Below are 72,089 nucleotides of genomic sequence, written 5' to 3' on the forward strand. Positions count from 1 at the left end.
AGGAGACTGCACCTTACCGAATATTTTCTATTCAAGATAATTAATAAAGATATCTGTTATAGTTCCGGATATACTGGAGTCCACAGTAAGTTTGTCATTTTGCATGTGAAATTTACTGTTACAAGAGATATAACTATCTATAGTAATAAACTGCAATAGGTCAATAAATTCTACAATTTCTTGTTGAAATAATACGCCCTGCTTAATTTTATTTACAGACATGGCTACCAAGCATTTCTACTATAAGATAATGGTTATTGCGGATTACTTCCTAAGTAGTAGGTTCAGGGCGGCGTGGGTGCACTTTTGATGTCAAACTGATATGCAAATTAATTGAATTGATCAATTAATTTGGAAATTTGTGGTAATGTCTTATGGGCCAAACTGCTGTGGTCATCGGTCCCTAAGTTTACACACTACTAACTTAAACTAACTTATGCTAAGGACGACACACACACCCATGCCCTGGGGAGGACTCGAACCTCCGACGGGGGAAGCCGCGTGGACCGTGACAAGACACCCCCTGACCACTCGGCTACCCCACGCGGCGATCAATTAATTACCCCATCCTCCCACTCCACCCCCAGATGAAGTCATGTGTTTTCCCCAACCAGAAAGTAGGCCCCATCTCTCCCCCTTCCCCTTCCCCACCTACTCTAATGGCGGAAAGTCGAATTTCGGCGGGAAATTCAAAAATGGCAGGAATTTATTTGTCCCAAAGCTGTGGAGACATCTCACCGTCCCCCATCCCCCCCCCCCCCCCCCCCCCGCAGTTTGCGGCAAATTCAGAAGGGCGGTGCTGTTTTTGGGACTCAGACATCAGTATTTCTGGATGGAAAGTTCAAGTGCACCAAAAAAACATGGAAAATCAGGAAGGTTAAGTTAGTATATTTCATTTATTTTGGTTGGGAAACACAAGTAAAACTTGGTCCTATTTATGTATTTACTCGTAAAGATCGGTCCTAATTACACAATTATATGCATAGAGCTACAGAAGGAGCACCTAAATTCGCAATACAGCTCAAACATTGACGATGTCATACGTCTGGCGTTATCCTGCTAGGAAAAATTTCACAGTACCACTAGAATCTAGCGGAATACCTGCTCAAACTATGTATAGGATGATTCCTACACCTGCTAGCTGGCGAGAAAAAGGCTGGAGCGTAAAGTACTATCTTCATGATTGGCAGGAATCGTGTTCAACTGACGAGTTGCTAATGTTGGATAGAGACGAGTTTAGTAAGTGTGTTACCTGTAAGCATACAGCTGAGGACTATGTCTGTCGCTGTTTGACCAGAGAGTTCACTACAGATGCCTCCCGCTGCATTGCTCAATAATCACCGTGCTGCCCAAATAATCGAAATTCAGGAATAACAATACATGCTACTATAACTGATGGAAAATGCTCAATGTTCTAATTACATGTCGAAATTGTCATGAAAAAAAAAAAACAGCACTCATAGTCAAGGGGTCATGATACAACACATGTACTGGGGCTGGGATAGTCTTCGTAATAACACAACTATTGCTAAAACCAACCCCAAAAGATTGCATCAGGAGAGAGGGGCGACAGCTGTACGTGTGTTCTTATCAATGTATGGTTATGACTCACTCACAGATGGACGCTTCCTGCAATCTGTTAAATATATTTCTCAGCAAGTCTGTAACAACAACGAAATTCAGGAGAACTTTCGAGATCGCTTTTTCAAATGGACAGCTGCTACTGCATGTTGTCTATGTTGACCGCAACCGCCTGGCATATCTGGGAGCAGAGAATTCGATCCAATGTGTCACCACTTGGTTGGATGGCCGGTCAGCATTAACGATGTCGACATCCACAACAGGGGGCGACACCGGCAGGTTATAGAACAAAGCAAGATAAATGACACCTATCTGAACTGCAAGCTGTTTGTCAGCTATGACATCCTATGGAACATGCCCTACACCTCCAGCATACTGTCCCCGCTAGCGTCAGCCTTTCTGAGAGTGAAAACACTTTACTGTAACAATTGTATTTAACGTCAACATGCCTCTTAGAAGCTATCATCTATTTAAAAAAAGTTGAACACGATTATAATAAATGTCCTGTTGCCACGAAAATATGCACTGTCCATTTTGTTTTAGTTCTATGAGCGACATCGCTATTATTTGAAAACATTCATCAAGTTCAAAAATCAACTGTCATGCTCAACATTACATTCTTTTCAGACGATTGAATTATCAATATAGAATCGAATCAAAACAGTTATTCTCTTAAATTCGGCTGCAGGATACAATTCGCGTCTCTCTCTCTCTCCCCGCGTTCCGATAAGTACAAACTGCAGCACTGCCGCCGATAACAGATGAGCAAACTGCAGATGTCGATGCTATATATGTCATAGATGTAATGACAAACCCCACATTTTCAATACATGTTCACACTAGGTAAAACCGAAATAAACGCCCAGTATTTTGCTGCGATTACTCCCAATTACTGCAGAATGAGCACATAACCTCGGAAGTGTCATTGAAGTAAAGAAACAGAGATAATTTAATCTTCGTAGATAAAACATCTATGTTAAGTGATTTCTGTCAGCTTAAGAGACAAAATTATACAGGCTGAGATGGTCCCTTGCGTTCAGATCAGCGTCTATAAATAAGCTGTGATGCACATGTGTATTACAAACATTTCAGACATGTTAAATAATGTTACAGAAAACAGTCTTTCATACCATTTGCTCACATGTCGCAAAAGACAAAATCTTTTATATTTTACAACAACAAGACATAATAAAAGAGGACGTTGTTGTTTTTTACACTACGGCATGTCCATTTTACCATTGTATTGCTATATCGCACTGGCGATTACAAAAAGTAAAAAGGAAATTGTAACAGAACCTCCTAACATTACCTAGTAGAGAACATTATAAAAGTCCACTGATATACCGAAAACAAATACCCTACGCGTGCATACATCTGACATTCTTTGCTCCATAACTAGCGGCTGGCGTCCTGTGTTTAAAATATCTGTCATCCAACATACAATCATTCGCAATAGGAGCAGATTCTTGTCATATAGTTTTGTAAACAATTTGGTCTTCACAGAAAAGTCTGTTTCACGCAGTCTACTCACATGCCAGGAAAAACACTATCATTTCTAGGTTCCATAATGACCTGTATTCCAAGTTCTGTCTACTTTTTAGTTAGAGGTTATGTAGTATTAAATAACACGGGACTTGTGGTAACACATATTTTTAAACACGCAGTCGTGACATAAAATAATAAAAACAGTCATGATTCCATGAAAATAGGTACTATGGAAATCTATTAGTTATATGAGCAAAATAGGTGTGGTTTTAGAGAATTCCACATGTTCAATTTCTAAATTTTCATGCACAAGGGCATTACATTCATTTCAGACATATGGATTTACCCATACAGATCACCATCTATACAGTCATTTACGAGTATTATGTTCGAGGGCGCTCCTCACTGTCATTTTATAACATCCAGAATAGCTAAGAAAGTACAAACTATCTGCATCCAGAATTTAACCAGTCATACCACTCCTTGTAATAGAACCTATTATTAGATTTTAGCACCCATCTCTACATCTACATCTACATTTATACTCCGCAAGCCACCCAACGGTGTGTGGCGGAGGGCACCTTACGTGCCACTGTCATTACCTCCCTTTCCTGTTCCAGTCGCGAATGGTTCGCGGGAAGAACGACTGTTTGAAAGCCTCCGTGCGCTCTCTAATCTCTCTAATTTTACATCTTCTGATATACCGAAAATCAAATACCATCTGCATGCTGAAATGGTTCAAATGGCTCTGAGCACTATGGGAGTTATATTCTGAGGTCATCAGGCCCCTAGAACTTAGAACTACTTAAACCTAACTAACCTATGGACATCACACACACCCATTCCCGATGCAGGATTCGAACCTGCGACCGTAGCGGTCGTACGGTTCCAGACTGTAGCGCCTAGAACCGCTCGGTCACTCTGCCGGCGTGTGTGATGTCCTTAGGTTAGTTAGGTTTAAGTGGTTCTAAGTTCTAGAGGACTGATGACCTCAGATGTTAAGTCCCATAGTGCTCAGAGCCATTTGCACCATTTTTTGTTTTTGTTTTCTTTCAGACGTATGGAGTTCGAGAAATTATATGTAACATACTCTACTATCAATTCTGGAGAAATATTTCAGTGTATGGAATCAGTACCAAGAAGGTATTGGTACGAGAGAAAGGATCGTTGAGCAGAGACACATACTGCTTTTACTACATGGTTCTGCACCTAGAAACGCTATATTGTTAAACCAATATGTTCTCTGAAGTATTAGTCGTGCGAAATCAAACGCTCTTAATACTCTGATGTAGGACATATATGTCCAACGCCAGACGTACAACCACCCTACAAGTTCTCTACCCCAGTCACTACGGCGACAAACTTTAAAATGCTAAAACTATTTCCTTCTATACTATTCTGGTGTCCTAGGAAGTGACAGAGTTGTTCCTCACTGCGAAGGGATCGTCAGTGTATATCTGCCTCTGTAGTTGCTTATAAACAAACGAGAATGAAGTCGAGCATCTGCTATTCTGTCTCTTAGGAAATTGATGGATCTTATACGTCTTTTTAAGTCTGAAACGTACGTGACCTCAATCACATTTCCCGTGTCAGTTGTGCTTATTAGCTGTAGTAACGCTTTTGGTGAATGTGGCTACACCTCCCTAGGAAACAGAGTGAGGAAAAAAGACAAATATTTTCTATAACTGATATATTAAGTTACCATCCACGACCTGCTGCACGAAAATGCACACGAAGAAATAGCGACCTTTACGAAGGAGTAAGCACCACGATCAGTAGCCAAAGGTGATGTAACACTTTTATTGCAGTTTATCGTAGCATCACCACGGCCCTGGTGGTACTGCTCTTGCATACACGAGTCATTGTCTGATTTTAGGTAGTTTTGCTCATGTGAAGGATAATACAGTAATTTCCTCCTAACACCACATCTCTAGAGTACACCCTTCTCAAACTACACTCCTGGAAATGGAAAAAAGAACACATTGACACCGGTGTGTCAGACCCACCATACTTGCTCCGGACACTGCGAGAGGGCTGTACAAGCAATGATCACACGCACGGCACAGCGGACACACCAGGAACCGCGGTGTTGGCCGTCGAATGGCGCTAGCTGCGCAGCATTTGTGCACCGCCGCCGTCAGTGTCAGCCAGTTTGCCGTGGCATACGGAGCTCCATCGCAGTCTTTAACACTGGTAGCATGCCGCGTGCAGTTGACGGACTTTGAGCGAGGGCGTATAGTGGGCATGCGGGAGGCCGGGTGGACGTACCGCCGAATTGCTCAACACGTGGGGCGTGAGGTCTCCACAGTACATCGATGTTGTCGCCAGTGGTCGGCGGAAGGTGCACGTGCCCGTCGACCTGGAACCGGACCGCAGCGACGCACGGATGCACGCCAAGACCGTAGGATCCTACGCAGTGCCGTAGGGGACCGCACCGCCACTTCCCAGCAAATTAGGGACAATGTTGCTCCTGGGGTATCGGCGAGGACCATTCGCAACCGTCTCCATGAAGCTGGGCTACGGTCCCGCACACCGTTAGGCCGTCTTCCGCTCACGCCCCAACATCGTGCAGCCCGCCTCCAGTGGTGTCGCGACAGGCGTGAATGGAGGGACGAATGGAGACGTGTCGTCTTCAGCGATGAGAGTCGCTTCTGCCTTGGTGCCATTGATGGTCGTATGCGTGTTTGGCGCCGTGCAGGTGAGCGCCACAATCAGGACTGCATACGACCGAGCCACACAGGGCCAACACCCGGCATCATGGTGTGGGGAGCGATCTCCTACACTGGCCGTACACCACTGGTGATCGTCGAGGGGACACTGAATAGTGCACGGTACATCCAAACCGTCATCGAACCCATCGTTCTACCATTCCTAGACCGGCAAGGGAATTTGCTGTTCCAACAGGACAATGCACGTCCGCATGTATCCCGTGCCACCCAACGTGCTCTAGAAGGTGTAAGTCAACTACCCTGGCCAGCAAGATCTCCGGATCTGTCCCCCATTGAGCATGTTTGGGACTGGATGAAGCGTCGTCTGACGCGGTCTGCACGTCCAGCACGAACGCTGGTCCAACTGAGGCGCCAGGTGGAAATGGCATGGCAAGCCGTTCCACAGGACTACATCCAGCATCTCTACGATCGTCTCCATGGGAGAATAGCAGCCTGCATTGCTGCGAAAGGTGGATATACACTGTACTAGTGCCGACATTGTGCATGCTCTGTTGCCTGTGTCTATGTGCCTGTGGTTCTGTCAGTGTGATCATGTGATGTATCTGACCCCAGGAATGTGTCAATAAAGTTTCCCCTTCCTGGGACAATGAATTCACGGTGTTCTTATTTCAATTTCCAGGAGTGTATTAAGGATATGTATCTGGCATCAGTCTACGCTTCTACAGAACACGTACGGGAATTGCGTAAGTCTGATATACACATTGATTCTTCTCGTTAATACTTATGGAATACCATTCCTTACGAAAACCAACCATAATTCGGTAATATTTATATTCGACTGCACGTGTGAGAACACAGTCCTGAATTGGGATACATATGTTTCACCAGCTTTAATATACCGATTCTGTGAAATACTTATATCGTCTGTGTTCCGAAAATCAACATAGCTTACAGGGGGAGGGGGACAGTTAAACCTGGACGCAGACAAAGTATAATTTTGAAGACTTTCTCGGTCTTAAGTGTCCATGTACCTCCAAAAACTTCAATTCCCCACATTCCATGGTACTTTTTCTCTAATTTTATGGATTCTCAGTCAATTTACGTAATTTTGCAAGGTCATCGCGATTTTACACATTTCATCGTATTTCCCTCAATTTTACTTATTTTACATCAATTTATCTTATTATACCTGGTTTACCTCTATTCTTACCGATTTTATATCATTTTTATATTTTTTCGGTTGTTTTTCGGACGAACATGGTCATATTGTTGGCCGACCCATACGTTCTTTGATTTTATATGAGAATATCTTATACACCAGCCTACTAAAATATTCCCCTCTTCCCAATGGTCTATATGGATGCATTTTGGGTAGCACGATCGTGAAAAGTAGAGTAACACTCGCTTCATACCTATGACACTCAACGAGTGATGCAGACTGGAAACTCCAAGTCTGGAAGCAATTCCATTTACTGCTATGACATATCAGACAGCTTGCCTGCAGACTCGTGTAGCGATGCACTTGACGGAAACTCAAAGTCTGGCATAGTTCTACATGTTCATTTGACTTCCACTCTACCGTGCCGGCATCTGCAACAAGGAGTTGACATTGTACAGAATTGATTTCTGGTGCTGCTTTGATATTTTCCCCGTAAATATATGCCCTTATTGCTTCGCCAGATCGGCTTCACTACTCTTGTTTATGTCTTCAAACTCCGATATGTTCAAACGCCCCCGTCAGGATGTCTACAATTTCGGGGATTTTCCATCGTGGTAATAAGTTATTCCTTAGTTGAGAGTGTGTCGACTGCACTTAGCATCCTGGACCATAAGAGTTTCCCTCCTCACCACCTACAGAATGCATCTTTCCAGGAGCGTAATTTATAGATGTACAGTTAGCAAGTCATGCATTCGAACCACAAACGTCCGCTGCTGACAGTTCTACACACATACATATAGAAACTAAGTACGCATAGCAGCAATCGCAAAGTCACCATTTCAATCACTTGTACGTTAATTTAGACAGAGCTTCAGAACAGCAAATAGAGAAAAATTCTTCGCAAAACGATTCTGTAGGGGGTGTAAGCACATTTGAATTTCTCTTGCTAAAGAGTATAACATCTTCGAAGCAAGTTACATCACCGATATTTCGTAAAAATATTGTGTAGATTCACCAGTAATTACAAGGAACCAAGGCATCCTGCTGCTTCTATCACACCTCATTTATACTCTTAAAGGTCCACGATGACGGCACATAATCATCCCAGTTCCGCTGTTTTGTGTGCTAGATGTCCGGTGAATGGAGGGAGACAGTCCTTCTTGAGTATTAATCTTTGTGTACAAGACAGAACAGCACATTAGTCATACAGTATAGTAAAGCACTGTACTCGAATGCACCCAGTCACTCACAACCAAATATTCTATAGAATGTCTGTGTCGATGCGTGTGTTGCAGATGGATCCCATGACACAGGGTATGCTAGAGTTAATGTTCAAATGTAAATCTAACCTGCATTATATCCGGAATGGTGTCTAGAAGTGGATCCACTGTGCGCTATGTTCGAGACGGTCTTCAAAGGTAGATTCACCACATACTATACCTGGAACAGTGTCAAAAGGATAATCGGCAATGTGCGACTTCTGGGATAAGGTTCGAGAGTGGATCCACCAGAGGGAGGACTGCGTCAGGTTTATGGGAGCCATCTACAAAACACGCATAGAGATAGACATACAGAGAATAGAGCAAATCACTGCATCTGTACAATATACGTTTGTGATGTGCTAGGAAAATGTAGATAACCTAACTGCATCAGAATACGATGCTGTCTGGTATACTTTGGTGTATATGACCGAACAGCCGTACTGAACGGTCACCTACCTGCATTCACAGCCTAGTAAATGGTACTCGCAGAGTAGTGGAGAGGTGGCTCAGCAATGTTAAAGAAATTGAGAAGCATATTGCTTTGTCATTGGCTAGTGTCAAAATTAAAGAACAATTGCTAAAACTGATAAAGTTGATCACGTTAACAACTGCAGCGCTTATTATAGAATATCGTCCCATATCAACGGTGTCTTTCCCATCCCATCTGTCCACTGGTACACTGTTGATTACCACATAATGATTAACTGACACCAATTGTTTGAGATGGAGAGAACCTTGTTGGAACACTGGACATCTACCACTTGTCACTGTGGATCATGGGATTAAATGTACAGGCCAACAGGCCATCATCTTCAGACAGTTGTTTGGAGACGTTTCTCAATGCAGAAGACTCGTCTATTTTCATGTGCTGAGTTGTCCTCCACATTTTTTTCACCGATAAGACAATAGTACCTCTTTTTATTTACACTACCCTGCTTTATTGTGAACAGTACCTTCCACCAATAGTTAACATTGGAAGAGTGAACATGTTTGAGACTGCAAAATGAGGAAACAACGCTCTTTGAAACGGGACACTGAAACATCTGCTATCTCATCACTATGGAAGATTAGATAAACTGTATAGGTCATTACCTTGGGACAGTTGTTTGGAAACTCTCCACAATGTTGTAAACTCTTCCAGCTTCCGTATGTTGTGATCTCTTAGACATTTTTGTCAGTAAGAAACATCCCCTCTGTGTTTTACTTCTACCAATCTGTGTGTTGTGGAAGGAGCATAGTTCACACGATACGATGTCCAATTTGCTGTGAGAGCCAATGTATTGAAATGTGTTAATGTCTGTTTAGCACCTGATAGAGACCACGGTGTCATGGTAGAAAAACAAAGTGTATGGCGGTGTACAAAGCTGTAGTTATACATTCCTTGGATGGTTTACAGCTGAAAAACAGTGTGCAAGCGACTTTGACCATTGGCCTCCAGCTCCAATGGAGTGATACGTTTATATGTAATATGCTCGATATCAACAAGCAGATGGTATTTGTTTTGTGGTATATGAGAAAAGAGAGACGTGGTAAAATCTTAAAGGAGTTGCTGTTACAAGAAGTGGTATCACTGGTTAAAGTCTAGATGCAGGCAGTTTGTAGTTTTTTACCTACTCTGGGTGTTACAAAATAACTATGAGGAGTGCTCTCGAACATAATAAATGACTGTATAGATGCTGTTCTGTCTGTATTACTTACATCTGAGATGAATGTAACGCCCTCCTGTATAAAAGTTGTAATTTTAACTTGTGGAATGCTATTAAACTACACCGAGTTTTCTCATAAAACTAGCATAAATCGACAGTATCTATTCTTGTGGAATCATATTTGCTTTTATTACTATCGTCGTGACTGCATGTTTAAAAATTTGTGTTACTGCAAGTCCTGTATTATTTCATACAAGGTAACCTCTAATTATAGACATGACTTGAATCATAGCTCATTGCAGAACCTAGAAATGACAGGGTTTTCCCGACATATGAGTTGATTGCATGAAAGACGCTTTTCTGTGATGATCAAATTGCTTAAAAAAGTACAAGACGTGAATCTGATCCTATTCTGAATGATTGCCTACTGGATGACAAAAACTTTACGTACAAATCACTGGAGGCATGTTATTGAGGAAAAATGTTAACACACATACGGTATTTGTTGCCAATTTATTGGTGGAACCTTATAGGGTTCTCTACCAGGTGATGTTAGGAGGTTCTATTACAAGGTATGCTATTATGATATGTTTCTTACGTTTTGTAAATGCCAGGCAATATAGCAATGCAATGGTAAAACGGGACCTGTCAAAGTGTACAAAACAACTACACCCTCTTGTATTATAGCTTGTTGTTGTCGAAAGTAAAATCATTGTATTTCTTCCGATATATGAGCAAATGGCATGCAAGGCTGTTTTTTGTAACATTATTTGACGTGTCTGAAATGTTTGTAACACACATATGCAAGACAATTTATTTATAGACACTGACTTGAACACGGGGGATGCTCTCAAGCGACGTAATTTTGTCCATCAAGCTGCAAGAAATCGCTTAACATAGATGTTTATTCTTTGGAGTTTAAATTATCGCTTTTTCTTTACTCCAATGAAAATTTCGAAGTGACGTGGACATTCTTTAGTGATTGGTAGTTTCCACAGCAAAATAGTGGAGTTTTTTTCGATTTTACGTAGGGAAGGCATGTATATGAGATGTGGGATAAGTTAAAACATCTGTCAGATGTACAGCACTGACCTCTGCTGTTTCGTCATCTAACTGCTTGGGCTACAGGCTGAATGTCAAGCAATGTAGTGGGAGACGTCTGTAGCGAACTCTGAGGTCAAGCAGCGATACGCACTGTCCTCAGTGTGTGCTTACAGATAATACACTTATTAAACTCCTCTGTCCAGCACCACCATCTTGTCAGCTGAACACAATTCCCACTGAACACAGAGATAGTACTTTCCGATCCAGCGTTTCTCCAATAGCTTGTAGGTGAAGGAATCATCCATTGTAGAATTTGAGTACTTCTACTACTAGATTTGAATGGTATTGTGAAAGTTGTATGGCATCGTCAATTTCTGAGCTATATTGCAAATTTAGATGCTTCATGTGTAGCATTATGCATATAGATGTGTAATTAGGACCAATATTTATGATTAATTACATAGTTAGGAGCAATATTTACTTCAGTTTCCTAACCAAAATAAAAGAAGTACAAAAAAATGGCTCTGAGCACTATGGGACTTAACATCTGAGGTCATCAGTCCCCTAGAACGTAGAACTACTTAAACCTAACTAACCTAAGGACATCACACACATCCATGCCCGAGGCAGGATTCGAACCTGCGACCGTAGCGGTCGCGCGTTTCCGGACTGAAGGGCCTAGAACCGTTCGGCCACTGCGTCCGGCAAAAGAAGTACATTAACCTAACCATCCTCTCTTGCATCTGTGCAGTTTCCATGTGTGTGTGTGCGGAGGGGGGAGGGGGATGCACTTGGGCTTTCCATCTTGAAGGACAGTGGTTCGAGTCTTGGGAACAGTGCGACCATTTCCAATCCTTGGGTGGGGTGGGACATCAGTACAGCCTTGGGACAAAAAACCTTCCACCATTTTTAAAATTCCCACCTTTTTTGCATTTCCTGTCAAAATTCGAAATTCCTACCAGTGTGGTTGGTGAGGGAGGGGCAGTGGTGGAGACGAAGTGGGGCTGTCATCCACGTGCTTCCTAGGGAGAAACACATGACATCATCTGGGGGTGGGAGTGGGGGTGGTGGATTTGGGTAATTAACTGATCCATTCAATTAATTTGCATATCAATTTGATTTAAAATGTGTACCCAGGGCGCTCTTTCCCTACTACTTTCCTACAGCAATTGTTATGAGCATTTTTTGTATTAACAAAATTACCTGAAAATCTGGTCCCATGTTAGCTCATAGTTTCGGGTGTAACGCCAGTGGACGATGTCTTCCACACACGAATTTTCGATGTCGTAGCTCGCCGTCTTCATAAGATGTTTCCTGAGATTCGTCGCTTTGTTTTTTTTTCCGGTCCCATACTGAAGTGTCGGCTGTGCCATGTGTTCGCTATGCCGACCGCGCCCACTGTCGCTATTTCGGTAGTATTCGTTTCCAGGCATTCTTTCTTCCACCCGCGCCCGTTTCGGCTGTCTGGCGGTGGCAGCCGACCTAGCACTATCATGATACCGTAGAGAACTGCATACACTGGAAAGAGAGGATGATGAGCACGCTCAACTTCCTACTCAGATGCAGAGAAAGAGACGTGGTGTCTGTATTTGTCAAACTCAAGCATCATGTTATATCTAAGGCGGCCAACAGAATCAACCATCGTAACAGAATTACTTTGGTAAGGGAAAGGATCCGTGACATGCTTCATACACTGAACGTCACTCCCAGTGAGCTACTAATCTACAACTGTACTGAGTAAACATCTTGCGCCAGAGAACTAGGACAGGATGGACTAGCCGGCCGCTGGTGGCCGGGCGGTTCTAGGCGCTTCAGTCTGGATCCGCGCGACCGCTACGGTCGCAGGTTCGAATCCTGCCTCGGGCATGGATGTGTGTGATGTCCTTAGGTTAGTTGGCTTTAAGTAGTTCTAAGTTCTAGGGTACTGATGACCTGAGATGTTAAGTCCCATAGTGCTCAGAGCCATTTGAACCAGGATGGACTGTAAGTAATGGTTGCTGGCGGCATGCGTCTAACACAATGCTGACTGGCTAAATTTGAGTGCATTAACAGCAGAGTATAACGATCACATGAGACGTGCAAGGTGGTAAATTTAAGCGGTCGCAAGTTCGACGATGACACCTTGAAGGTATTCCGAAGGGGTGTCAACTTTGTAGTCACTGCTAGAGACCTACCGCTTTCCAGTTCCATCAGCTCTGTGGAGCAAGTAGTCAACACTCTACCATCAAGTGTTGCAGAAGAGATTGGAAGACAGTTCCAGAGCGCACTTAACACAGCCGGGCTGCCCAAAACGAACATCTCAAGAGACGAAACGATGGCTCTGAAGAGTTTGCTGGAAGACGAAAATTTAGTGCTGTTACCGGCGGACAAGGTGAATTCTAACCTCACACTGCAGAAGACCGACTTTGACCACAAGATCTGTCAGCTATCAGAGAACTCTGATTACAATCCACTAGAGAGTGAACAGGACAACTAAGGCTCTTCTTAAGGAAACAGGATGTCCTGAGAAAGTTGTCAAGCAACTGAAAGCTAAGGCACCAGAACCACCCAGACTGTATGGATTACCCAAGATCCATAAAGAGGGTGGACCATTTCGTCTGATCGTAAGAAAGATCGATGCAGCCACCTACCCTACAGCCACCTACCTTAAGAAGTTGTTAGAACCATATGTGGGGAATTGCGTCCGCCACATCCGCAACTCGTCGGTCTTTGTTGAACATCTCAGAAAGCTACGAATCTTGAATACAGATATCATTGTTAACTTTGACGCTGTGTCTCCGTTCATCAGAATACCACTTCAGGACACATTGTGTTTGATCAGTGAGAGATTTGATGGAGCTCTGCTGGATCTTTCCAAGCACATTTTAATATCGACTTATTTCCTATATGGAGGCCAATTCTACTAGCAGACTGAAGGAGTGGCGATATCTAGCCCCTTATCTCCTGTAGTGACTAATATGTTTATGGAGAAATTCGAGGATGAAAACCTTACAACAGCTGTCAACTGGCCGAGGTGTCTCTTCAGAAATGTTGATAACACGTTTGTTATCTAACCACATGACAGAAAAAGACGGGACAAGCTCCTAAACCATGTGAACCTTAGACATCCCAACATTAAGTTCACCATGTAACTAGACAATGATGGTCAACTCTTGTCCCTGGCTGTCCTGGTAAGAGGAGGGTAGTTGGAACATTCGGCCACAGTGTGTTAAGGAAACCAACACAAACTACATATATACAGGCCGACCGTTGCCACCACCCGGACCGGCCGAAGTGGCCGTGCGGTTAAAGGCGCTGCAGTCTGGAACCGCAAGACCGCTACGGTCGCAGGTTCGAATCCTGCCTCGGGCATGGATGTCTGTGATGTCCTTAGGTTAGTTAGGTTTAACTAGTTCTAAGTTCTAGGGGACTAATGACCTCAGCAGTTGAGTCCCATAGTGCTCAGAGCCATTTGAACCACCACCCGGCAGAGAAGAACGAGATGCTCAGAACACCTATATACCGTGCCAACACACTCTCCGACCCAGGCAGCTTGACAACGGAGGTTTAACATCTACAAGGATTTTCACGGACAACGTATATTAAACCAGGGATATCCCAAAAGCGTTACATCCCATTGTACTTCCTGATACAACGGAAGAGGAAAAATAAGAAGAGGCCAGAAAGGCAGTGTTTCTACCGTATGGAGAGCCCATCTTTGACAATTTCAGCATAATCATGAAGCAACGACAGTAACCGCCACAGCAATGCTCCATCCCGATTGATGTCTAATCATACATATATAATGGTAGTGAATAAGTGAAAATATTAATAGGACTATTCATTTTGAATGAACTTAGCGCTTCCAAACACAATAGGTGTCTGGATAATTTTACAACATATCGCTATTATAATCAAGCTGTCACCCTCAATCGTTGGCGTCATAGAAGTCAGCTAAAACTGACTTCCGTGGGACGGTAGTTTAAATTCATCTTGGTGTCCAAGGACTTAGAAATATTCAAAAGCGCAGTAAGGTGCCTTCTTATTCAGCTATTGTGGCCCTATGGTCCACGCTAACCTTCTTCTGCTTATCCGTATCTCGATATCAGAAACTGATATTTTTTAAGATGAAATTTGATTGCGAATTACTATCGTCTCAAGTAATGCGGTATATCTAAAGCTTACAGTGACAAGGTGTTCAATGGTGTCAATTGCATTGTCCCGACATTTCTACGTAGACCTTTGAACTGAATAATTTCTGCATCACAGAAGATATTACGGCACACTGAGCCGTAGCACATATTTCAAGAGTCGAAGAAAAGTCAGACTATTGTTACGTAAATTTTGACATATACTACAGGAATTGTTTCCCGTTTTATGCGTGTCAGAGCTAGTATTATATTTAACAAACGTCTGCACGTTTCCGCTTCTACCCACATGTGGTGGTCATGTTAGTGTACCATCGAAGCTCTTCGCCAAGTATATTACACTTTTTTGACAGAAAATATAAATTTGCAACACTGAACGCCGATGTTGACTTGGGCATAATTGCAGTCCCTGGTCCTATAGAAAACCTATAAAAAAGTGTACAACGTCGGAGCTCCCGCTGACATGCTTATCTCATCGTCAGACTGGCGTTATCTGGTACCTCTTCGTACCAATTCATTTTAAATACGAGCAGCAGTGGAGACTAGACAGAACCTTTTAGTAGAACCGAATTTGTTTTCTTTTTCTGGTGGCGAATTAGGCACCATTTATCACTATTTGTCTATTAGGCAGGAGTTTTAATAGGTTAATTGCAAAATCTACAGGCAGGCCGAGAATAGTCAGTTTACAAGAGTCTACAGCCAGACACAAATTGTGATAAACACTCTAAAGATATTTAAGAACAGTCTCAATTTATTCTTCTTCTGTTAAACAATTTTTGTGTGTTTGTATCTAAGTCTAGTACCAAATAAATTTCGAAATCTGGTTGGTGTGTGGCAGACAGTTTGTTTCCAACACAACAATCAAGTTTCTGTCTTACTAACATTTCTAATATTTTACATGAGTGGGGAAGTGACAAGCTAAATCATGTTCATGAGCTAAAACTTTCCTGTCTTCCTTATCCGGTTTCTTAATCAGTGCTAATGTTTTCATCAGTAATAAGTATAGGGTTTATACGAATAACATCTGACTCAGCAAATATACCTATTTTCCAAATACTGAAGTATTTGGTAATGTTTGTTTTCCTCTCGGGTACGATACTCTTCCTATATAATACGATCTGTTCCATTTCAATCAACCATAACGGTTGCACTAAAATATGTGTTTCTGTATTTGGCAGGTTATTAGTTTAAATGCCTTTGAGAAGGAGATGGCTGATTTCCTTTCCAGTCCTTGCCATATTAAAGGTTGTGTTCTGTCATGAACGACCCCGCAGTAACCGAGATGTTAAACTGTAATCTCCCTTCCCACATTTCGTTTCTGGTTTTACTCGCTGCTTACTTCTAGTTCAAGGTCTGCCAGTGGTGGCGACATCAACAAGAGAAAGGAATTCCGTATCTGAATAAACAAATAGTGCATTTATTGGTTGTGAGCCGACTGCATTTTTGAAAGACATATTTTGCTTGTCCTATGTCGCTGCCTGCAGTGTCTTAGTTTAAGGTATCACAAAAAACTACCAATGTCTGTTTTATCCTTTTCTTAAATGGTTCTAATCATAGCCGTATTGATGTTCATTTTTATGTAATTTGCTGGTGTATGTCAGTCGTTATATAGAAGGTGTTCCTTCCTATAACCCACTGGATTTCCCCACAAACGGGGGACTCTTCCCCTGAAGTAGAAATATGTTTTCAATGTAGATATCCTCTGCACAGCCACCCAAGGACCTTTATAGGGATATGGCAATCCTATTCAGCAAGTATAACTTCAAAGCATAAAAATGGTTCAAATGGCTCTGAGCACTATGGGACTCAACATCTGTGGTCATAAGTCCCCTAGAACTTAGAACTACTTAAACCTAACTAACCTAAGGACATCACACACATCCATGCCCGAGGCAGGATTATAACCTGCGACCGTAGCAGTCGCGCGGTTTCTGACTGAGCGCCTAGAACCGCTAGACCATCGCGGCCGGTTTCAAAGCATAGCTTTAGGTCTTCTGAAACGTACACATACAAAAAAAGTGTTCTATCCAAGCGGTTGTAGGCGTTCCTGACACTTTACATAAAACCTGGATAGAGATATACAGAAAAAGCATTTCAGCTCTCTTTATTACCCATGAAAATAAAAAATTGAAAGTTTTGCAGTAATAATATAGACTTCCTGAATTTGTATTCTAGATTACAGCATATGCCAATACCTCTAATACCGGTGACATGTCCTCTTGCACTCATGCATGTCTGTGGCAGACTTTACACTAGATCATCAAAGCACTGTTGGTCCAGATTGTCCTACTCCTCAACGGCGACTCGGCGTAGATCTCTCAGACTGGTAGGTGTATCTTCACGTCCAAAAACAGCCATTTTCAATGTATCCCAGGCATGTTCGATAGGGTTCGTGTTTGGAAAACATGTTGGCCATTCTAACCTAGCGATTTCGTTAACATGAAGGAACGCATTCATAGAATGTGCTCGATGAGCGCAAGAATTGTCTTCCATTAAGACGAATCCCTCCCAGAAATGCTGTCTATATGGTTGCAATATACGTCGAAGGATGTCATCCCTGTATCGTATAGCTGTTTGACTGCCTTCAATGACAACCAGTGGCGTACGCCCACATAATGCCAACTGAAAACATCCGTGCTGCACTCACTGGACAGTGTGTCTAAGATGTTCAGGCTGACCAGGCAGCCTCAAGAAACGTCTCCGACGATTGTCTGGTTGAAGGCATATGCGAGCCTCATGTGTGAATAGAACTTGATCCCTATTCTGACGAGTCCGTTCAGTATGTTAGGCCCATCTGCACCAAGTGTCATGGTGTCTAGGTGTCAAAATTGGACATCGCCATGGACGTCGGGAGTGAATTTCGCATTATGCGGCCTATTTTATAGAGTTTGAGTCGAAACACTATGTTCAGTGGCTGCACGAAAATCATTATTCAGCATGGAGGCGACCTTATCAGGTTTCCTCTGAGCTCATAAGTAACGGTCATCAGCTGCAGTAGTAGCCTTTGGGCGACCTGAGACAGTCATGTCATCGACAGTTCCTGTATCTCTGTACCCCCTCCATGTCCGAACGACATCACTTTGATTCACTCTGAAACGTCTGAAACTTTCCTTGATGAGAGACATTCCTAACACGACGGAACAATGTGGATACGATCAAACGTCAGAACTGAACTTATAGATTTGGCGGAACTACAGGAAACACAAGTAACGTACTTCCAACCTGGTGTTATGACTCTAACTGATCGTCTGTCTTACTCCCTATGTCGCCTAGCCACTGCGAGCATGGTTGTTTACATTTTTGTGCGGGTTGAGTGATTGAGTGACATCTATCAACAATCTAAGGGGCTGTGTTATTGATGCATTACACACATTCAATATCAGTTTTCAGGAGAGCTTTGGAACCAATGTGCTGCAACACTTTCTTTGATCCGTATCTACTACAGTCTGACAAATCAGCTTTTCTGACACCTGGCCTATGCATTAACCAAAAATACACTGAAGCGCCAAAGAAACTGGCATGGTCATGCGTTTTCAGATACAGTGAGATGTAAACAGGCAGAATACGGCGCTGCCGTCGGCAACGCCTATGCAGGACAACAAGTGTCTGGTGCAGTTTTTAGATCGGTTGCTGCTGCTACAGTGGCAGGTTATCAAGATTTAAGTGAGTCTGAGCGTGGTGTTACAGTCGGCGCACGAGTGTTGAGACACAGCACCTCCGAGGTAGCGATTAATTGGGAATTTTCCCGTACGACCATTTCGCGAGTATACCGTCAATATCAGGAATCGAGTGAAATATCAAATCTCCTACATCGCTGTGGCCAGAAAAAGTTCCTGCAAGAACGGGACCAACGACGACTGGAGAGAATCGTTCAACGTGACACGTAACAGAAGTGCTACCCTGCCGCAAATTGCTGCAGATTTCAATCCTGGGCCATCAACAAGCATCAGTGTGCAAACCAATCAACGAAACATGGATATGGGCTTTCGGAGCCGAAGGCGCACTCGTATACCCTTTATGACTGCACGCCACAAAGCTTTACGCATCGCCTGGGCCCGTCAGCACCGACATTGGACTGATGATGACTGGAAACATTTTGCCTGGTCGGACGAGTCTCGTTTTCAAATTGTATCAAGCGGATGGACGCGTACGGTTATGGAGACAACCTCATGAATCCATGGACCCTGCATGTCAGAAGAGGATTGTTCAGACTGGTGGAGGCTCAATAATGGTGTGGGGCGTGTGCAGTTGGAGCGATATGGGACCCCTGGTACGTCTAGATATGAGTCTGACATATGGCAAGTTCGTAAGCATCCCGTCTCATCGCCTGCAACCATTTATGTCCACTGTGAATTCTGACTGCCTTGGGCAATTCCAACAGAACAATACGACATATTACACCTCCAGAATAGCTACAGAGTTACTCCAGGAGCACTCTTCTGTGTTTAAACATTTCCGCTGCCCACTAAACTCCCTAGACATAAACATTACTGAGCATATCTGTGATGCCTTGCTAGCTGCTGTTCAGAAGAGGTCTCCACTCCCTAGTACTCTTAAGAAAATATGGGCAGCCCTGCAGGAGTTATGGTTTCAGTTCCCTACAGCGCTACTTCAGATATTAGTCGAGTCCATGCCTCGTCGTGTTGCGGCACTTCTGCGCGCTCGTTGGCGCCCCAGGCGTTATTAGGCTGGTGTACCAGTTTCGTTGGCTCTTCAGTGTAAATCCATATGACACGTGATATCGTCTCGCTATGGACTGGACTGATGTTGCTGTTGATAAGGCCATGACAGAAGCGGAAGTCAGAGCTAGCAGAAACTCTGTCACCGGGCTTCTTAGACATTTTATTTTATTCTTCTTCTACATCTACATGATTACTCTGCAATTAACATTTAAGTGCTTGGCAGAGGGTTCATCGAACCACAATCATACTATCTCTGTACCATTCCACTCCCGAACAATGCGCGGGAAAAACGAACACCTAAACCTTTCTGTTCGAGCTCTGATTTCTCTTATTTTATTTTGATGATCATTCCTATCTATGTAGGTTGGGCTCAACAAAATATTTTCGCATTCGGAAGAGAAAGTTGGTGACTGAAATTTCGTAAATAGATCTCGCCGCGACGAAAAACGTCTTTGCTTTAATGACTTCCATCTCAACTCGCGTATCATATCTGCCACACTATCTCCCTATTACGTGATAATACAAAACGAGCTGCCCTTTTTTGCACCCTTTCGATGTCCTCCGTCAATCTCACATGGTAAGGATCCCACACCGCGCAGCAATATTCTAACAGAGGACGAACGAGTGTAGTGTAAGCTGTCTCTTTAGTGGACCCGTTGCATCTTCTAAGTGTCCTGCCAATGAAACGCAACCTGTGGCTCGCCTTCCCCACAATATTATCTATGTGGTCTTTCCAACTGAAGTTGTTCGTAATTTTAACACCCAGACACTGAGTTGAATTGACAGCCTTGAGAATTGTACTATATATCGAGTAATCGAATTCCAACGGATTTCTTTTGGAACTCTTGTGTATCACCTCCCACTTTTCGTTATATAGCGTCAACTGCCACCTGCCACACCATACAGCAATCTTTTCTAAATCGCTTTGCAACTGATACTGGTGTTCTGATGACCTTACTAGACGGTAAATTACAGCATCATCTGCGAACAACCTAAGAGAACTGCTCAGATTGTCACCCAGGTCATTTATATAGATCAGGAACAGCGGAGGTCCCAGGACGCTTCCCTGGGGAACACCTGATATCTCTTCAGTTTTACTCGATGATTTGCCGTCTATTACTACGAACAGCGACCTTCCTGACAGTAAATCACGAATCCAGTAGCACAACTGAGACGATTCCCCATAGGCCCGCAGCTTGATTAGAAGTCGCTTGTGAGGAACGGAGTCAAAAGCTTTCCAGAAATCTAGAAATACGGAATCAACTTGAGATTCCCTGTCGATAGCGGCCATTACTTCGTGCGAATAAAGAGCTAGCTGCGTCGCACAAGAACGATGTTCTCTGAAACCATGCTGATTACGTATCAATAGATTGTTCCCTTCGAGGTGATTCATAATGTTTGAATACAGTATATGCTCCAAAACCCTACTGCAGACCGACGTCAATGATATAGGTCTGTAGTTCGATGGATTACTCCTACTACCCTTCTTAAACATTGATGCACCTATCATCATGTTAGGTTACAGGATACTAATTTCTTATTGCGTTTGTACACGAGATACTGGAACTACTGGTGCTGGAAAGGGATTCGAGCTCATATCTCCATTTTCGCGGGATTTGACCCATTTGTGACAAAGCAGTTCCATCGTTTCGTTGTTTCCCAAAGATTCAAACTCCTCCAGGTCTCCACAAAGGGATCAAATCTGGGTTGGGATCCTGAACGAGCACAGAAGTACATTTCAAGCAGATGCATTAGCACACCAAACAAAAAGTGAAAATTAATTAAGATTTTTAACTTGTCCTTATGCGTGGTCTACCATACTGGCAGGTGCTTGTATCGACTGCCGGCCAGTAACTGAACCTTTCATCGCACTGTTTCGGGCTCAAGTGGGAGTATGCGTCTGGTTACCTTGGAGTGCCATTGTGTCCTTTTCTGACTTTTTTGATAGCTAAAGGACGGAATAAACCAAACTTGAGGAGACGAAAGACAAATCAATTTCTGAGAGTGACTGGCGGTGAGTAACAACGCTTTCTGCGGTGCTGTCACGTATAAGTGGTGGTACTCTTTTTCAGTCTGATAAAGTGTTACACTTCTTTTTAAAAATTTCTGTGAGGAGTAGTCTGTCGTTTGGGAGTTTCGAACAGGGATTTTGGTGTAATGGTCAGATCATAAACTGAGATCCACTTTTTCCTTTCACTGCAGCGTAGCGTGTGATCCATTTGAATATTATGTAGACGAAACTGAATTAGCATACGTCGAATATTTTTCTAAACAAAATTTGCCATCTCAGCGTATTCAGCCTCTATCTCTGCTCTTAACACCTCGAATACTTAGGGGCAGAAACCTATTTTCAGTAGTTTGCTACGTTCCATTGTTAACTCAAACAGGAATACTTTATGAATTCACAGAAAATATCTATTACTTTTTACAGGCTTTATGATACGATGGTGAATTACATTAGAGATGTTTTCATGGATGAATGGGTTGATTTTTTTCGGCATTTAGTTTCAACTATATTGCGATATCGAGTATGCTCTATCTATTCGGTCTCTTCACTTTCTCCAACCAGCTCTAGCGCTATTTGTGTACTCCATTTCACTGGTAACGTACTCCACTAATTGTTGGCTGCTGTAGGTTAATACCCAACTGGCACTCGTTAGATGTCGGGGACAGGTCACAATGATTTTTTTTTGCCTTCGATGTTTATATGTTTCCAGTTTAGAGTTACTCTACTCACACCTTAGCTATGTCGTCATTTGTAGAAATTCAGTCTCTGGTACGAAGTTAGCAAATGCATTTCGTATAGGTGAGAATTCTTATGTCTCGCCAGTCCTTCGCCGGTACGCTGATTCAGTGCATTTCTACATATTGTGTTTCTTATATTAGTAGATTAGTATACATCCTGTATTGTACAAGTTGCCCTCTTTTTAACTAGTGCTTCTATTCAGGATTCCAATACTCCATATTATTCCATACGCTTTTAGCTACAAAATCCTATTTTTCACCATATTCTCCGTTCACTGCACCTTACTGGGTGGTCTTGTATGCCCACACCGTACGACTCTACTGGTGGACGTCGGAGCCAACGTCTTGTTGCATCAATAACCTCACCATCATCCACGTACTGCTTCCTGCGGAGTGCACTCATGTTGAGCCAAACAGATGGAAGTCGGAAGCTGCAGCAGACACACATGTTTCACTGTCCCTACTGGTTGGCGAGTGTGTCAGTGCTACAAACAGAGTCATCCAGTTGTGCAGCGAAGTGTTTGATAGCGATACGTCGACCACCTCTAATGAGAGTGTCCACACGTTCCAACATTGCAGGAGTCGCAGCTGTGACAGACAGCTCATCCACTGCCGGATGTCGTTTGACATTGTGCAAGCGCCTAAGAATATCTACATCATACTCCGAAAGTCACCTAATGGTGTGGCGGGGGGTACATTTCTACCACTAACTGAGCCCTCCAACCCTATTCCACTCGCGAATAGCCTCTGTATTGGTTCAAATTTCTCGAATTTTCTCATCATGGTCACTACGTGAGACGTATGTGTGGAGAAGTTATATACTGTCCGAATCTTCCCGGAAAGCGCTCTTTAGAAATTTCAATAGTAAATATCTTCGTGATGCACAACGCCTCTCGTGTAACGTCTGCCAATAGAGTTTGTTGAGCTTCTCCGTAACGCTCTCTCGCCAGCCAACGATCTCGTGACGATTAAAACTGTGTGCCGGACTGAGACTCGAACTCGGGACCTTTGCCTTTCGTGGGCAAGTGGTCTACATCTGAGCTACCCAAGCACGACTCACACCCCGTTCTCACGACTTCACTTCTGCCAGTACCGCGTCTCCTACCTTCCTCATTCTGCAATCATCCCCCAGGCTGTGGCTAAGCCATGTCTCCGCAATATCCTTTCTTTCAGGAGTGCTAGTTCTGCAAGGTTCGCAGGAAAGCTTCTGTAAAGTTTGGAAGGTAGGAGACGAGGTACTGGCAGAAGTGAAGCTGTGAGAAGGGGGCGTGCGTCGTGTTTGGGTAGCTCAGATGGTAGAGCACTTCCCCGCGAAAGGCAAAGGTCCAGAGTTCGAGTCTCGGTCCGGCACACAGTTTTAATCTGCCAGGAAGTTTCACCCTTACATCTGTCGATTTTGTTCTGTCAAGGACGACGAGTTGAGTTATGTCTGCAAAAACGTGTTGAATCCAGTCGCAAATGTTCTCCACTGCCCGATAAATTCGTATTTTTTTCACTAAGCGGCAGACTTCCTGAAGTCAAGGAACACCGCATCAACCTGGGCGCCGTTGTCTAAGGCGCTGTGGCTCCCATGGAGGAACAGAGCGAGCTGAGTTTCGCAGGATCTCTGTTTGCTGAATCCATGTTGATTTTTATAGAGGAGATTTTCATTCACTAAAACCGTCTTAATTCTTGACCGTAAAACATGTTCCACAATTCTACAACACATTGACGTCAACTATATAGGTCTATAACTGTTTGCATTTGTCCTACGGTCCTTAAAAACGGGAATGACGAGCGCTTTCTTCCAGTCGCTAGGTGCTCTTCGTTGCTCAAGCGATCGACGATAAATTATTACTAGAAGTGGAGCAAGTTCTTCTACATTATCTTTTTACGATTTTATCGGTATCTGATCTGGTCCTGGCACCTTTACACAACTAATTGATTGTAGTTGTTTTTGTATTTCACGATCGGTTATCTCAATATCTGCTATTTAGACGTTCGTACGACGATGGAAAGGAGCGACTGTAATCTGATCTTTCGCGGTGAAATAATGTCGGAAGACCGAATTCAGTATTTCGGCTTTCTCTCTGTTACCTTCCGTTTCTGTGCCAGTACGGTCACTGAGTGAACGAATGGGTGATTTTGACCCACTTACTGATTTTACGTAAGATCGAAACCCCTGAGGATTTTAACTAAGATCGGTTGTTAATGTTTTACTGTCAAATTCATTGGACATTTCTCTCATTGCTATCCTTACGCTCATTTTCGCTTCGTCCAGCTTTCGTTTGTCACCTAGGTTTTTACTTCTCTTGAATACTTTTCTCGGAACATACTTCTCTAGGACATATTGCACGATAAATTTGAATTTTTTCTAGTTGTTTTCCAAATCTTCGTCCTCAGTACTTGATGCTGGATGCTCAAATACTCTGAAATTTGTATCCTGTTACTCTTGCTAAGCAAAAATATCTTCCTACCTTTCTTAACATACTATCTCAGTTCCATTGAGATAGATGTTACCACAGCCGTATGATCTCTGATACCTTCCTCTACGTTAAACAGTTCGACAAGTTCATGCGGTTTGTTGTCAGGAGGTCTAAGACGTTACTCTCACGAGATGGTTGTTTAACTATGTGCGCAAAGTTATTTTCGAACAAGACATCCAGAACAGTATCACACGAATCCCTGTCTCTGTCATCAGTTTTGATAGCATGAAACTCCCAGTTGCAGTCACCTCCTCTTACAACGGCATGATCAGGAAAATTACTAACGATATTCTAAAAGTTCTGTCCGGTGGGCTCTACCATTAGAGCTTTTGACCCACGCGGTCTATAAAAGTATCCGATTACAATTTTTTTCCGATATTTGATACTTAACTTCACTCTGATTAATTCACAATCGGAATCCGTGATAACCTCGGTACATTTTAATGAATTCTTTACTCCAATAAAAACGCTGCCACCATTGGCGACTAACCTTTCCTTACGATAAATATTCCAATCTGAACTTAGGATTTTGTTGTCATTAACGTCTGGTTTCAACTAACTTTCTGTTCCTAATACTATCTGTACATTATAATCTTCAGTAAGCGATGCTAATTACGGGATTTTTCCTTTTTTGCTCCTGCAGTTAACAAAAATCATATTAATCTTTTCTTTTTCTCATGCAAGACGGCGAACGTTCTGTGAAGACATTGTGGCTAATATATCACGCAAATCGTCTTTGATCCCAAGGGAGAGTTTCTAAAACCGAAAGAGAGCCGCATGTGCACGCCACACATACTCCGCTACTCTACTAGCTGATCCCGGCGTGTAGTGCACGCCTGACCTTTTAAGGGGAAGCCTACATTTCGTACCCGATAGCGGAAGTGGAGAAATTCGCATCCGATACCGTCGCGGAGTCGTCTGAACCTCTGGTTTAGACCTTCCACTCTGCTCCAAACCGGAGGCCCACAAACAACCCTGGGTATGATGCTTTAAATAGACAGCTTAGCCTCCACCCCGCGTGCGATGCTAGTTGCCTTCACCAAATCAGCCATCCGCCGAAAAGAGCCGATGATGTCTTCAGATCCCAAGCGGGAGGCGTCACTCGTGTTGACATGCAGCGGGTTGCATTCAGTGCGCTCGATAGCCGCCGAGTGCACACTGTCATTCTTTCCCGCCTTGCCTGCTCTTTCCCTGAGAAGCTCCATCACCTGCCTAATGCTGGAGCTCCCAACGACAAGCATATCCATCCTCTGCACTTGTCCAGACTGGGCAGGAGAATCTGCCGCTGGCCCAACAGGAGAAGCATCCCACACTGGCTCAGAGCTACCATCAACACTGGCTAGCACCTCGTACCTGTTACTGAGGCGTAGGAAGCCAGCCGCGTGATCTGCTCCCTCTTTCGCAGTCCGCCCAGTGACACGCGAACCACTGTGTGCTACCAACTTTCGAGTGAGGACGGACAGGTTAGATGTTGTGCATCAGAAGATGCAGCAACACCCGGCTTAGCAGGGGATTCCAACGGAACCAAAACTGTCGCAGGTTTCGTCCATAGCGCCCTGATGTCGCCGCCAATTTGAGCATTAACCAGAAGTATGTCGACGGTAGCCAACGCTGCTTCCAGCTGTTTACGGACGGCCGTCAATTTTCCTTGTGTCCGTTCACAACAAGCACAGTCCCTAGCCATATCGTACTTTGTACAGATTGATATAAGGTCTCAAAGGGTGCTACTGAGTTTGGAATGAACGCAAAATATAACGAGGAGGATAAAGAAACACTAAAAACTTCTGTTCAGATTTCTCACAATGGCCTGTGACGGAAAGCTCTTAAACAGAAACAAATTTCTCTACTGAAGTGGATGTATCTATAGTTACCTGTTATAAGAAACTGTGCTTACCCGAAAGCTACTGCACGAGATAAGTATGCAACCCAGAATGCACTGATCTAAACTATATGCAGCGTGCCAGCACGAGATTTAAACTTAGTGGGATGACGTGCCGACCTGACAGTGGGAAAATTACATTAGGAAGCCTCCTAACACAAGGCTATGCACCAAGAATTAGGCAAAAACAAAAACGTACGGTAATTTGCCAACCACTAGTCCACACAGTAAAATATACAGGTATAGTTCAGTTCTTTGGAGAAGAACGCGAAAAAAAACACTAAACTAAGTAACTGTGTATCGGACAACTGCTGTTCTGCCTGCTAACGCTGCTAGTGCGTCTGCTCGGCTTGGCGTCTGCGATGGTCTGGCTTTCTGCCAAAAGAAATTCAGTAACAGGTTTCTGCTTGGAAAGCATCTTCGTTACAGACGATATTTTGAATGCTACGTTTAGCGCCGCCATCTATCAGACCTTCCTGAAACTATAGGAGCCGAACTAACAATATACCAAGACGTCCCACAGCAAATTCTGCATTTTTTCAACCGAAACTGACCGAGAAAGAAAATGCGTTTGTGTTACTTATTGAACGTCCTTGTACGTGTCACACTGCAGTTGAATCCTGCATAGTTTCCTTTTGTGGTGACAGAGTGGCCAGTTAAAATGGTTCTGAGCAGTATGGGACTAACCATCTAAGGTAATCAGTCCCCTAGACTTAGAACTACTTAAACACGCACGTCCATGTCGGAGCCAGGATTCGAACCTGCGACCGTAGCAGCAGCGTGGTTCCGGACTGAAGGCCGGCCGGAGTGGCTGAGCGGTTCTAGGCGCTTCAGTCTGGAACCGCGCGAGCGCTACGGTCGCAGGTCCGAATCATGCCTCGGGCATGGATATGTGTGACGTCCTTAGGTTAGTTAGGTATAAGTAGTTCTAAGTTCTAGGGGACTGATGACCTCAGAAGTTAAGTCCCATAGTGCTCAGAGCCGTTTGAACTATTTTGAACCGAACTGAAGCGCCTAGAACCGCTCGGCCACAGCGGCTGGCGTGACCACTTCAAACCAGTCCTCAAGTCACATATTTACCGACAGACCTCATACCACGCATAGTACAAATTAATCTAGTGTGGTAAAGTCATCGCAACAAAAGAGAGAATGCAACTGTGTGACATGATTTCAGTTATGGTACTGCCTTTGAACAACAATTTAGTGAGGCTTCTTACTTCTGAAACCCTTAATGTAAACTAAATCCTACGTTTCATGCCGTCTGAATCGATATCAATGTGAGCGTTATGTACAGGGTAATTTCTTTCACCGCATAAAAACTCTAGGGATTGGTCGATGAGAGGATACGCAACAAAAAAGCTTTAATGAACTTATATCCGGAAATGCGCGGTTTGCGTGCTACAGGCTATTTATTCAATCATAGTTTTTTACAGTGACTGCGGTCTAATACGCTCTGTACCATCTACATCTACATTTACATGATTACTCTGCAATTCATATTTAAGTGCTTGGCAGAGGGTTCATCGAACCACAATCATACTATCTCTCTACCATTCCACTCCCGAACAGCGCGCGGGAAAAACGAGCACCTAAACCTTTCTGTTCGAGCTCTGATTTCTCTTATTTTATTTTGATGATCATTCCCACCTATGTAGGTTGGGCTCAACAAAATATTTTCGCATTCGGAAAAGAAATTTGGTGACTGAAATATCGTAAACAGATCTCGCCGCGACGAAAATCGTCTTTACTTTAATGACTTCCATCCCAACTCGCGTATCATATCTGCCACACTATCTCCCCTATTACGTGATAATACAAAACGAGCTGCCCTTTTTTGCACCCTTTCGATGTCCTCCGTCAATCTCACCTGGTAAGGATCCCACACTGCTTAGCAATATTCTAACAAGATGAACGAGTGTAGTGTAAGCTGTCTCTTTAGTGGACCCGTTGCATCTACTAAGTGTCCTGCCAATGAAACGCAACCTGTGGCTCGCCTTCCCCACAATATTATCTATGTGGTCTTTCCAACTGAAGTTGTTCGTAATTTTAACACCCAGGCGCTGAGTTGAATTGACAGCCTTGAGAATTGTACTATATATCGAGTAATCGAATTCCAACGGATTTCTTTTGGAACTCATGTGGATCACCTCACACTTTTCGTTATTTAGCGTCAACTGCACCTGCCACACCATACAGCAACCTTTTCTAAATCGCTTTGCAACTGATACTGGTCTTCGGATGACCTTACTAGACGGTAAATTACAGCATCACCTGCGAACAACTTAAGAGTTGTGCAGTACCATACAGCCACAGTTACGGTATGCATGATTTCCTCCTTCAGGGTGGTACTGTTCCTCATACTGCATGCCTTAGCGCTCACTCATGCCGTAGTAATTGGTAATGTTTTGCTGACTCACCTTGTAGTTGATGTGATACAGCGTTGAACACAATGGTTCCGTATTCGAATCGAGAGCTTCCCAACATGGTGTTTACTTGCAGAAAGGCATATGGCAACGCGCTGCGGGCAGAAAAGTTGTATCAGGTGACCTATCCCCTCCGACAACACCTACAGCATTCAGCATTTGCAAGAATGTTTCATCATTTGTCTGAGACATAGTCGTTCCAGGAAGCAAGAAATCATGAAAGACGTACCCGAAATGTTCGGACATCTGACTTGGAGGTAAATGTAATTGATAATGTGGAAGGCGACCGTCGTGCAGTACCAGGCAGTTAGCCCCCCAGTAGAGTGTAAGCTAGACTACTGTGTTGAACATTCCCCGTGACTTGCAGCGTGTGCAGGGCTTACTTGCGACAGACTTCCACACTGGGAGCAGTTTTGTAACTGGTTTCTTTATCAAGCAACCGCGATTCTGGGATTTGTGTCATCCATCCTATTCACAGATGAGACCGCCTTTACGCGGAGTGGTATCTTCAATTTTCATAACAGTCATATGTGGGATAGTATGCAGAACACTCGTTTTATGGTGACAGCGAATTATCAGCAGCCGTGCAGCCGGAATGTGTGGGCCGGGATAACTGGCGACCGTATTTTGGGATCAGTCTTCCTTCCCATCGCCTAACAGGCCGGATCTTTCAGCTTTTCTTGTGGGAGACTTTGCCTCCCCTGCTCGGAAAAGTACCATTTGTGATTCGAATGGTTATTTGGCTGATACATGGCGGTGCTCCAGCCCACTTCACCGTTAACGTCGCCGGTCGGTGTAGCCGAGAGGTTCTAGGCGCTTCAGTCAGGAACCGCGCGACCCCTACGGTCGCAGGTTCGAATCCTGCCTCGGGCATGGATGTGTGTGATGTCCTTAGGTTAGTTAGGTCTAAGTAGCTCTAAGTTCTAGGGGACTGATGACCGCAGATTTTAAGTCCCATAGTGCTCAGAGCCGTTAACGTCCGGATGCGTCTCAATCGCGTCTCCTTGATCGATGGGCCGTACGAGAAGGTCCAGTTGCGTGGCCTGATCGTTCACCGGATCTCACTCAACCCATGCGATTTCTCCTTATAGGGATGTCTCAAAAGTATGGTGCATGCAGAGCCCATTCCAAATGTGGAGACACTGAAGCAGCGTATTCATGCTGCCTTTGACACTTCGGATGCAGCCTGGCCGATGCGAACGTGTGAGACGGAGTGTACACGCATGCATTGAGGGCTATGGAAATCATTTTCAGCACATGATGTAACAGTGGCTGCACGGTACAGCACGTATAAGACCGCAGTCTCTGTAACAATGTTTGATTCAATAAATGTCTCTAGCATGGAAACCATGCATTTCCGGACATATGTTCGTTAGACGTTTTTTGTTCCGTATTCTCTCATCGATCAATCCCTAGAGTTTGTACACGGTGGAAAAATTACCCTGTATATCATAATTAACTGCTAAAACTGACACGATTGAAAGTACACAGTAATAGAAGAAATCATTTTAGTAAACACTAGTCCACGAACGAGCCATTTGGGGGATATTAGCAACTACGAATGTTTGGTTACAAGCCGCTACTGATTTCACTGCGAAATACTGCCTCATTTTTTTGAAATACAGAACAACACCAGTGTTAATAAACTTTAGTTACAACTACTTTCAGTATTATACTATCTTTTCTGTATAGAAAGGTTAATACTACTCACGTGTCATGTCAATCACGGATCATAATTGCTCTTTATATCTCATCTTACCCGAGCAGAAGCTGTTGTAATGGGTCTCACCCTTTCTGTCTTAGACCAGTTATTTTGTTTTCGCATGTACGTAACTGTGAAGATTTTGTATGTAGTACATGGCTTTCTATATCGCCAGTTTGTATGACATGTGAGTAAATGTTTATATTTTCAAACTGACAACATGGTACAATACCGGAACCGGTTGTAACGAAAAGGTTCATACTGCTTTGTGTCTCGCATTTTAAAAATTACGTTACTGCTGTTGCAAGTCGCCTACAAAGAATGTTAGCATAAATATGCTTGAAATGTGGATTTTCTATTCAATTCTCATTTAATAGACGTAAAATATCACACATGGGCTATACTGACAGGAAATACGATATTACTTCAGCTAGTTTCCTATTGTAATTTACACTTCTCTCGTATTTCTTGAAGGAGATGTTCCATGTGTCACCTTTGCATTTTGGATGCAACACTGCACTCGTCTTTGCAGTGAGCTACGAAGTTTTCAAACACTGGGAAGATCGTCTTGCAAACCTTGAGCAGACTGTATAATTAGTTACTGCGTTTCTTCATCCGTACAAGCGGAAGACCTGTATACGGCAGTTTTGGAATAATCCCAGACAGAAAAATCCAGAATATTGATGCTTGTCTATCTTTGAACCCATGTTAAAGGTCCTTTCGGCCTATCCATCTCTGGCCAATTGAGGCTTTTGATGTCATCTTACTCTTTTAAAAAAAATCATGTTTTATGGAATTGATTGCTTTACGCACACCTTGCTAGAATCATACTAAGCAAGCAGAATACAAAAGGCTGTGCTGAATAATTCAGAGAAAATAATTCAGGAAAAACCATAAAGGGAATCTCACGGGGTTCAGTTTTTGGTCTCCTCCTATTCGTCATACATGTGACTGACATTCCGCTTAAAATTCAACAAGCAAAATTGGTACTTTTTGCACACAATATTAATGTTATAATAAATATCGTTAGACAAAAAGCAACAGAAGAATTGCTAAGTGATATTTCCCAAATAATTATTAAGTGGTTTTCCGAAAGTGTGAGGGATTGCAGGACACTCTATCTTCCGATTCGGTGTTGTGCCGCTTAATGTTCTTAGGGAAGATGATCTTTATTACTTGGTTGCTATACCTGGAAACGATCTGACTTCATACGTCATGATGAAATGGTGGGCATCAGTTAAATCTCTTACTTGTGTGCTCTAGTGAAGGAATAGCAGTTAGCTTTACCTGCGTTCAAAGGAACAGGGTGCCGATTTAAACGACTGCAGTAAAAGCGTACGGTGGCTGAGGGCCCAGGGAAGCGTTTTTTTCCTGCAGAACCTGGGTGAAAACATTTGCAGACTGCAAGTTCCGCAGTCTCATTGTGCAGACACGTTGGATGGCGCCAGTCGGTTGGCAGTCGAGTCCAGGTAGGCTGACTAGCGCTGAGAAGTCGCCGCTGCAATGGGCAGCACATTGACGACCGGCAATAAAGCAGAGGATGGGCCCTTGTTAGGCAGGAAGCCGACTAGACGAAAGTGAGCTTTCTGCAAATTTTCGTGGGACAGGTCACTGGTGCCCAGACGTCCTGATTCTGTTACAAAACATATTAGTGGAAGCATGAGGCTTTCAGCGAGTTTATGGCCGTTCTTTGGAAAGTTCAAAATGGACGGAACAGGGGAGATAACGATCTTTTTATGGGGGGCTGTGATTGCATCCAGAGCATGTTGTCAGCAAAAGACACGACATAAACAGGTGGGAAAGAGGCCGTGAAGCTGAATCTTTTTTCATTTCTCCCAATCAACTTTAAAGTCTCTGACTGGTCAATTCTGTGTTTGCAGAGCAAGAGGCAGTTTCCCATCTTCGAATGCTGCACTCCAGCTCGTGACTGGCATGTGCTAAAGTGGGAGTAGTCTGATACGTAAATGTGCTTTGCTACCGAGCTGGCGTGGAAAGCAGAGAGAAAGAGATGAGGACACTCTTGTACTGGCACTTCGCTAGTAAAGAACTGCAAGTCTCTACCTAAATCGTGTCCTTTGATAGTGTGCCACTTAGAGCCTGTGCCAGTCACCATCTGAACCGTCGGAGGTACTGCTTCTAGCATCGCGCACACCGCCTGCCTCCGCTGGAGGTTCGAGTCCTCCCTCGGGCATGGGTGTGTGTGTTGTCCATAGCGTAAGTTAGTTTAAGTTAGATTAAGTAGTGTGTAGGCTTAGGGACCGATGACCTCAGCAGTTTGGTCCCATAAGGCCCTACCACAAATTTCCAATTTCCATTTTCACGCACACAGTGAGTGATGCATGGGCGTACTTATTTGTCTTGAGTCGGCCATCTAAACATTGGACACATTCCGTCATGCACAGTCAGGGGATGGAGTGAAATTGGTTTCGCAGACCAGCAAACGGGTCCACCTGTAAATTGGAATCCATGACCCCATATTACAGAAAACGTATGTCAAATAACAATGTATGTGTGACGTTTCTTTACACATTTTATTTGTCTTGTGCTGTTAAGAATGAATAAATCTATTGTTATTTAGTTCACAACTTCTCCCTGTGTTCTGGTTAACATCACCTTGCCATTTTTGTTTAAGTCTTGATTACACAAGGAAGTAGGAAGCTTGCAAGTGTACTCTCCCAAAATTTTGTAGAAAAGGAGAAACGTACACTAAGTTCACTTCTGTACAAGAAATAGAGCCATATCAACAGTAGCACGTGAGCAGAACTCAGTAAATAGGGTTGGATGGTCCAAATTTTTTGGTGTACATATTCATGAAAGTTTCAACTGGAAGATGTATAATACTGAATGTCTCAAACAAAGAAGTGCAGCTGCATTTGTTCTTTGTGTAATTGATAATCGTGGCAACCTCCTGACATATATTGCATAATTCCACTCAATAATGTCTTACGGAATTATTTTCTGTGGTAACTCATCACTTCAAAAGAAAGTATTGATTGCATAAAAGCTAGCAGTAAGACCAGGAAGGAGGTACACGGCTCGTGTTGTCTGTAGTTCAACCATGCCTAGACGGTGAATACCACGGTCCGATAGCGTCCACATTGTTACTTTGTGCCAGGAAAGCCTCTGAACAAGGGAAGTGTCCAGGTGTCTCGGAGTGAACCAAAGCAATGTTGTTTGGACATGGAGGAGATACAGAGAGACAGGAACTGTCGATGACATGCCTCACTCAGGCCTCCCAAGGGCTATTACTGCAGTGGATGTCCGCTACCTATGGATTATGGCTCGGAGGAACCCTGACAGCAACGCCACCATTTTGAAAAATGCTTTTCGTGCAGCCACAGGACGTCGTGTTACGACTCAAACTGGGCGCAGTAGGCAGCATGATACACAACTTCACTCCCGACGTCCATGGTAAGGTCCATCTCTGCAACCACGACACCATGCAGCGCGGAACAGATGGGCCCAAAAACACGCCGAATGGACCGCTCTGGATTGGCATCACGTTCTCTTCACCGCTGAGTGTCGCATATGGCTTCAACCAGACAATCGTCGGAGACATGTTTTTAGGCAACCCGGTCAGGTTGAACGCCTTAGACACACGGTCCAGTGAGTGCAGCAAGGTGGAGGTTCCCTGCTGTTTTCGGGTGGCATTATATGAGGCCGACGTACGCCGCTGGTGATCATGGAAGCTGCTGTAACGGCTGTACGATACGTGAATGCTATCCTCCGACCGACAGTGCAACCATATTGGCTGCATATTGTCGAGGCACTCGTCTTCATGGACGACAGATAACACACACCCCCATGATGCACATCTTGTGGATGACTTCCTTCAGGATAACGACATCGCTCGACTAGAGTGGCCAGCATGTTCTCCAGACATGAACCCTATCGAACATGCCTGGGGTAGATTGAAACGAGCTGCTTATGAACGATGTGACCCAGCAACCACTATGAGGGATCTACGCCGAATCGCCCTTGAGGAGTGGGACAATCTGGACCAACAGCGCTTTGATGAACATGTGGATAGTATGCCACGACGAATACAGGCGTGCATCAATGTAAGAGGACTTGTTATTGGGTATTAGAAGTACCGGTGTGTACAGCAATCTGGACCACTACCACTGAAGGTCTCGCTGTACTTTGGTACAGCATGCAATGTGTGATCTTCATCAGCAATATAAAGGGCAGAAGTGATGTTTATGTTGATCTCTTATCCAGTTTTCTGTACAGGTTCCGGAACTCTCGGAACCGAGGTGATGCAAACCTTTCTTTGAGCTGTGTATATTCGCTAATGAAATTCGTCATAAATAATCGATCACGATTTGAGTAGAACAGTGATGTACAGACCTGCAACGTTAGAGGGAAGAATGACCTTTATTCCCCATTGTGAAAGCTGTCAGTGGCTCAGAAAGAAGTTCAATATGCAACAACAAAAGTTTTTGATCATTTGGTCAATAATATAAAATGTCTGACAAGTAGCGAAGCATGTTAACTGACTCGTTCATCATCATGTCAGTAAAAAACCGTTCAAATGATCTATGGGAGATATACGAGTACGTAACTTGATAAATGACAAACTGAATAACTAACTTACAAGAGCAGCAGTATATACCGATGCTCCAGCACGCATAGGATTATGTAACCCTCATGCAATCCTGCAATATTTCGCCGTTGAAACAGAAGGTATCCTCGTCCATCAAGTTTTCTTAGAAAAATGTGTGGCTGAATGAGACGTTTACATAATACCCTAAACTATATGTTCAATGAGGAGTTCATGATGAACACGTGGATGTGGGTAAAATGTATGCCAAGTTCGGTGGGAAATTAATCGAAAATTTTATATTTTAAATCATTTGTTGCAACTAGTATATGATTTAGTACTGAATTCAGTGCTGCGTCTTAATCACGAATTAGGAGTTATTTCGAAAATGGATAGTTTATTGATCCAAGTTTACTAGATATTCTTACTTTTATTATCGCAGTTTCATCTGCGTCAGTTTTCAATAATAGTATGATACACCGTTTTTACTGAATGTCTGAGTGTAGTCTATAATGCAGGGTGTAGCGGAGGCAGATATTTTTATTGGTGACTGATGACAGTGTACTGAACAACATTACAACAGTATTTACTTCTTTGGCAGTATAATTATTATAGCTATTACGAGTAGTATGTTTTTAGGTTGGTTAGTACCTCCAAGTAAATGTGGAAAGAGCAAGCCATTAATGCTTATTTTCTTCTGGACAGCAGGTAGGTATTCAAGCGTGAAAATGTGGACGCAAAATGATTAGCCTATACTGGCAGCTGCAGACCGCTTAGTGGTCCAGTATGACCGAGCAGAAAAAAACCGGTCGTAAAGTTTGTGACGTGTTTGGGGGAAGACAGTTCGACACGGAGAATAAACAGCCAACTCCCGCATATAAAAATATCTGTACTTATTCCCTTGGCACCTGTCATACTTCCCAAGTTCTTTTTATCAAACTAGCTCACTCCACTACGAGACCGCCTGCCGACGCTGAACTGAGTAAACTGTCTCACAAGGTGGTACATCTGTCGTACAATTTAATTTTTTTCTTATTGTATATTGCCATTTCTCCTCGTGTCGGCGGTTTATCTCAGCGTGCATTTTTGTCAAATTCACACGTCATCACCCTGTTCTTATTTACTTCACTATAATTTGACATGAAATAGCTTTTTGAGTCGCTCTGACCTCTATTAACGCATTGTTCAATGTAATCATAGTTCAATTACAACCTCACTGATAGCATACAAAGTAGGTTCTGGTGGGCTGCTGCTCTCTCCACACGCGTCACCGAACATTATCGGTGCTATTTGTCCTGGCTGATTGGACTTTCAGTGGCTTCAGTTAGTTAGTCGCTATTTGCAGTCAATTATTTGCGACAAACTTTGAACGGTAACTCGTTATTCGGCATGAGAGGTACTAATGGCCTCCGGTCGTGTGCGCGATGATCACATTCAGGTGTTCCGGCCTACCCTTTGCAAGCGCATGTGGCTACCAGCAGTGCACCAAGGCGGTTGCAATAGATTTGTGTCCAGGATGTACATATTCATTGCGAGCATTACGTTATACATGGGTTATAGTGCTGTCGCTAGATACGCTGTATTCGCTGTAAAGGTCAATAAGGCAGTACTGGTTGCAATAAACAAGACGAATTTGGCCGAGTGTGATGTTAATTCATTGTTACATACACATGGACAGAATTGTTAATGTGGATGAATGCTTTGTGTACAAAGTTCTGCAGCTCAAAGAATAACGTTCGCGAGTTTCATAAGCTTATTACCATCTGATTTATGTGGTGAACGCATTCTTCAATCCCGGAGAAATCAGTAGTCCGATACGCTCCAGTTTTACTCACACCAAAGACGACGACGAGGGCAATAAACGGCAGAGGGCACCTCACAATTTCTGCCACCTCGAACATCGCTTGCTTGCTAACAGTGCTTGTAGTTTTAAGGAAACGCACACGTAAGATCAAAAATTCGGCGAAAAATGAAGGAGAACACAAATGAATAGAGAATTCTGCGCTACCAAGGCGAAGAAATATATTTCACGGATGGGAAAAGCTGTAGAAGAGTGCACGTTATTAGTGTTTTGTTGTCAACCAGCTGTTTGAGTAAATGTATTCGTGAGAGGAGGAAACTATAGCTGACTTCGAACGCTTATTTCAATGAAGTGTTACATGGTTTGCATTAGGGCTACCCGTTCATATTTGCTTCTTTACCATTGGTGATGACACTTTCTTGTTTACAGTCTATCTCCTCCATTAAGTAACTTCCATCTATAGTCTTATGAATGATCCAAAATGGTCTAAAACAGTCAACTTCTGTTATGATGAAATGACTGATAAACCAAAAGATCTCAAAAGTAGGTTACTTTCATTACGAAAAAAAAAAAAAACGGTTGATAGGAAATTCAATATTAACCCAGGGCTAGCCGAGTAGTTGAGTTCCTTCTTTATATACCAATATATCTTAACTTGTTCGAGCCCCATCACATATTACACATATTTCAATAAACCTCCAACGCAAGTTCTTCACTCCATATGTTTCAATCTTTTATACCCCACACTTCATTTTCTTTCTGTTCCCCTTCCTTGTTCTGAGAGTTCCAACATGTTCCCGTACTCTACAGGTTAAGATGAATGTAAAATTTACAATTTCTCTTTTCAACAAACATATTAAAGCCCATAGGAATTATGGTTAAATTGGCAAGGAATGATGAATCGAGAGTACAATGATTTTGTAAAGGTTTTCAATGACAATGAACATGAAGCAAGGTGTGCAAAAACTACTAATAATAACATCCTCTCCTCCTATTAATAACGCATCACCATTACAGCTGCAATTTAAAAGAAGGCCTTGTGTGGAGAAGAGCGATTAGCATATTATATAATTATTTTTATTTTAAACACAATCAGAGATTACGATTCGAACTATCAATCAATTCTGGTCATATTTTGTGACTGTCTGAGATAAAAAAAGAAGTCTGCAGCGCTAATTTTTAATTATTTAGACCTTAACCAGCAGATGCTTTCTATTTTACCACTTCTTTCTTCGGAAGTGGGTGTAATGTTTTTAATTCAGGGCAAGGATTCTTGTTTGTATCCACACGTATCTTTCGTAGTGTGTTAATACCGTTTACTTGAACTCTCCCTTTCCCTTTATCTATCTTCAAAACTGACACATGACAAGGTTCTACAGCGTGTTTCTCTTTGTGTTTGTATTTAGTAAGAGATGCCTGAAAATGTTCAGCCTTTTATTCTACAGTATTTCGCATCTTACGTTCTCCACAGACTTTAGTATGGGCGCTAAAGACTTCGATGTCATGCGCTCAAATAATTCGGTTATTGTCATGATACGTTGGCAGACCTTATTTGAGAACTAAATATTTAATCTTTCGCTTTCGGAGAAGAAACTATTCATTGTGCCACATAGCCCCATATCTGTCACGTTATTGAAAAGATAGGTATGTGCAATGGGAGCCTGTAAAATAGATTCCATTCAGAATATGTCGAACCAAGAAATTTCGTAATTAGATGTCAGCCGTCAAGTAGCCTCTGACCTTAGGTCTTCACTTTACTTACTTTACATGTGGCAAGGCCCTTATCGACCATACGCCTACTCTATGAGCCTCTTCCACTTCTGCCTGTCCAATGCGCTGTTTGTCCAGTTGCTGTTGCTGTTCATCCTAGTTGTGTCCTCGTGAATGTTATCCCGCCATCTGATTCTGCGTCTCCCTCTTCCTCTCTTTCCATCTATTTTTCTGCTGTATGCCATTCTAGGTGGTCTATTCTCTGTCATTCTTGCTATATGGCCTGCCCAATTCAACCTTCTCCTCTTGAGCACTTCGACGATGTTACGGTGTTTGTACAGCCCTCTTAATTCTTCATTTCTTCTTATTCTCCATTCCATGTTATTTTCGTTGTATACAGGTCCAAAAATTTTCCTTGGTACTTTTCTTTCGAATAATAATGAGCCAATGTCAATGGTGGCTGGGAGACCTCTCGCGGGGCGGTTCGGCCGCCGCTCCACAAGTTCTTTAACGCCACTACGGCGACTTGCGAGTGAATGAGGATGAAATGATGATGAAAGGCACACAACACCCAGTCATCTCGAGGCAGAAAAAATCCCTGACCCCGCCGGAAATCGAACCCGGGATCCCGTGCGCGGGAAGTGAGAACACTACCGCAAGACCATGAGCCGCGGACTTCTTTCGAATATTAACAGTTTTTCTTAATCTTTCTTTCTTAATATAAATGTTTCACATCCATATAACATCACAAGTATAATGGTCGATTGACCTTAGGTCTTACGTGATACAAATACATTGAATTTACAATAAGTGTAGACTTACAATATCAACTTGTTCCTGTGTTAGGCTGTGAAGGTGACCCTACTGTCAACACACACTGATCGTCATAAAAAGAGCAGCACATAGAAGGACAAGGAGGATAGCGATCATTTGTTGGCAGTCAGGTATGTGATACCACACATAAGAAATGATTAGACTTTCAACTTTGAAGGATCAACATATTGCCCTGCATGGATAAAAAATATACGTGTTAGTATCGCTATGGGCCCTCATGGTTGTGAAACAAGCGTCCAGATATTGGAGCATGAATTTGCACAGGCGTCGGATGTAGTACTGTGATACTTCATCGCATGCCGTTTGCTCCTGAGCGTACTATTCTCGCAGACTGTTTGGTGGAGGTGGAGTCTTCTCGATCGCGGAGAGGTCGAGGGATGCGGCTGGCCATATCAGAATACACACAGCTGCAAGGCATTCTAGGGAGGTGGCATCGGTACGACGACAAGCGTTGTTCTGTTGAAATAGGAAATGGGCCTCAGCGTTCAAGAGCGGCAGAGCCGCCAGTTTCAGCAGCCCCTCCACGTACCGTGCGGCTGCCACGGAGGCTCTTAGGGACGCTAAGGGTGAACGGGCACCGTAGGATATCGCTACACACTCCAACACACCATGCTGGCAGGATGATGATGATGTGAGCCCACAAAACGCTATTCGTGGTGCTCTCCACTTTGCCACCAGTCACAGAACCCTGTGGTCGTCGTCTCCAAGGCAGAAGTGGAACTCGTCACTAAAGATAATCCACTGCCAGTTTGCAAGACCCCATACCCGTCATTGCCAACACTAAGTGAGTTGTGTTCAACGCTGTGTGGGGTGTGAGTAGCAGGTGTCGTAACCGTCGGTGTTCGGGCAGCCCTGCGTCATGCAACCGCCTGGCAGTGGTCCTAGCTCTTACAGGATGTCACGTAGAAGGGACAACCAGATGAATGATCCCTATCATTGTCGTAGGACCTTCTCGTGAGTGGCGCACAATCCCTCAGTCAACCCTCCTTATGATGCATGTGGGATGTCCAAACCCTATATGTCATGCATGAATGCTTTCCTGTATCCATTGTCAACAACAACGGGCAACCGTACGACCGGTGTGGCGCGCAATACGACAATAGGATCACTGTGCTCTCTCAGCCCCAACCCGCGGCCCCTCTCGATCTAGTCTAGCTGGGCAATCTATTGTCGAACCTGTCACTTGGGCATAATCTATGTTCAGATAATGCTTTAGTGACGTTACCCGCTGTCGTAATAGCCAGGATGGCAGGTTTGGAGCCCTCTTATATCAACCAATGGGCACGTTGTTTGGCTTCACCCACACTGCCTGAGTGCGCTGCTAACGGTGAAAAATTAATCATTGGCATATATGGTTCCCCCCCCCATGAACCATGGACCTTGCCGTTGGTGTGGAGGCTTCCGTGCGTCAGCGATACAGATAGCCGTACCGTAGGTGCAACCACAACGGAGGGGTATCTGTTGAGAAGCCAGACAAACATGTGGTTCCTGAAGAGGGGCAGCAGCCTTTTCAGTAGTTGCAAGGGCAACAGTCTGCATGATTGACTGATCTGGCCTTGTAACAATAACCAAAACGGCCTTGCTGTGCTGGTACTGCGAACGGCTGAAAGCAAGGGGAAACTACAGCCGTAATTTTTCCCGAGGGCATGCAGCTTTACTGTATGATGACATGATGATGGCGTCCTCTTGGGTAAAATATTCCGGAGGTAAAATAGTCCCCCATTCGGATCTCCGGGCGGGGACTACTCAAGAGGATGTCGTTATCAGGAGAAAGAAAACTGGCGTTCTACGGATAGGAGCGTGGAATGTCAGATCCCTTAATCGGGCAGGTAGGTTAGAAAATTTAAAAAGGGAAATGGATAGGTTGAAGTTAGATATAGTGGGAATTAGTGAAGTTCGGTGGCAAGAGGAACAAGACTTCTGGTCAGGTGACTACAGGGTTATAAACACAAAATCAAATAGGGGGAATGCAGGAGTAGGTTTAATAATGAATAGGAAAATAGGAATGCGGGTAAGCTACTACAAACACCATAGTGAACGCATTATTGTGGCCAAGATAGATACGAAGCCCACACCTACTACAGTAGTACAAGTTTATATGCCAACTAGCTCTGCAGATGACGAAGAAATTGAAGAAATGTATGATGAAATAAAATAAATTATTCAGATTGTGAAGGGAGACGAAAATTTAATAGTCATGGGTGACTGGAATTCGAGTGTAGGAAAAGGGAGAGAAGGAAACATAGTAGGTGAATATGGATTGGGGGACAGAAATGAAAGAGGAAGCCGCCTGGTAGAATTTTGCACAGAGCACAACATAATCATAACTAACACTTGGTTTAAGAATCATGAAAGAAGGTTGTATACATGGAAGAACCCTGGAGATACTAAAAGGTATCAGATAGATTATATAATGGTAAGACAGAGATTTAGGAACCAGGTTTTAAATTGTAAGACATTTCCAGGGGCAGATGTGGACTCTGACCACAATCTATTGGTTATGACCTGTAGATTAAAACTGAAGAAACTGCAAAAAGGTGGGAATTTAAGGAGATGGGACCTGGATAAACTGAAAGAACCAGAGGTTGTACAGAGATTCAGGGAGAGCATAAGGGAGCAATTGATAGGAATGGGGGAAATAAATACAGTAGAAGAAGAATGGGTAGCTTTGAGGGATGAAGTAGTGAAGGCAGCAGAGGATCAAGTAGGTAAAAAGACGAGGGCTAGTAGAAATCCTTGGGTAACAGAAGAAATATTGAATTTAATTGATGAAAGGAGAAAATATAAAAATGCAGTAAGTGAAACAGGCAAAAAGGAATACAAACATCTCAAAAATGAGATCGACAGGAAGTGCAAAATGGCTAAGCAGGGATGGCTAGAGGACAAATGTAAGGATGTAGAGGCCTATCTCACTAGGGGTAAGATAGATACCGCCTACAGGAAAATTAAAGAGACCTTTGGAGATAAGAGAACGACTGGTATGAATATCAAGATCTCAGATGGAAACCCAGTTCTAAGCAAAGAAGGGAAAGCAGAAAGGTGGAAGGAGTATATAGAGGGTCTATACAAGGGCGATGTACTTGAGGACAATGTTATGGAAATGGAAGAGGATGTAGATGAAGATGAAATTGGAGATACGATACTGCGTGAAGAGTTTGACAGAGCACTGAAAGACCTGAGTCGAAACAAGGCCCCCGGAGTAGACAATATTCCATTGGAACTACTGACGGCCGTGGGAGAGCCAGTCCTGACAAAACTCTACCATCTGGTGAGCAAGATGTATGAAACAGGCGAAATACCCTCAGACTTCAAGAAGAATATAATAATTCCAATCCCAAAGAAAGCAGGTGTTGACAGATGTGAAAATTACCGAACTATCAGCTCAATAAGTCACAGCTGCAAAATACTAACACGAATTCTTTACAGACGAATGGAAAAACTAGTAGAAGCCAACCTCGGGGAAGATCAGTTTGGATTCCGTAGAAACACTGGAACACGTGAGGCAATACTGACCTTACGACTTATCTTAGAAGAAAGATTAAGGAAAGGCAAACCTACGTTTCTAGCATTTGTAGACTTAGAGAAAGCTTTTGACAATGTTGACTGGAATACTCTCTTTCAAATTCTGACGGTGGCAGGGGTAAAATACAGGGAGCGAAAGGCTATTTACAATTTGTACAGAAACCAGATGGCAGTTATAAGAGTCGAGGGACATGAAAGGGAAGCAGTGGTTGGGAAGGGAGTAAGACAGGGTTGTAGCCTCTCCCCGATGTTGTTCAATCTGTATATTGAGCAAGCAGTAAAGGAAACAAAAGAAAAATTCGGGGTAGGTATTAAAATTCATGGAGAAGAAATAAAAACTTTGAGGTTCGCCGATGACATTGTAATTCTGTCAGAGACAGCAAAGGACTTGGAAGAGCAGTTGAATGGAATGGACAGTGTCTTGAAAGGAGGATATAAGATGAACATCAACAAAAGCAAAACAAGGATAATGGAATGTAGTCTAATTAAGTCGGGTGATGCTGAGGGAATTAGATTAGGAAATGAGGCACTTAAAGTAGTAAAGGAGTTTTGCTATTTGGGGAGCAAAATAACTGATGATGGTCGAAGTAGAGAGGATATAAAATGTAGGCTGGCAATGGCAAGGAAAGCGTTTCTGAAGAAGAGAAATTTGTTAACATCGAGTATAGATTTAAGTGTCAGGAAGTCGTTTCTGAAAGTATTTGTATGGAGCGTAGCCATGTATGGAAGTGAAACATGGACGATAAATAGTTTGGACAGGAAGAGAATAGAAGCTTTCGAAATGTGGTGCTACAGAAGAATGCTGAAGATTAGATGGGTAGATCACATAACTAATGAGGAAGTATTGAATAGGATTGGGGAGAAGAGAAGTTTGTGGCACAACTTGACCAGAAGAAGGGATCGGTTGGTAGGACATGTTCTGAGGCATCAAGGGATCACCAATTTAGTATTGGAGGGCAGTGTGGAGGGTAAAAATCGTAGAGGGAGACCAAGAGATGAATACACTAAGCAGATTCAGAAGGATGTAGGTTGCAGTAGGTACTGGGAGATGAAAAAGCTTGCACAGGATAGAGTGGCATGGAGAGCTGCATCAAACCACTCTCAGGACTGAAGACCACAACAACAACATATGATTCCCACCCAGTTTTCAGTGGATCGATCGGTTCCTTCTTGGTTCTGCTCTTTTTACGACTATTAGTATACTACTCTCAAAAATCGACCCTTACTGTGTGCCACTACTTATCGCGTAGAATGCTCACATGGTCCGATCCTAACTGATTCAACTCATGTGATGTAGAGAATCCTATTAAACGGCTGTTTTCTGAGTTTACTCGGCCGATGACATTTATGAGAACGCCGACGCTTCGTCATTTCCAACGACAATGAATCACACTAATATCTGTCACATTTGTGAATATTTATTTGTTTATTTTATGTAGAGTATTTTTCGTACACGTTTCTTCCAAAACCGGCTGGACATACCTACGTTGGCCACGCATCTTCTCTGGAAATAAAAGTCTTAAAAATTTGATATCTCTTAAACTAACTGTAAAACACACACACACACACACACACACACACACACACACTGCCGAATGTTCTGTTACTGCCGGGTGGAGTGACCGAGGGGTTCTAGGCGCTACAGTCTGGAACCGCGCGACCGCTACGGTCGCAGGTTCGAATCCTGCCTCGGGCATGGATGTGTGTGATGTCGTTAGGTTAGTTAGGTTTAAGCAGTTCTAAGTTCTAGGGGACTGATAACCTCAGAAGTTAAGTCCCATAGTGCTCAGAGCCATTTGAACCAGTTTTTGTTCTGTTACTATTACTTAACAGTTCTCTATAGCCACAGGCTCGGTGCACCGGCCTGCGCACACACCATGAGGCGCATAGACCACGGAACGTGACTGCAGAGGCGTTGGAAGCGTCCCAGCATATGCCACAAACGGAGGCATCCGGGCCATAACGGCTCGGGAGTCAAGATGTGGTCGATTTCGGCCACTTAGCATCAGAGCCTTTGAACAAGAACAAATATATCTGAGTGTAAAATTCATTTCCCCGCGTCTGTGTTCTAGCAACAGCAGAGGTAGTAGGCGAACGTTTCATAGCAGCAGACAAAAACTCCAGAATGAACTTACTTTTATGGAGTCATGTCTACACAGGGTGAATATTAATAAAACCGACAAACTGCAGGGACGTATTCCTGACTGGAAATGGAGGAAAAAAGGCTCTATGAAGATGTGTCCAGGAATGCATCGTTGTCACGGTCGATGGCGCTGACGAATGATATTTCCTATGACCACGTTCCATGAATTCCTTGTGTGTTACAGGCTGTGTGATTGACGCATCATACTGTAAGCAGCTGGATGATCCGGTATTCACGTCGGGAACAAGCTGAGATGGTATTTGTATACAGCAAGCAAATGGAAACGGTGGAGAGGCGGAACCCGGTCCTCCAAATCTACTGTATCGACAGTCCGCCACGTCCCTGCACGTTGGTCTGTCTGAAAGGGCCCCTGATTACACACAGGCCTAAAAAGTTGTTGGAATGTTGTTTTATGTGGTTGGTGTCTGTGAGGGCTCTTGTTCTGATATAGCGACGCTCCCGCTTGACGTTGCCCTTCTGCTTGGCCGTACAGAAGCACCATCTCGGCTTGTTCCCGATATGAATACCGGACCATTCTGCTGCTTACAGTACGCAGCGCCAATCACACGGCCTGCAGCACACAAGGAACACACGGAACGTAGTCAAAGGAACTTTCATTCGCCAGTGATATCTACCGTGGCAACGATGCATTTCCGGACGTATGTTCATAGGATTTTTTTTCCTCCATTTCCAGTCAGTAATCTGTACCTGTAGTTTGTTTGTTTTTTTAATGCTCGCCCTGTACAGGTGTGCTAGAATGAAGGAAAATATAGTTTTGCATCAGTTACTAAGTCTTTACTCCATTTATTACCCATTTTGACAGCCAAACCTACATAATCATCATCGGGGAAGCATATTTTATATCGATAATCTGAGATCGGCGGATTCTTGTAGCAGCATGTGAGGTTACCATGAAGTTATCTTGCGATTTGGGCTGTTAATAATTAACTGAATTAGCGACGGGATCATTAGTTTATAGACATGATAGGTACTTACAAAGGAAGGAAGATTAGGGGCTAACCTTCCGTCTACAACGCGCTCGTTAGAGACGTAGCATGACTTCGGGATGTTTCAAGGATGGGGAAGGAAATAAGCTTCGCCATTTCTAAGGAACCTTCCCAGCATTTGCCTGTTGTGATTTCGTGAAATCACGAAGAACCTAAATCTATATGGGCTGTCACAACTTTGAAAATTCGTCGTCCAGAATGAGAGCTCAGACTGCAATCGATTGCGCCACCTCATTCGGTAAAGCTCCTTGCAGTGTGAGAAGAGGAAGAGTGTGTCTGTTGTGTTATGACGCGAAAAATCGCATGTCTTACTTACGGTACCTCAATCACTCAATGTTGTCATTGTATAGCAGGAAAGCCACATTTTTCGCCAAATGTTTTAAGACTAAGAAATTGACACACCAGGTTTACAGCAAATAGATGGATCGAAATACGTATGTCTACGAAATGTGTTGTAGTGGAAATACAATGCCAATTTTTAAATTATGCACTTAAAACCTGTAGTTACTGATTAAACTGCATTTGAATGTACAACAGTCTCACTATGTTACAAAATTCTCTGCAATAGCATTATGAGAATGAACTACAGCTGTGAAAACTGTAATCTAACAGACATTTTTACTTAAGCTGGCTTAACAGTCTCTGTTAACATTTTCATCTACAGAGTAGAAAGAGTTGCCTATCAAAAAGTCTTTCAAACTCTGTTTAAACCGTGCTCTATCTGAAACCAAGTTTTTAACGGTTGCTGGCAATTTATTGAAAATAAGTGTTCCTGAACATTGGACCCCTTTTTGGACCAATGGTTGAGAATAAAGATGTAACTACTTTCTTATATATATTTAGATTTCCTGGTATATAAAAGGTAAGGTGATTGTGCGGATGGTACTATCACGCAATTAAAGGTTTGGACGGATTATTCTCATATTTGCGATCTGTATTTAATATTAGCTAAAAAATAGGACTTCCAACAGTGATAAAACTGAGTTATCTTCCGAAAGGCGAGTGGCTCTAGGGTTGTGTGTGTACTACTTTTAAAAGTATGTGTGTTGCCTTTCATCTTTAGAGCCGTCATTATTAGATGTAGATCGTCCTTTTTCTCAAACATTTCGTAAACGATTTCATAATTTTATTTTCTATAACTTTTTCTTCAGTCATAAGTATTTTTACTGAAGCACCTTTCATCCATACCTCGAAAGGCAATATATACCTCGTCCACTATTACTTCTGCAACGCTATTATTTTCTTTATTAATTATATGTATCCCTGTTTAATTTCTTGTGCAACACAAACTGTTAGAGAAGTCTTCGATTCTTGGATGATTTCCTCCAGTTTGCTGCTGTTGTGCCATTTACCATCCTAACTGATGATATGTGTCTACCAAACAAGTCTTTGTTGCGTTTTCGTCAAATCGTGATTTCTTGCAGTTGTTTCCTTCACCAAGTTTTCACTGTACCTTCTGACATCTTCACATAGAAATTAATTAACAGGTATTTTTTATTAAGTATGTTCCATCACGTTCTTCTTATAATTTGCCGGGAATTTTAACCTTCACTCTAGTAGACACCTTGTTATACTTGAGTTTTTCTTTTCTTTTCCTTGATTCATAACTATAGCTTTCGTCTAAGTCCGAATAAATTTCATTTTCTGAAATGTCCATATATTTAACTGTTTTATTTTGTACTTTTACATATTTTCGACTTTTAACCTCCTGTACATGTATTACAAGCCTATAATCATTTGAAATTCCGAAGTGTTAATGATCGTCAGTTCCTGAAATATTCTCAAAATCATGTTTATTACTAGTTGGTCCAACCCACGTCTGTTTTCTATGTGTTTTATTCTGTAAGAATGTGGAACGCAAACATATTTTTCTTCTTGGCAGTTTCAACTAACGAAGGATCTCTATTATTTCTAGCATCACAACCGGGCAAAAGCTTTTGTCTTACGTTATTATTAAAATTTACCATTATCACCTTGCACTGAGATTCTATGTCGTTTAGAAACTACTGAAACTCATACGTCTGAATGTTTTCCCAGTACAGTTTTTGTTTATTTTTAAAACCAGTCGTATTGTTCTTCTTATGATTCCATCAGTATACATAACATTTTTTTTCAGTAACGTCTACATGAATTTCCTCTTTGGTATGGTTCTCTCTATTCCATGAAACTTCGGACGAACAGCCTGATGTAACTTGCTGTCACGATGTTTCAGCACCCAGCGTTACCGTTATCTTCCGATTGCATTCAGGTTCACAGTTTTCAGGCTAATTCTGATTATATGTAGGGAGAAAACCGCATGTTTTTCACTGACACACATTCTTCAGAAGTACGTCGCCAGATAATAGCAAGTACTCTAATGCTATCTATCGCTAACTTACAGATGAGCGTAACATCTTTTGCTCTGGTGGAGAGTACGTGAGATAGAATGGACAAACTACAATTACGGCCCGTGAGTGAGATGTCCGAAAGCAAGCGTGAGAGAAGAAAAATACCTGCCGCAATGAACCTTGCCACTGGTGGCGTGCCCAACAGAAGCTTTCCAACAAGCCGCCTACCTGACGGCCCGCCGTAGACTCTTAGCTGACGATGTCACAAGTTGGTAGCTGCATTGAACAGCTTTCTATCACCCGTTTTATGTGACATTCCGTGTTTCAAACCTAGACAAAAGTCACTGAGACAGAAGTCTAACCTGAACTGCCGAATTTGTCTTATATTTCAGTGCTATCTAAATTCTCACATAAAGTTTTCTCTTGTGGTGTGAAAAGGTGTCTTTTCTTTTCGATACATGCACTTCATTTATTTATGTGTTTAATTCCACATAGTAATCCATTCCAGTAAGTGTCATAAATGTGATATGCAACACTTAATATAGACCGAGGTTCCGGTAACGGAAACGAAATTATAGTAGATTTGTTTGTTCCACCAATAATGATATTAGAGAGTTCCAACGGTCACGATAACTTCCTCATTTATTCTATCATTTTGAGTTATCCAGTTGATTTATTTGAAAGGCTTCCCAAAGAGGCTTCCTCATCTCAGTTAAATTCCGCTCGTATGGAATGAATTTAGGCGAATTAAGGGACGAATTGTTTCCTTTTGTTCCTGTATTCTTCCATTACTTCTTCAAAATTAGACTCACGAACTAATGTCTATTGTCAGATAGTATGGAATGTGTAATCTCGAAGCTAGACACTAATGATTTCTGTCCACAATGTTATCCACTAACACAGTTGGTAAGCGCTCGAACCAGTGTCCTATGTAAATGGTAATGATGCACACTCTTGCAGCAGTTGTCGATAATCATGAAATATTTCTGCCATTTCTGCACAAAACTACTCATCGTCATGATAATCTGCTAATATTTTGTGGTTTTCTTTGTAAATAGTTTATGTACAATACTTTACTTGTAGTGAGACTTTCTCAACATTACCTGTTTCTAAAATGTTTGCACTCCTTACGAAGTGCTCAGGCAAACTATGTTACTATCTTCTGAAAAACGAAAATCTTCCTTTGCAATAGATCAGCTTATAGCTTAAGAAAAATTACTCCTCGGAGTTCACTATGATAGCGAGTGGTTTCTCCGGTCGGTCACATGCATCTGATTTTCCTATTAATCTGGGAGAGTTTGGCGTCGCGCTCTTGTTGCTATCAGAAATCGGTTGATCTTTAATTATTTCGCTGAAACTAAACGCCTAATTAGTTACACATGAACGTTCAGAATATATGAATCACTGCTACTGGTTCCTTTCCATTCACCGTGCACTCGTATTAATGTTGACCAAATGTTCTTCTAGGCAACACAATTGTTAAGCAATTTATGCTAGCGCATTCATTAACCGTGTTTTTGATATCAGTCTATTTCGTTCCTTTCCTCCGCTGTAAGCACACAGTACACATCATCGAGTCTTCAACCTTCGTTGGCATTATTTGGTAGGCATTCTCTCTTATAATATAATCAGGATTTGGGGACAGCAGCTTGCGCTTGTCGTCACGAATTTTATTCCAGGGCATAGATGCTTAAATCGTCTCGGCCTGACCTCCCTTTGTTTTTCCACATATCTTCCTCGGTTTTCTAATTAGCCCCGTTACAACCCCCTCCCCCGAATACCACCCTATGCTGTTCGAGCAATGCGAAATAGTGCTTGGTTCAGACCTTACGATAAATGGAACTTTCCGTCGTATTTCTGTTCTCTAATAAGGACAGTGCTCATTTCACTGTCTGGGCTATCAAAGCGAGCTCCTGATAACAGACTGACAAAAATAGCTTCTATTAAATCTTCTCGTTAGCACCACTCGTTTCGGTAACGCAATCTTTTACGTGTTCTAACACTTTTCAACATCATCCGGAATGCACATCTGTCCACCAGCGCGCGCTATTCGTCTGATTTATAACCATTTTCCTCGCAATTTGATTCTCTTTTGGCGTTATCTGTCTTAGCTTCCATGGTTTCTATAAATTATCTCTGTATTGGCTCTCAGCCTTGGTAAGACTCTTTTAAATGTCTGTTGTCCTACATTTAGCCGTTCCATTAACTCATCCCTAATCATCTGTCTGCCCTCTTTCCTCTTTTCTATTCTCATCCTCTCTCTCTCTCTCTCCAATCTCCTTTTGATTGTATCTATCTCCATCAGCCTCTTTCTGCTCTCGTTGGGTACTACTCCCAGTTTTCCTCTTTCTGTTTTTTTTTCCATTCCTGTTTTCCTTCCACTTGTTTCTCTTTATTTTCTTCTCCATAAAATATTTAATACATCTACTCCCTTCTCCTCCTTCCTCTGCATTCTCTTCGTCCTTGGTAAATTTTGTAGCTATTATTCTCTCTTCTTCTGCTGCTTCCTTATTTTTCCCCGTTTATGGTTCTTTCTTTCGTTTTGTTTGATTGCCTAGACAACTACTTTGACGTCGATCACCCACAATAAAGCGATAATACCGACACATCTTCCCTTCTGTTCTGTTTTCGCTTCCCCGGCGTTACATCTCTCCCCACATCTATTATCTCGAACTCAGATTTCCAAATGCATGTTCCCACCTTTATGTTCATAAAGCCCGCTAATGGCGTACAGACAGTTCACTGTGTGACCGTACCCGACATGACCGCTTGCCGGGATTTCGTAAATATTTGTATCTACACAAATTAATTTAGATTTAAGGTCTTCTACCTTTTTGGCTCTACTCTCTTTGTTAATGTGTTTATGGTTTGTGAAGTACACGTTATGTTGTTGTCCCATGATAAGAAGAAATTGTGGACTATGGTATCAGAAATGGTTATGCATTGCCTTCATGCCCCTCACGCAAGCTACATTACTATCAGACGGAAACGGCCTTGTTCGTTTGTGCTGAGCCCGAGATATCTGTCGAGAGGTCGTACACCAATAATTGTCTCATTTATCTTTACCAGAGGAGTACAGGTTAGCTTTTGGTGCAGCTACGTGTTTTTTGTTTATGGGTGTTGCATTACGCTACAGCGGCATCCAAGAAACTCGTTTATGGGACGTTAAACACCATCTTCTGTGGTTTGAAGTAAATTGCACATAATTTGACAATACTACTGTACGTTTTAACAGTGCCTGGATATTTTATTCCATATATTTGCGGTTATTTCTATCAGTAGACAACCTTTTACAACGGTTGATTGTAAAGATGATACTTTTTGGCTGAGAAATTAACAATGAGCATCGTGTCTGGTGGAGGACACGTGGCAGACCAGGCATAGGGAAACGGTGTTATTGATATGAGATATACTCTCTGCGCTCTCGTTCGCGCTCCGTAGTCATTAATATGGATGTGTCCTACAATATTATGCCCCATAGGCACGAGCTTGTTATACCATGCTGTAAAAATAAATCACCATCTGTGCGATGGCAGGACACAGTATGATGAAAAATTACATGTGATATTGCAATTTCCAGCTAGCAGGTGCCAGGGCCTGCGCAGCCGATAAAAAGCTTAACAGGATTTCAATAGCGAGGTTGCATATGACAATAAATGGAATAAAATGAAGGACTCAGCAGCAGCGTGCGCAGCCGATTCATCTATTTAAATATTAAACGCCACTGATCCGCTGCGTTCGTAACACCGGTCCAGGAGAAAAAAAAAAAAAGGATTACGACATAGACGTGCGTTTAACTGATATCCGCAGATTAAAACAGAGTACTGAACTTGAAATCGACCGGATATCTATGTATTTTCAGACTGTAAAGAGATCCAAACTCCACTCCAAGTCTCGTAGAATAGTCAGAACGGCAGATAAATTGCCAAATGAATACGGTATCACATATCACTGATCATCGACGACCCATTCACATGTCAGTACTCAACGTAAGAAACAAGGATATGTACAAATTATGGAAAATAGGTTAGAGAAATACGGAAGCTGTGACCTAAGGGTGGTTAAAAAAACATTATGTTCGACAGTACATTTCCACTAATCACAGCAAACAAGGTGCGACACTTAATTCAGACTCAAATGGTCGCGACGAGGGTAAACAGGTTTCTCACATCTACCACTGTCACTTCGTAAATACTACCTACAAGACTATCTAAATGTGCGAAAATGACTAATAAATCCAACATGACAGTCTAAAAAAAGTTTCTATTACGAACAATGAAAGCTATACATAGTCACAGGTTCTTCCCCTACTTCACCCCCCCCCCCCCCCCCCCAGAGCTGTTACTAAACAAACGTCAGCAACAGAGCAGAATATCAGCAAATGAATGGTAAGAACGCCAAAGTAAGCTACAAAATCTATACAGCTAACGGAGTAGAATCGTCAAATGTAAAAACATGACAACAACATATACTGTACAATGACTCCGCATGAAAGAAGGAATGATGGCATGGAATGACAAATCTTGAGCTGAAATGTCTAATTCCATGGCTTCTTTTACAGTGAAAGATTAACTGGTTATACTCAAAATTTAAAACAAAAGGATTTCGTAAATAGCGTAGTCCACATTATTTGCGTCTCACAACTTAAAAAAGATCAGACAATGACGAAAACTATAGTTAAAATGGCGGTGTAATTGGTATTGTACGCTATCTTACATGAGTTCAGTACGATGCAAACAGAAAGGAAAAGGATAGCTTCGCTTTCTGAACACAGAAGGGCTAATCATGACAGACCGACTACCGTGTCATCTTCAGCCAGTGGCATCATTTGGATGCCGTATGGTGGAGCGTGGGGTCAGCATGACGCTCTGCCTGTGTAATGAGACAGAGTGGAACCCACTTCAGTCCAATTAGTAAGGAAAAAAAAAAAGAAAAAGAATCTTCACATGGCAGGCAGACAAGGTAACGACACATCTACAGAGGCATACAGGATACCAATGAAAATCACTTAAACCATTCGACAAACTGCAATGCACAAAACTACATTAATTTATGTATGCATTTCAGGCACTACTTCTCAGTTTTGTTTTGTTTTGCTGCATTTAATGCTCTGGCTTGCCTGCAATTTCAGAATTTTCATGTGGTCTCGTACCACGTGTGTATCACGTTACATTCGCACTTCCTGTGTTGTAATCCTGATGACAATAATATTCTCTAATTACTCATTTTCCAACACTGGTGTTCTGCCCAAATGTTCTGATAGTGTCGTGTCTCCAACCAGTATACAGACGCAAAATGCCACGAAGATCCAATACAGAGCGTGCAAGAGTTATATTTGCAGTCGGGACAAATTTTTATTAAATCGATTTGTGCAATTCCTTAAAGCCACACACAAAGCGAGTTTACGCAGAGTAAAATAATGTGCTAATTCTGGTGGGGTACATTTTTTTCGTATCATATAATGGATTACGAAAATAATTATAAATCGTAAGATTTACGGCCTTCGCACCGTTCTGTGCGCTCCTAATAAATCACGGTATTCTATTTGAATTCAGTCGATGGGTGGTCAGAATTGAAAAACAACTGATTTACGGCTGTCGTATTTTATAGTACTTCTACTCCTAGTGAAGGGAAACTTGTGGCTCCCGCAGGCAAGAAGCAGCTCTTTATACAAAAACTGGAGACATTATATGAGCAATGGGTTGCCTTGCCTTAGTAGAAGGACTATTGACTGAAAGAAATAACAAAGCTGTAACCTAAAAATTGGCACTTCGAAATCACAATAAAGGGCAAATCCGAAGACAAGCTGTCATATGAAACAGAAAACATTGCACGGAAAGTGCGTTTATTACAGACACCAATGTAGAGATAGAACAAAACTGAACTCCCAGGCGGAGAGTCCAGCTATATATACAGACATCAAATTTTCAGAAAATATTGTTTGTTTGTAATTCACATAAATCTACGCTTTTATTCCGATACTGATGAAATTTTGTACACTTTACCTTCAAGTTAAGAAAAATGTTCAAATGTGTGTGAAATCCTAAGCTTACACACTACTTAACCTGTGCCACCTCCCTCGGTTTTGTAATCTGACTAGAAACATATACGTACGTAATATATAAAGGGAAAGGTTGTTAATAAAAATCTCTAGAAATTCTTGACTTCAAATTTCTGCACGATCCCCTAATGAACATTTTGGTAGATATAGCTTGTACATTTTTTTTCCCTTTATTGTCATTTCCATTCCCCATCAGGGGTGGGCTTGCAGCAGCATTAGCGCTGCTCTTCAGCCAAGAGACATAAATAGACAGAAAGACATTTAAAAACAATATAAAGGAGATAACATGGCGGAATATAGAAACAAAAAAGGCGAACAGAAGCAAATAGACATACAAAGCGGTGACTGTAAATCGGAGATAAAAATCTAAAAAAGTATGTTACAAGAAAAAAACAAACATACTACATTAAAAGGCACCAGGCAAATTACGGCCACAGCATAAAAGTCCGTAGAACGAGTGAAACAGCCACATGACGGACGGCGTAGGAAGGAACTGTCATGGACAATAAATAGGTCGAGCACACAATTAAAAGCTACATCACTAGATGACATTGTAGAACGGCACCGAAATACAACACTAACGTAGCACACTGATACCGAATAAAAACCTGAGAGGATCTTCGTGGGAGGGGGGGGGGGGGGCAAGGGAAATGGGAAGAAGGGGAAGGGGGCGAGGAGGAGGGGAGAGAAAGGGGGATTAGGTGGGGGGGCGCTCCAAAGGAGGGCTAGGAAGGGAAGGGATGGGAGAGGAAAACAGCTGAGGAGGGGGTGGAGGGACTCAGGGAGGGAAGGAGGAAAATCCGTTCCGGGAGAAGTAGGGATGAGGAAAAAGGGGGCCCTGGGGGGGGGGGGGGGACAAGACCAGGTTATAGTTGGAAGGAAGGTTCAAAATGTTCAAATGTTCAACTGTGTGTGAAATCTTATGGGACTTAACTGCTAAGGTCATCAGTCCCTAAGCTTACACACTACTTAACCTAAATCATCTGAAGGACAAACACACACACCCATGCCCGAGGGAGGACTCGAACCTCCGCTGGGATCAGCCACACAGTCCACGACTGCAGCGCCTTAGACCGCCCGGCTGATCCCGTGCAAGTGGAAGGAAGGGTGTATGTCACTGTGAAGTTCATCATCTGGGAGGGGGAGGCGCTGGAAATTGCCCTGATGAAGGAGATGGAGGCTGTGGAGTTGGACAGAGGGAGGGATACAGCGATAGAGATACAGTCGTGGGGGGGGGGGGGGGTGTGGATAGGAAGGAGGAAACCACGGGGTGGGGGGCATCAAGCCTGCCGACAGTGTAAAGGGTGCGGAGATGTTGGAGGAAAAGGAGGAGGTGAGGGAAGGGGACGAGTTCATACAGGAGCCATGTGGGGCAAGGAAGGCGGATACGGAAGGCAAGTCGGAGCGCATGGCGTTCGAGGATTTGGAGGACCTTGTAAAAGTGGGTGGGTGTGGAGATCCAGGCAATGCTGGCATAACAGAGGATAGGACGGATGAGGGATTCGTAGGTGTGGAGGATGGTGGAAGGATGCAATCCCCATGTCCGGCCAAACAGGAGTTTCAGCAGGTGTGTGCGGGAATGGGCTTTCTGCTGGATGGTCAGGAGGTGAGGGGTCCAGGTGAGGTGACGGTCGAGGGTGAGGCCAAGGTGTCTCAGGGTGGGGGTGAGCTGGATGGGACGAACATAAAGAGTGAAGTAGAAATCATGGAGACAGAAGGAGTGGGTGGTGTGGCCTACGATGATTGCCTGGATTCTGGAGGGGTTGAGACATAGGAACCACTGGTTACACCAAGTGGTGAACTGGTCAAGGTGGAGGGTGCGTTGGGACCGTTGAAGGGTAGGATAGAGAGCCAGGAAGGCGGTGTCATCAGCATACTGGAGAAGGTGGACAGTTGGGGGTTGCTTAGGCATATTAGCCATTGTATATTTTTTAACACACACAATGTATAAATATGTTTCTAAAATATATGAAGGAGAAACGTTGTTAACAATTATCTCGCAAAGTACTTTACGGATGTACTTCAAAGTTCTTCGCCGATTAACTTCAAATTTTTACATTCAGATGAAACAATGAAGAAAACTAACGAAAAATTAAGCGCCTAAGAAACGAAATATATCGTGGTGAACTGACTGTGATTCCCGTCGCGAGAATAAATTACAGCGGCATTACTCGTACCATCAGACGTCACTAGATGGCCGGACAAGCGAAAGCTCGAGAATCGGGCAGAAACATGATTGAAAACTCCTATTTCTTCATTACTTTCCGTTGTTAAATATGCAACGGAACAACGCTGGCCGTGAAGAACCTACTGCCTAACTTAATAGAAGCCACCATCATCTCGGGACATGCCGCAAGTGAAGACATATTCATTCCTTTCTTTTCGTTGATAGTCAGTGATTTAAATATGTCCTTCGATTTAAAGCGATTGCAGTTTCCCATGTAACTTGCATTCGCTATGAGTATCGACAGGGCACAAGCCAATCACTTTTTGTGGCAGATATTAAATGTGCCGGGCAACGCCGAGCACTGCAGCTAGTATAGAACTATTGGAAACTTATAATATTGCAAGGTCCTTCCACAAATGATAATTTCTACATAGCACATAATTAGTGGTGGACTGCTTTGAAGTGGCAACACACTGCATGCCCCAGACCTCACCGTACTACTGCTTCTTCTGAAGAAATAGCGACTTGCTGCTACAGAAGATGTCATTGGAGCCGACTACAGCAACCTGTACCTAGATCTTGCCATTGGTCCTCTTTACGGAGCGGTTTCGAAGTGTTGTTACATTTTCTTCGCTACACTGAACATCGCAGGTGGACACTCTCGTCGAAGCTTTGCGATCGTTGTCTGGGTCTTCAGATTCCTTGGACATACCGTCTTCGATATGCGCCTCTAGACTGTAGTCGAGCTTCACAAGGAGGACATGGACGACGTCACTGGGGTTTTGTCTTTTTGATGAAGGGTCGTAATCCTCGTCTTCGTATGTGACGCCCCATAAGCGACGAAAGATACGATACTGTCCGAAGTAACACTTCAGTAACTTTTCCAATAGCCCCACATTCGCACAATGGCAATGACCCATACCAAGTCTTCCGAGCTGTATCTCACTGGCCCATGCCTGGAGTCATAGCATTCTCAGCTGCTTGAAAGAAGTTAGAATGTAGCAGTACCATAATATATGTAACAGTTTCGAGAATAGTAAAATTAGTTTCTTTGATCAGAGCATGAGAGGCTGAAAAACATGGTAGATAAGCGTCTTCTATATCTAGAAGATGCGAAAAATACTGATGTGAAAGCTGACTTGTGCTTCTCTTAACACTATATAACCATAGGGATAGAAAACTTCAATATAAGCCATTGTAAACTAGCATAATTTTGCTTTAGAGTGAGCATAGAAAAGGAGGAGTTGCAGCAAATGTAAGAGTTGGACCCACAGTCAAAAATTTTGATGCAAGCAGAGTTTGTGAAAATCTTAATCTATAAACATGTGCTTGTGAGTTGTTACTCCAGAATACGTCTCATGTATTTTTAACAGTCTGCGAATCCCCTTTAGGAAACATTCACCTATTTATGAGAAATGTAGGTGCATTATTAAGCTACCTCTCCGATTAAGACAGAAAAATTAGTAGTTTGTGGAGATATCAATGTAGATTTCTTAAAAGATGGGGACAGGAAAAGTGAACTAGAATCATTATTTAGGTGTTTCAATCTAATTTCAGTGGTTAATATTCGAACTCGTTTGCAGCAAGATAGTAGCGCCCTGATTGCTAATATTTCGATAGACAGTGCTCAATTTGAAACAATTAATGCGTACCCAGTAGTGAACAGACTGTCTGACGATGATGATCAAGTAATGCATATAAACAATATACCTTACACACCTGCAGGGATAATACAAAGCAGTGAGGCTTATTAATGAGAACAGCATACAGTGTCAAAACAAGTGCTATAGGACGAGGTAGATTTATTAGGAGATGCCAAAGTCAACATCACTGTATTCCATAGCAACTGTTTGTGTCAAAATTTGAAAGTAGCTTACCTAAAAGTTATCCAGGAAATTCAATATAAACAACCATTAGGCTGTGGACAAGTGAGGGAATTAAAATCTCATGTAAGAGGAAGTGCAAAATTTCAAAATCTGACATTAATTCCACACTACAAAAAATACTGTAATATTTTAAGGACAGCCATTAAAATGTCCAGAGGAGATCCGTTCTGAGAAAACTTCTCATATCACGAATCACCAAAGAGCTGGAAAAATCAGTGATGCTTCTAATTGCTTTGTATTGGGACGAACTCCATAGTTATTCAATAAATGACCCATTTTTTTTCTGCGAATCGGCAGTTTTCGGATTTAGGCGGAGGCCCTCCGTCTGACTATGTTCCTCAAATGTCTTAAAAAGTCGACAGTGTCATCCAGATAGCAAAGATGCGTTGTCTATTCATGGTATCGAAGCAAACTGTCCATTACACGTGGATGAAGCGTTACACAGTCCAAATGCCTTAAAACTTTATACTCATAGAGTCCGTCAGGACTTATGAAGACGGTATTTTCTCGGTCAGCCTAAATAACCTCGATTTGCCAGTAGCCTGCCTACATACCCATAGTCGAGAAACACTTTTCTACGTTCAAGTTGTCGTCAATGCACGGCAGTGTATAGCCTTTTATTCGTGATTTTTTCAGTCAGTAGTTGACGCAGAAAGGATGTGTGCTGTCTTTAGTCTTTAAAAGGACCCCAAGAGAGAACCTAGGACTTCTGATGTTTCAGTGATGTCATCTTGCAGTATTTTCACCACTTATTCCCAGATTATCCGTTGTTCGGTCTGTGACACGTTATATGAGTGCTGCCCGCTTAGTGAATGATCCCCAGTGTTGATCGGTGTTACCATGGGCCGTTTCTTACGTCTTTTCGCTACATCTGATTTGAAAGCATCCGAAAATTGATGCAGAGTGGCTGTCAGCCGCTGACATTTTTCCTCGGTTACGCCAGATAAAACTGAGAGTTCGTTAGTAGCTTCCTATCCTGCGTTGCCTGTAGTGATAGTGGACGACGATTCTTGGTCGATGACACTAATCTATCCATGCTGGAATGGTTTGGCTGTCCCTATACAATGCTTTCAATGATGAGTTGTGGCTGCTCGTGACAATCAGTGATTCAAATTTCTGCTTGACTAACCACAACACTTATAACCATCGCTAGAACAGAGATATATTTTCCAAGCCTGAGAACCTTTTTAAAATCGACAAAAAAATTCACAATTTAGCTGAGAATCTCGACGGGAATACATCTCGCCTGAAACGGCGAGGTAACAAAGTATTCAACGCAATCAACTGTCTAGTGCTGTCTTTGTTATGCGCTTGTTGGAATAGCATCGTCGTTTCGTCGGTGTGGAGATGTGATCTTCCGCAGTCCGTGACTGACTGTGAACCCTACATGAAGTTCAGACTACATTCTGCTAAAACAACAGAATCAAATGGCTGTGTTTTATATTTTCGATTGTTTTTCTTGCAACACGTGTTCCTATCGTCTGGACGTATTTTCCACTTTCTACTGTCAGCACAGTCGCTGTTATATCACGAAACTTAGTCTTCTTGAACTAACGATGAAGAGCATCTGAAATTACAGAAAAGGAAGCCCCTGAGTTGAGTAGCGCTGGGACAGGTTGGTCGTAGAAGCTGAGGTCAGCAAGATCTCCTGGAGTCTTGATCACTGTCGTCGACGGAGGATTTTCATCTGTGGCGTGCTCACCTTTATAGATGTTCGCCTGGCTTAGTTTCCTGAATTCGACAGCTAGGCAGACAGCTGGTATATCTATACAGTGACCGACAACGGGCACGGCGTATTGGGGAGCGATCTCGTCCACGGTACAGTGATGGACTTCGTTCCACAGGCTTACTACATTGAAGAGCCAAATAAACTGGTACACCTGCATAATATCGTGTAGTGCTCCGCGAGCTCTCAGAAAGGCCGCAACACGACGTGGCATGGACTCGATTAATGTCTGAAGTAGTGTTGGAGGGGTCTGACACCATAAATCCTGCAGGGGGTACATAAATCCGCGATTGTACGAGATCTCATCTGAACAGCACCTTGCAAGGCAACCCAGATATGCCCAATAATGTTCATGTCTGGGGAGTTTGAAGGCCAGTGGAAGTGTTAAAACTCAGAAGATTGTTTCTGGAGGCATTCTGTAGCAATTTTGGACGAGTAGGGTGTCGCACTGTTCTTGTGGAATTGCCGTTGGAATGCAAAATGGACATGAATGGATGCAGATGATCAGACAGGATGCTTACGTATGTGTCACCTGTCAGAGACGTATCTAGACGTATCAGGGGTCCCATATTACTCCAACTGCACGACCCCCACACCGTTACAGAGCCTCCACCAGCTTGAACAGTCCCCTGATGACATGCAGGGTCCACGGATTCATTAGGTTCTGAAACTTCCTGGCAGATTAAAACTGTGTGCCCGACCGAGACTCGAACTCGGGACCTTTGCCTTTCGCGGGCAAGTGCTCTACCAACTGAGCTACCGAAGCACGACTCACGCCCGGTACTCACAGCTTTACTTCTGCCAGTATCTCGTCTCCTACCTTCCAAACTTTACAGAAGTTCTCCTGCGAACCTGCAGAACTAGCACTCCCGAAAGAAAGGATATAGCGGAGACATGGCTTAGCCACAGCCTGGGGGATGTTTCCAGAATGAGATTTTCACTCTGCAGCGGACTGTGCGCTGATATGAAACTTCCTGGCAGATTAAAACTGTGTGCCCGACCGAGACTCGAACTCGGGACCTTTGCCTTTCGCGGGCAAGTGCTCTACCAACTGAGCTACCGAAGCACGACTCACGCCCGGTACTCACAGCTTTACTTCTGCCAGTATCTCGTCTCCTACCTTCCAAACTTTACAGAAGTTCTCCTGCGAACCTTGCAGAACTAGCACTCCCGAAAGAAAGGATATAGCGGAGACATGGCTTAGCCACAGCCTGGGGGATGTTTCCAGAATGAGATTTTCACTCTGCAGCGGAGTGTGCGCTGCATACTCGTACACGCCAATCGGCTCGATACAAATTGAAACGAGACTCGTCCGACCAGGCAATATGTTGTGGTGAAACAAGCGCTGCATATTTGAGAGATACAGAGGTGAGCGAGTGTGCTGGGACTTACCCCAGTTCAAATGGTTCAAATGGCTCTGAGCACTATGGGACTCAACTGCTGAGGTCATTACTCCCCTAGAACTTAGAACTAGTTAAACCTAACTAACCTAAGGACATCATACAAATCCATGCCCGAGCCAGGATTCGAACCTGCGACCGTAGCGGTCGCTCGGCTACAGACTGTAGCGCCCAGAACCGCACGGCCACTCCGGCCGGCTAAATATATGTTTCTAAGAAAAAAAGTGACGCTAAATAACAAAGCTAGGAAGCCAAAATTTGGTCAAAAGGTGCATATTTATGTCAAAATTGACTGGTAGAGGTCTCATCGTGATTAAAGCAATATTTTTGTCAGAATCTACATTTTTAAGAAAAATTGAAGGCGCTAAATATTAGATTTGGAAGTATGAAAATTTTTATGAAGCTTCAGTTCAACATAAAAATAGTAACTACGTGATCCCATTGAGCTACTTGTAATAGTTTTCGATTAATTTACTGAAAACTAATTTTGGAACAAAACGTTCTTATTTGCAGTAGATTAAGTATCTGTTAATTTTAGAAAGTTCTGATTATGGCACATGATGAAACCTATTATATAATAGATATATAACAAATTTCAACGCCTGGATGTAAATAATAACACATAAAAGGACTCTTAAAGTTGTAGTTGAGAGGTCATGTTGCACTGTCAGTTCCGTTCTAAAAATTCTAGACGGCAAATCTTAAATGCAGCCGAGCTAAAAGTTTTCCTGTGATTTTAACCAACGTAACTTCATTCATACAAAAATTACAAATGTTCAAAATTAATACACAACACTGTTATAAATCAGTATGTGTCCGAGAAAGCGGCCAGTTACAGCTACTACCGGGGGCATAGAGCGGATGACAGCAGGTGTTCCCTTGGTCGTCCGCTGCGCCCGTATATAAATACGCCAGAGAGGCAGTGACGTTACTTCACTTCGCACCCAGCTACCGTATGATCAGCGTCAGTCAAACGCCGGAGTATGAGCTGCCTCGGATGACGTCACAGACAGACTGTAACTAAACAAATGTTTTCGGTTCAGATAGAAAGTGAACCCTTGAGGACTATACACCGTCCTGGATCGTTTACATTTCGCCAAAGTAACTGTTAGTGTGTCGCCTCTAATGTTAACAAATGCGAGTGGCAAGTGGTGCCAATTATTTTTCACTTTTGCGGCGAACAATTATTTTTATTATCAGACATCAGGCCGGAAGACCATTTAATGGGAACTTACCGTAGAGTTCGCCTCTGAACTGCTCATAGTGCTGTTTACATTAGAGAGATTTTTCATTAGTACTAACATCAAGAATATTACGATGTTGTGCGTGTGAAACGTGATCAACTATATCTATGAATTAGAAATCAAAATATTCATTTATAATTATAGGTCCTGATCCCGCTAAGTAAATAGAAAATAGAAACATTTCTTTCAGTGCGCTGTGTGTTCTCCATCGCTTTCTGGCTGACCTCAAAAATAGTTTTCAGGCTCTCGTAAAAGACGGAGAACAATATTCTCGTATATTTCCTATTACTTATTATTATTATTATTATTATTATTACTAATCCGCCGCCCCACAATGTTTACAGTCATCAACAGTCCAATATCGGTGTCGATGGGCCCAGGCGTGGCGTAAAGCTTTGTGTCGTGCAGTCATCAAGGGTACAGGAGAGTGCCTTCGGCTTCGAAAGCCCATATCGATTATGTTTCGTTGAATGCTTCGCACGCTGACACTTGTCGATGTCCCAGCATTGACCTATGCAGCAATTTGAGGAATGCTTGCACTTCTGTCACGTTGAACAATTTTCTTTAGTCGTCGTTGGTCCCGTTCTTGCAGGATCTTTTTCCGGCCGCAGTGAAGTCGGAGATTTGATGTTTTACCGGATTCGTGATATTCCCGGCACACTCATGAAATGGTCGTACAGGAAAATCCCTATTTCATCGTTACCTCGGAGGTGCTGCGTCCATTCGCTCGTGCGCCGACTACAGCACTACGTTCAAACTCACTTAAATCTTGATAACCCGCCATTGTAGCATCAGTAAGCGATCTAATAACTGCATCAGACCCTTGTTCTCTTATGTAGGTTGTTGCCGACCACAGCACTATGTTCTGCCTGTTTACGTATCTCTGTATTTGAATACGCATGCCTATACCAGTTTCTTTGGCGCTTCAGTGTATAATCATCTGCAGATGACTGGCGTGAATACGACTGTTTCGATGGTTGGCATTTTGTGGGGTAGTAATCTGCGACAACTAGCCTTCTTCCTCATCAGTAGCGTATAATATGTTCGGGACGTCAACAGTGGAAACGCAACTGCGTGTTGTCTTCTGTCCTCCAAATGTATTTTTTTCTACAGCGAGTTATACTCGGTGTTAGAGTTGGTTGTACTTGCGTTGGTCGGGTGCTGTGTTGTTGTTAATGGCTGTGGCATAAGTCTGAGTGGGCTGAGTCAGTTCTTCCTGACGCGTTCGGCTTGTGGCGGGTGACTGGTGCTAAATACTGATACATCTCCACCGTTCTCTTCTACCTCATGACGTATCGGTTCCACATTCGCGGCAGCTATCTCTTGCTTACTCACCCCAATAGTTCTGAGTACCAAAAAATACTATATCTCTTTTCTCAGTATTTGCCGTATGTGAGAGGGGAGGCCGTGGTGGTGAAAGGGACCACGCTCTCGAGTCGGTCATACCTCTTACGTTCTATTCTGTTCTGTTATATTTCCTCGATGCGCTGGCACGAAATGATGAATTCCTATGCTGTTATGACATCTTTTGCTATACGAGGTTGGTACATTTCTCCTACAACTCCTAACACCAAGTGTGACATTTTCTCGGCTTCTGTGATATTCTCATTAACGATGTGGCGTAGGGCCAAAATTTTCTGTATGTTCGACTGTATAGTTTCTTCATGTCACTGGGCTTGTTACTTAATTATTCCCTGGAAAGCAGGCTTGCTGCTGATTGTCGCCAAACTGTTTCTTCAGTTTGGTCTGGAAATTTAACCAGCTATGGAGCTGTTCTTGTTTTCTCGAACTACTGCTGAGTTGTGCCATACAGAGCCGCGCATCCTGTCACACTGACCCGCCCGAGCGCAGCTTCGGCCGTCCTCTCCGTTCTGTTACCGGCAACGCTGGTAGTAGACGTCAGCTGTACCAGGAACAGAGCGCACGAGCCGCGAAGCGCGGTCTAGTCCTGCAGCTCGTCGGGTACCTGGACGAGCTCGGGAGTCAACAGGGTTCGGTGCAACAGGGAATGATTGGCCACACGCGAGTGGATCTGCTTTCTGTATAGTTGGCATACGTCTGTCAAACGTGAAGGATTGATGTGCTGGGGAGAAGGCGTTCTTGATTCTTTGAAGATTAAAATAACTCGTAATTTAAAATAATGGATGCAACACAGTAATGCCGAAAATACAATAATGAACATAGTGCAAGCAACTTGTTATTTGCTACACAATTCATCCTTCCTTTTTCGGCTTCATTCTCGGGCATCCACATTTCTGCGTTGTTTTGCGAAACTTGGTCTCAAATTTTGTAGCTAAGTTTGTCTTACACTTTGGTCTACAGATGGAATGTCGTCTAGAAATGTTTCAATTATTTCTTCCTACATCCTATTTTTATAATCTTGTTCGTGTAATGTTTCTGGATCATTTTTCAAAAGGCGAGGTCTTCTGCCGTACCATTTTATAAGTTTTTAGGTGTGGTCAGTGGTCTACTCCTTAGCCATACTGAAAGCAATTAGAACTTTCTGTCACCTGAAGACTGCGGGCAATGTCACGGAATTTATGAACATGGACTCTTCTGTTGCCGCAGAAATCCGTACGTGTGCGCCCAGCTAATGAGTCCAGATCGATTTTTCCGAGAACTACAGCTGAAGGCCTTAAGGTTGCGTCTCCACTAATGCACAGGCAGACTCCAGGTGTTCCAGAATAGACGGTGACAATGATGTACTGTTTTAATAGCGTGTATATTCCACTGCTATTTAGTCCGTAATTTTTAAAGAAAAGGAAACTGGGGACTAGCAGTAGAAAGAAAGTTATTTTATAAACAGGAATGTTACTTACATTTTGTCATGAAGATGGAACTTCTACTACATCTATCATCTAGCGCCATCTTCCTTCCATTTGTGAATGGTTTGTGGAAAGTATGATTCTCATAAAAAATCCCGTATTAGCTCTAATTTCTTGTTCCGGTCGTTTCGAGAGACATATGTAAAAGGAAGTGATATATTGCCCAGAACGTACTACTTTGGATTTTTCAACTGCAAAACTATTCGTGACGCACAACGTCTTTCTTAAAGCGACTGCCACAAGAGTTCTCACCTATGTAGCGCCGACTAAACAGCTGCTTTCATGCCACTGTTCGTCGGATCACTTTTATTGACCATCTGGAGCATAGACTGCAATATTGCTCTTTACTTTCAAAAGCAAATAAGAAAAACGACACACGAAAATCGACATCTGACAAATTAACATTACGTTTGGTGCAATATCGACACAAAATAAAGTTTTTGTTTCAGTACCGATGTTATTCGCGCACTCCAAGGTGACGCCCGGCACGGTAGCTAATGGAAGCACTGAAAGGCGTTTCCCATTCACAGTCGCGCCCATCAGCTACCGCACCGAGTGTCATCTTCGACTGCGCAAATAAATCTTGGCAAAGTTTAACGACAAAAAGAGGCATCAGAATGACAATAAGCAGAAGAACCGTTAATTTATTTTCACCGTCTACGAATACATCCTTGAACAATATTCTCGCGGTTTTACTAGAGATAAGTGCTTTGTCCAATATTGCCAACATTAAAAGAGTGACTTGTTGTCTCATAAACTGAAGTTAAATGCAAACGTGTAATAAATCAAGTAAAATCTAAACCTTTATCATCCGTGAAAAATGAAGTAGAGCGTGGTAAGTATATGACGAAAACTGCAAAATCAAATTTATACGTCCATAGCCAGAACATGTGAGATTTTAGCCTTTGTGAACCATGCACAGCTCATAAGGAGAGTAATGTTTTATGTCAGTAGACTCCAAGAATCACTACTAAGCAATAATAAAGTGAAAAGAAGATGGCTACCGACTGAGTGACGAAACTACTACAAGTGTATGCGGTCCCATGAAGAAGGATATCTATGGTGTGAGTTCCGTCAAGGAAATATTGCCTTCCTAGGGAACATTAAAGTCACCCTACCAGTTCACACGTCAATAGGTGCACACATTTTCATAAACCTCAGATGGTTATTGCTGCCACAAAACAGGTGCATGGCAAAACTCACTCGATAAAAGCTTGCTCCATCAAAACTGAAGTAATGTCAGGTGCTAATTTAAAGTAGCACATTGTGTTATATTTGTTTTCATTTGAAGAAGGGGTATTCATTTGTAATGTGAGGCCACTGATACGTACTTGTTGGTAGAAGCAGGAAGTCGACATCATTGGAACTACTGCCAACCTACACGATCTCACGGTGAGTGGCAATCATTGACTAACTGTTGTACAACAGCTTTCGTTTAACTAATTTGATTGTTTACTGGTGCCAATAAGAAACAGATCCATGCTCTGTATTGAAGTTTTTCTTGATATATTTTGCTGGTACTAAGAGCCTTCCAGTCTATTGTCGTGTTTTTTTAGGGACTAAGGTGAGTACAGATGGTTAAATAAGAGTGAAGCACCCCTATTTCTCATTTAGATTGCATTACTATTCAAATGTTTTCTGTGAGTTATAAATCTGAAAGGATTATAATGTGAATCTATTGTCCAGATTATGACAGGCTACTGCATATTGTTGATATTTTGATGTACATAAGGAATGATGCAGTATAGTCACCACAGGGATGCCGGTGGGATCTTGTTGGGAATGGAAGAAAATGATCTAGGAAGATAAGCTTCTCTCTTTTGCTGAATTTTGCTGCGGTACTGGTAATGTTCACATGATTGTTTTTTAATACTTTATGATTCCAACTGTACTGTATAATAAATCACAGTTTACACTTAAATCTTGAGTTTATTGTGACATTTATTCGCTTTCAGTGATAAATATGTCAATTCCACCACCTTCAGATTCACCGCTAGTGCCTACATAGATTAAAGCATTAGTAAAATGGTTCAAATGGCTCTGAGCACTATGGGACCTAACATCTGTGGTCATCAGTCCCCTAGAACTTAGAACTACTTAAACCTAACCAACCTAAGGACATCACACACATCCATGCCCGAGGCAGGATTCGAACCTGCGACCGTAGCAGTCGCGCGGTTCCGGACTGAGCGCCTAGAACCGCATGGCCACCGCGGCCGGCTAAAGCATTAGTAAATACGTTGCACAAATTAAATTCAGCACTGAGTCTCAAGGACGTGCATGATTCATGATTAAATTAAGAATCATTAAATTTTCACTTTCACACACTAGTGTTTTGCATACACTGGCGTACCCTTCCAGTATTGGTTTAAAATTGGATATTCTAGGATGCAGTCAGATAGGAAATGTCTTTTGTTATGATGATTCATTAATGAGGAACATTTAAAACTGAGGTAGTCTATAGAACAGTTTTGCTGCTGTGAATAACTAATATATATATTTTATTTTCAGGTTTCTGCCTATGTTTTGTGTATTCTGTTTCATGTCAGTGTTCATCGGCGTTGTAATATCAGCGTCGCAAAATTTTGGACTGCGGTTGATGTTGATTCATGTACACGGTGCAGCGGGGCAGGTTGATCTCTCACCGTCATTTAAACTATCTGTCAACCTGCATGAATAACCTTCGGGTTGTCTGCCCCTTCACACTGCGATGGTAGATACTGGTTAAGCCGACAAAAACAGCGTTGATGAAAATGCGACTGAATACCTATCACTCGAAGGACACACAACTCTAGTCCATGGGTAGTAGCTGAAAGTTAATTAAACCATCGAGCGTTCGGGATTCTTCCATGAGTCGTTTGAAAAAATGTCAAACATTTCCGTTTAGTTGGATTATTGTCTTTAAAACAAGGAAAATGGCTATTAAGTCGGTATTCAACATGCAGTGTTACTGACTGTCTCTGTAACAGGTCCACACCCAAAAGCAACCAGAAGATATTTAGTCCAACCCGATATTTTAAACATCCTAAACAGTCACTGACCTACGACTAATCGCGAGATCAGTCGTTCAATAGGCTTGTTGTACAATGTTTCGTAATCTTCACGAAACACGCCACGCTGAGTTTATGTATGACATGAAATGCTCACACGCAAATATCACATAAAATAAACCACTCAGAATCTCAAACTTACACAAAATACTCAACACTGTAGTCGCTTTTCACCAACTACACGACAACCAATAAAACGCGTGGATTTCTTCATTTTGGTACACAAATTTCATCTGAGAGATTTAATATAGGTGTGAAGCAGAAGACGGCTACCGAGCGACTATGTCGACTCATAGATCTGAGGCAGAAGACACTACTCAAAAGCGCGGGAAATGCTGAATTCCTATTGGCAGGTATGTTAAGCAGCCATTCAGATCATCTCGAGCACTTCTATACTCGCGGTGTTTCTAATGTCAGCCAATCACATTACCACAAGTAATTTAGACCAGAAGTTTAATAATTTCGAAAACAAAATTCGATTCCTTTGCGCAAAGTAAGTCACTAATAAATTTAATACTCAGTGCTCTTCTGGCTGCCTTTAAAAGAATCAAGCACAATCATATATGCGTCACAAATTTCCCTATTGCTTTCTCACGCTTACATTGACGTAGTTTTAATAAAATATGGCATTCTCATTTTACGTAAGTCCTCCGTTCACTCTCTCCTAAACACTCACACAACCATAACACAATGAAATAATAATTTTGGAAACTACTTTTAATTACGTCTGAAATCTGTGTAATGAAACTAAAGAAAATTCCAGAAAATTAGATTATGTGAACCTATCGTTTTGGTTGTAATTTCAATTGATACAATAATTAAATCCATTACAGTACCTAACTCGGTTTCGCAATGCCAGCGCGATTACTATGTGTTTTAGGTAAAAATTCATATCTCCGAAATTAGTGAAGTTACTGATTTTAAATTTCAGCAGTATGGTTATGTTACCCATAGAATTTGGTATGCTAAGTATGACAGCGATCGAACAATATTTAACAGGACTACTTCAGCTTCATAGACAGTACGTGTAACGTATTGCACGCACCGTTAGTCAAGTACACAGCTCGCTCGGTCCAGTAGTCAGAGTCAGCTGTGCCTGCGTGAGAACCAACATCTGCTCTCCTCACGGCTTTACGGCAAGCCACGCTTTCAATGCAAAGTGGTCACTCGTAATAATTAGCTACGGTACAACGGGATTAGCTGAGTGATGATTGAAGTTGAGATATTAGCAGTCATCAGGTTCAGTTCTTTTTCATGTTAACTATAGTGTGCAGTACATATTTATATGTGAACACAGAGCGTGATGCAAATACATAAGAAGGGAAGATTAAAACGATTAGTATGGTGGAGCACAGTCAAGATACGGATGGTGATTTAGGAGAGAACAGTTGGTCTTTCCCAGGGAACACTAAAGTACGAAAGTCAGCTATAAGAAAGTAATGAATATAGACCACATACTGACTCGTGATGGTAAGGATAACTTTGAGTAAGACAGGGTTGCTTCATAGCACATCGAAGACATAGTGATTATTCGAAATTATGAGGTATAAGATGCTGATAGGCTGGAAATGCTGGTGACAAGAGATTCTGAATGCACGGGAAAGGATGGAGAAGATAGGGAAGGACATAGAAGAAATGCAGAAATGGGCATATGAAATGCAGAGATAGAAGTATGAAATATTGAAGGAAATGCAGGAAGCTAGGACAGAAGCCAAAGATGAAGCAGAAAATACTAGGTTAAAGGCTCGCCTTGCATTGACAGAAGCACAGGAAGCCAAGAAAGCAGCGTAAGAAGTGGTCATTGAAACTAGACGACAAATGAAGGAATAACAATAAGAGATGAAGAAATTTTGTTTCCAACAAGATCAACCCATTTTGCATGAGCAGCAAGAAAAGGTGGAGAAGTGATTAGACAAAACAGAATAGTGGGTTGAAAGGATCGAAAGACAGAACACAAGGCAGTTAGAAGAAGCAACAAGTCAATTACAAGTTCAAAACTATCAGATAATGGAAGAGGAAGTACGACAAGCAGGTGTAGGCTCAGATGTTACTAACCTAGTATCTGTAGCAGAATGCCAGGAGACAAGGTCGCTTCCTGAGTTCCCGAACAAACAAGAAAGGATAAGCGAATGACAAACCACGAGGGCTGGGTTCGCTAGCATTAGGAATGGAAACAGGAAGTAATGAAACACGTTATTGTTTACCACTGAACCGAAGACACGCTGTGAGTGGAGGTCAATGTAACTCAGGTCACAGAAACAGTGGGAACTTTACAGTGCTCGCAAGAAGAAATATGGAGAACATCAGAAACAGTTGTTAGGTCGTGTGTAAGAGATGATGAAACATTAGATTTCAAACACTTTATATCAGTCCGGAAGTTATAAACTGTAAATATAATGGGAACGTACTTCACCCTAAAACTAGGATATCAGTATTTGGTCTGTCCTTACAACCTTCTTCGCCTTGAGCGTACAAAGTAGAGTCTGTTTGAACACACTTCCAAGGAGCAAATGCGGAGAAGATGAGACACATAGCTACCACTTGCATCTCATACCGTGAATTTAGAGATGCTCTCCTCACAAATTACTGATCTTGAGAAATGCAAGAAAGTATTAAGTATGAGATGATAATGAATAAGGATTTAATAGCATCAGTATTCAAGAGTCCAGTGAAGTTCTTTGAAGCTATGGTTAGAAAGAATCAATTCTTCGACATTCCCTGTAGCCTAGGAAAGATCATTCGGTACCACTACATGAAACTGCTGACGAATTACCAGCAACCACTAGCAGAATGATTTAATAAATATATAAAAGCACTTAAGAACACAGTGTGAATTCGAATTTGCTTTTGACAAAAGAGTGCTATGGAATAAAGAAGAGAGCACGAAGGTACTTTCAACTGATATCCACAACAGTATAACAACTGGAACAATAACAGGAATGAAGCACCTGCAAGAGGAAGACATTTCCATGGA

This window comes from Schistocerca serialis, chromosome 3, assembly GCF_023864345.2.
Source record: "Schistocerca serialis cubense isolate TAMUIC-IGC-003099 chromosome 3, iqSchSeri2.2, whole genome shotgun sequence".
Taxonomy (NCBI): Eukaryota; Metazoa; Arthropoda; class Insecta; order Orthoptera; family Acrididae; genus Schistocerca; species Schistocerca serialis.